The following is a 72,089-nucleotide window of genomic DNA, read 5'->3' as shown; positions in this document are numbered from 1 at the left end:
CTGAGCCTGTGAACTTGGTCAGTCCTTCAGTGATCATGTGTTTCTCCTCTGAGCTGATGAGGAGTTCATTTTCCTATATAATTGTTCAGTCAATTGAGTAGCTGTTGTTTGAAAGAAAGAACAACTCTGAATTTTTTTTTTTTTTTTGTGTTTGTTGTTTAATCAGTCGAACAGTTGTTGTTCAATCGATTGAATAGCTCTGATTTCTTTTCTGTGTGTTTATTGTTCAATCAATTGAACAACTGTTGTTCAATCAATTGAATAGCTCTGATTTCTTTCTTTTTTTTGTGTTTGTTGTTCAATCAATTGAATAGTTGTTGTTCAAATCAATTGAACAACTGATGTTCGGTAGAATGAACAGTGGTGATTTCTTTCTTTTAGGGCCAATAATTGTTGTTCCATTGCCATTCATTTAATCAAACATCCATTTTTCTCTCCCATGTTTTCTTATCAAAACCATCTTTCTAGATTTGGAATTTTTACCCAAAATAAAGGAAAAAAAGTAATATTAATACCATTATGACCTGTAAAACATTTGATGGTTATCGTTATTCTAAAACTGGCATGGTTCATCTCTATAATGACTAGCTAAATATCTTCTCTTTGGACATACCATAAAATGATTCATTATCTTAATACCATGCTGGTTTATCTTTCACACTTTCAATTGATAATTCCCTTTGTTATGATGATATAGGGATAAGAGCATAACTTTCATTTGCATTTTTTTACTTCTCACGCAATCCCTAACTCTTAAGGAGTAAATAAGCCTCACTCTCTTTACAATAAAAATAAGGAAATATGAAAATATGAAAATGCAATACAAATCTTCTTAAAGAGGATAGGGGGTCTCATCACAAGCCAACCTACCATGATCATAAGGATGTAACAAGTGACATTCCATTATGGCCACCAAACCAGGGTAATGACCTTCTAGATAATCAAAACTGTGAGAAGGACAGGAGGTCTCATCACGAGCCGACCTTATCACTTTGTTATATCCTACTGAATGGAACTATGATTATTTGGTTACCATGCTAGCATAGTGGTCTCTTTATAGCAATAAGAAAAGAAAACCATATAAATACTAAATGTAGGACTCTCGCTCAATTTTCGGTTAAAAGGAAACCTTGTCGAGGCTATGAACACCTGCTAGTAGGAGTGGCTCTTCTTATGGTATTGAAGTTCTATGTTACATTGCCAATTATTCTTTATCCAATTATTTCATATTGATTCATTTCTAAAGGTGAATTTACCATTTGAACAATGTTTATAATTAAATTAACCAACATGGATGGTAAACTATACTTTTATATGCATTATATCAATACTGTCTGATCAATCGATACCAACAATTGTTACCATTTACCGTCGGTCATGATTTCGTCACATTTTTTACCACCTAAGGCAGATATCTCTTTGCATAATGATCAATTCATTATTTTATTCCTTTTGATGTCATTTCAAATCTTTGCGACCTATACTACTCTGACTATTTTCTATCGTATTTACGCCGCTTTGATTGGTTGTCCTACTGCATTTATGAATCCCCAATGCCCTTTCCCTTTTTTCCATGCTTTATGGTCATGGATGCCCTTTTTGGACTGGAGGGGGGAAGGTCTTCTTTATGAATAGCATGTGTAATAATTATCAAGTTATTTTCTGATTTAAGGAGGGAAGGTAACCATTAGGATAGCATGCAGATTAATTATTAGGTTGCGCCAAAAACTACTGATATGACAAACAACATCATTGCCTATTAATAACAACTTTAAATCAACGTCATTTCTCTTTTAATAACTTTAAATTTTGTATATGGTTTATTGTGTTGTTCCAAACTATGAAATTGTGAGAAAGTGCATGCAAAAGTGCGAAGTGAACCAGCTATTGAGAAACAACAACCATGGGAGGAAAAGCTATCCGTAGTGAACCTACAGTACTCTGAGTAACAAAACGGGCTTGAAATTTTTGAGCGCACTGGCTGGCTTCAATACCTGACCAAATTACAGGTATTCTAGAATGGAATAACACTTGAATTCTTGTAAAATCTATAGAATAGACACACGAAGGTGAAGGGTAGAAATATAATAGTTTCTAAAGAAGTTATAGCTGAAGCCTCTAGACTTCCAGCAGAAGCCACAAGATGGACTTATAAGCATGTTCTCCTATGGGCTACAGTTGCATTATTCCACGACCTAGATGAAAAATTGGTACGCAAAGGCAAAGGGATTCACCCCACATCTTTAAAGCAACCATGGCAGGAATCAGCGACCATTGTTCAGAGGTACATCACTTGTGACGGATGTCAAGATGTGCTAAAACCTCGACAACTCAAATTGTTAGCCATTCTTAAGCAGAAAATTATGGTGAATTTTCCATTCTATTTAAATTCCTTATTGAATGAAATTTCTAGTAAGGTTAGAAAGGCTAAAGACCGACATTCTTTCATCAACCATCATGGTATGATTAAGTTAATCATTATTCATGGATTTTCCTAGTAGCAATTAACTTGGGATAACCTTATAAATCCTGCATTAACCCGACTAGAAGGAAACCCAGATGCACAGAGTGGTAAATGGTGCTATAACATATGCTCCCTAATATATGAGGTCAAAATGGGTACATGATGGCCGAAATGTATTAAGTGTATGGAAAGAATCATGCCGAGACTGAGAAGGACTTCACAAGAATTCAACCTGTCAAGCCATCTAAAGAGATCAGAAAGAAACTATTGTATGAGGCAGGCATACCCATGCTTAGAGAAAGTAAAGCATGTCCACATATTAAGTACAAGAAGATCCAATATGTATACTATTATAAAGTAACTGAAAGTACATAATGGATCATTTGATCGTTATCGAAAACGTACATGTCTGAATATCACATATAAGAAGATGATCAATGATATTGAAGGATGAAGCTGATCACTGATGTCAAAAATTGATCCCAATAGTACCAAATGAACATGATGGAATAAAATGATACTACATCGCAATTCAGATGCCAACATATAAGATGTCGCTATGAAGAACTGCAACATATAAGGTGGATGGTGTCAACTAGCAGCAACAGGAGCAACTGACAAGTGAACCAAAACATGCTGATGAAACCTGAGGTATTCACCGACCACCGTAATACATTTATACACAATGGGAATGAATGATCTGAGGTCAACCACGTGAGAAATCATTTGATTACTGGTCATTGATGTATACCATTAACAAACATGAGACTACTCACCAATAATGATAATGAGAGTCAAGGTACCCAGTACAATCTAACAAGTGCGAATGAATGAGCTGAAGTCGAACACTTGAAAGAATCTATCAATCAGGATACAATGATGGTTTCACACTATTGATAGTGAAGGAATCTACCACTGATGACTACAAACCCCAAGGTACTGCCAAATGGAATCTAGATCTATTTCCCAGAGAAAATGAGTTGTAGCCGACAGGAAAAGATCTGCTAGAAGGAAGGAATTAAGGCATCCTTCATAAATCTCGTGCGAGTGTAACCCGTAGGCCAATAATATGGAAGGAATCAGATGAAAAAGATGTAGTAACCCAACCGGAGCACATTTCCGGCATACACAAGGTGTAGCTAACGCACAATAGAAACCCTCTTAACCAACGAATAATGAAAGCTGACATAGAGGTGAGGAATCCACTAATAGGGTCAAATGGAAATCAAGGCACTGCACGAATCCCAATGTATGATAATGAAAGATGATGTTGAACACTAGATCTACCCTCAGAGAAATTTTTCGTAATTGATAAGGACAAGACCTGCTAGGAAGAAGTCAATGGAGACCTTCTCAAATTGGCACGAGAAAATTACCAATATAACTAATGTGATGAAAAACATGACACTAACAACTAGGGATGGCCGACTGAAAAGTAGGTTAAGAGACATCGCAGAGAGGTCAACTCAGGTTTACTTCCCTTGAACAAAAGCACGACTCAATGATGACTATATGGCAGCATATGATAACTTTGTATAAGTTTGTCATGTAAAAGGCATAAGAAAACTCTCCATATGATTGGAAGAGGTAACCAATCGCAGGAGTACTTGACTCACTAACAAGGTTAAGGTGCTCCTAAGTCAAACTAAATCCCACCTCAATGGAGGAGAGACTTTCTTTTGAGAGCTTTGTTCAAGGGAGACACGACTGACTCTAGCTGCCAACAAAATATGGAAATGTGATCTTGTTCTTGCTCTTTTTGGAATATATAATTTTTTTTTTGTCCTTTTCTTTAAGCTAGAAAAAAAATAAAATAATTCTATAGTACAATGGAAAGAATGATTGTCAGAGAAACATTTGATCTAGTTCCTGGGAGGGGAACATTCCTATGCTCAATGTAGGGAGGAAAAACTGGTTAAGGACACTCAAAGGGATGCTCTTTCCATGGGTAAAAGGATGTGTTAAGTTGCAGAAGTTAAGTGATTGCATGGTTGACTTTGTAGAAGACATGGTCAAATAAGTGGCTTAAACACGAGTCCAAGTGAAGTTGGCTCAAGGCAAAAAGGTGCAAATAGTCAAAATGGAATGCAATAGTACAACTCAACACAAAGGAGCCTCTATGGTATAAGGCCAGAAATTAGCATGGAAGAAAGGAGAATGTGTCTTCAATGCATGAATCATGGTGGGACTAAAGAGGACTCCCTATCCTACTCGGTATAGTAGCGTGGGCAACCAATGTCAGCGAGGATCTAACTAAGATGCCCATGTAAAGTATGGCTCTACCATCACATCATGATTTAAAAAAAATTGGCAAGTGAAAATGCTTTGCTGACCAAGTTACGATGGGTTCAACCCTACAACTAATGTATCATTGAATGGAGGCTAGTATGCAAGATGCAGTGGAAAATGGTTTTCCCTAACCTAAATTCCAGTGAGAGAATTATACCTGTGATGACGGGTCAACGGTCATGGGACTAAAAAAACATCTCAAAGAAGTCTCCAAAATTTCCTGTAAAAACAACCCACTCTCGACAATCCAAGCCGATAGGTCAAAAAATCCATGAGTCAAAAATCAATTTCTGAAAAAATATTTTGCAATTTCAAAGTTATATAATGACTTTTGGACTCAGTTTTTTCATTTTTGTTTGGAGCAAAGAGCCATGGAGAAAAACTAAGCAAGCTTTCCTCTAAACAATTGGACCATTCGAATCACCCCAAAGTCTCTAGGTAATCCTCAAATCCTACTTGTAATGCTTTATGATAGTTTTTAAAAGCCTTTTCAAAGTTTTAACCATGGGAAACTATGCCCAAAAATTCAACTTTACATACACACGAGTTGGATGTGAGTAACCCGCGTATACAATGGCCCTACATGTGACTATGTGTAAAGGGAACCCATGTGTACACGAGTTAAAGTTTTAACATATAAATTAACAGTTGAAACTTCAATTGTTTGTAGTATGACTATCATTTGGAGGGAAAGAGAGCATACCGCCATAGATGTCTCCGGAAGAAGTTCTACAACTAGCTTAAGGGATGGAATTTTACATTCGATAGGGAAGATAGATTCCAACCCATAAACTAGTTGCAAAGGAGTAAAACCAGTGGCAGTCTTAACTGAGGTTTGGTATGCCCAAAGTGTCGGATACAACATGATGAGCCAATTAGATCTACTTTTATCAATTGTCCTCTGCAGGATGGTCTTAAGGGACTTATTCATGGCTTCAACTTGCCCATTGGCCTGAGGATAATATGGAGATGAATGCTCCTGCCAGAAACCCAAATTGAGAGCCAATTCAGTCATCAGTTGATTTTGGAAGTGACTGCCATGGTCAGTGACAATCTCTCTTGGGATACAAAATCGTGAATTAACCTGGTTGAAGAGAAACAAGGTTGTTGTCTCACTATCATTTTTGAAAGTAGGCATGGCCTCAGCTCACTTCGTAAAGTAGTCTATGATCACAATGATGTTCTTGTGATTCACTGTCGAAGGCAGATTACAAGTAGTAAAATCAATGCCGCACTTTGTAAATGGACCGATAGTGATAACAGGAAAAAGTGGAGCTAGATGTGCACACATTTTCCCAGTGTAAACTTGACAAGGATGGCAATGTTTGGCTGCTTCAATATAGTCTTTGAAAATTGAAGGCGAAAAGTAGCCTGCTCACAAAATTTTCTGGGTTGTTCAAAGCCCTAAGATATGACTACCACAAGCTCCATTGTGGCAATCATTAAGTACTGACTTGGCTTCTTCCAAAGTTAAGAAATGCTTAAGTATTGAGCCAACCCCTCTGCGATATAATGTATCACCAATAACAACATAATTTTTGGCAAGGTGACGTAACTTTTGACGCTCATATTTGGAGAAAGCAGGTGGAAACTTCGAAGTCTGGATATATATAATGATATCTCCGTACCAGGGATCTTGTGAAGAAATGAGGAATAAATGTTCATTGAGAAAATTTTCCTCATAAACAATAGCTTCCTCACAAGGTAGCTCTGAAATCAATTCCACAAAAACTAATGACTTCTTAGATTTAGCTGAAAAGAATTGGAGATTGAACTCTTGCAAAATAACAATCCATCAATTATACTTGCCCCCAATCACTCGCGTACTGAGGACAAACTAAAAATGATTGACAACCACTAAGATGAACATTTTGTGAAGTAGAATGCAATGACGAAGCCGTTGAACAACATGGATAACTACCAATGCCAATTTCTCGATGGGAGAATAGCGTAGCTCATGTCCTACTAAGCCTTGACTCAAGTAGTAGATTACATGCTCACTGAGAGTATCATCCTATTGAGCCATAACTATACGGATGGTTGATTCTATCGCAACGAGATACAAAAAGAAATCTCTGCCATAACCTGGTGGACTCAATAATGGAGAAAAGGTTAATTATTTTTTCAAAGCATCAAAAGATCGTTGCGTGAAATCGTCCCATAAAAATGGAACTCCTTTCTTAAGAAAAGCATAAATCCTTTGGTAATCTCAGTGTAATTTGCTATAAATCTCCTCAAGAAATTTGCCTTTCCTTGGGGACTTTCAAGTTGATAAATGGAAGATGGGGGAGGCAATTGAATTATTACCTCAACCTTGAAAGGATCAACTCGAATCCCTTCAGTCGGTATAATGAATCCTAACAGTCAACCGGATGTGACTACAAAAACACACTTATTCGGATTCAACCAAATTTTATAAAAATGACATCTCTCAAAGACTAACCGAAGGTGCCTGGATGATCAATTCTCTTGTGAGAATGAGTAGCTAAGTCATCCAAGTATGCTTCGATAACATGCTTGATGTCATGGAAAGCATAAGACATGGCCCTGTGAAAAGTAGCTCCAGCATTTTTAAGGCCAAAATGCATCTTCTTGTATGCAAACGTGCCCCAAGGAAAAATAAAGGTTGTCTTGTGCCGATTCTCTAGATAGATAGTAATTTGATTGTAACCAGAGAATCCATCCATGAATGAAAAAATTTCATTACCCACACATTCATCAACAATTTTATCAATAAAAGTTGTGGGGTAATTGTCTTTTGGACAAGCTTTATTTAAATCCAAAAAGTCGATACATACTCAGATCGTTCCTTGCCTCTTATCTACAGGACTAAGTTGGAAACCCACTCAGTTAGAGGAACAGGGTATATGAAACCCGCCTTAAGCAGCTTTTCAACTTTAGCTTTAATAGCTACCACTTTTTGAGGATTCACTGGTCGAAGTTTTTGATGAATAGGTTTGGCATTTTCATATGCCTTTATCTCATGCTGGACTATAGATGGATCAATTCTAAGCATTTCCTCATAAGACCAAGTGAACACATCTCGAAATTATTTGAAGATATCAGTGTAGATTTGAATTTCTTCAGGGGAATAGTAAGCTGTGATGAAGACATTTTCTATTACATTGGGATTCCTAGAGATGTTCACAGGTACAGTTCATGAGATAAATAACATGTTACCTTCGACAGAAAATTGCGTTGGAGCCAAAGGGTTTGAAACTATATAAACATCACTAGTAGACACATTGGACAAACTAGATTCAACTTCACACAATGGAGGGAGAAAATATAAATGATGATGTAAATCATCCCAGTCGATCAACACCCATCATTTATTCCAAAATTGCTTCCTCAGATGGTATGATTATATCCAAGCAATCTAGAGCTGAAATAGAATCGAGGGTCCAAGCTGGAACCACATCGCTATCTATCTCCTCTAGTGAAAAAGGAGTGGGATGGTTGTCTGCAGAGTTAACGATAGATTAATAAATGAGTTCTGCCATAGACACGGGAAATGTCATTCCACCTACTTTCCCTTCATCTAATGTGGTAGTAGATGAAGGTAAGGGCCAAGGGTCTGAAAAATAACGAGTTCGAAAGAACTGTTTCCAAGAAGGTCCCCTAGAGGATGAAATTGCATTAATTCTAGCTGTAGGAGCAAGGAGGTCGAATATACCCATTAATAAAGAGTACATCCCAACTCCTAAATTCTCAATAGGTTGATAGGGATTGTCCATCAATGGAACAATAGAATCCGAAGTTGCGTGAGAGTCACTTGGAGAATAATCTAACTGATCAATTCTAATAATCCTCCCCTTATGTGGAAAACAAAGGATGCAGAATAATGATGAAACTATGGCATCCATATCATAAATCCAATTCTTTCCTAAGAGGAGGTTATAATCCAGGTTCGCATCGATGATTTCTACCTCAATATTCACTATCTTTCCCCCAACACAAATAGGAAAGGTCGGGGTAATCCCATGCGGCCCATGAGAATGTCCATCAAATGCCATCAAAAGAGTCGATGAAGGAACAACTGAAGGTGATCCAATGGCCTTCCAACATGACATAGACGTCATGCATGTGGAAGCTCCCTCATCTATAATAGTATGAAAATATTGGTCTTTCTGTATGTGGACTTTATCTGGAAAGCCATATGGTGAGGAAGTCTCTTTTTGACATTCAACATATCAAAGTGAGCACTAAAGAGTTCTTTGGGTCTACTGCACTGATTGCCGAAAGCAAAGCACTTCTCTAAGTAGGGCATGACTAGAGTACCTACAATGTTTACATATCACAAAGACTTTGAGCCAGATATTCTATAATCGAGTAGTTCTGGGATGCCCTAACATTAGGGTTAATATTCGAGCACTTTGCAAAGCCTTTCGATATCCGAGGTATAGACTCAATAGGAAGTGGTTTTGTGGCTTCAGGAACAAATTTAGCCTTAGATGTTTTCGATTCACCATAATCGTGCACTCTCGTAGCGACGTCAATGTGAGAGATCATCATATAAACATTTGATGAATTTTCCCTTCCTGGTTGCCCCCGATGGAGGAACCAACATTAGAATTCATGCTAGCAAGTAATTGTTTCCCTTGGGGAAAAGGGTTAGCCATAACAACATGGGAGCTAGAGGACACTCGATGTACTAATAAGCACAAAGTGTCTTGCATCTTAGGGTAGATGTGAGTCAGATGATCTCCATTACATAACTTGCATGGAAAGTTTACCTTTTTCTTGGACTATTTCCTACCTTCTTCAGCATCATTGCCGGGTTTGTTTGCATTGCCGTTTCCTTCTTGTTTCTTCTTCTTACCTCATCCCTTCCTCTTCCCATCAGATTTCTGATTTCCTTTTAGGTTAGTGGTATGGATGGCATTTATAGAGGTAGGTTGGGAAGGTGTAGGTACAGATGGTGATGCCTGGGTAGAAGAAGCAGTCTGTAGAGACAATTGTTGTAATTGATTCAATAGGTTCGTTGCATTAACATCAATCGATCTGACTATACCATCAGCATGGGGACCTGGTTTTGATTTGGCTAAATTGACCTTACATCTAGGAGCATCAGGTAGAATTTTCTGAAGAACCCTAGACTGAGAATATATCAGTTCCAATTGTTGGGCTCTAAAAATGGCCTACTCTTCCATATAAACACAGAGAGAGACACATCCTTTGAGATCTCAGGTTGTAATGATTTGAGAAACCATTCGAGAAGGAACTTTGGCAAGAATTCAGCTTTGATAAGCCTTTTCCTCCTCCTCCATTCCTGGATGTAATCTGAAATGTGAGTTGCGGTGTCTTGTTGAAAGTTAGCTAGAAGTTCAGTTCCGGCTTCATATCGAACAGAAAATTGAAAATGGTTCAAAAGGAGATTAGCCAAATCACAAAAAGAAGTATAGGTGCTCCTTGGAAACTCTTTATACCATTTGGTTGCATTTACGGTTAGGGTGTGCTGAAATAACCTCAATCTGATCGAATCATCTATCAGGAAGTTGGATGAGCACCATAAGTGAAATGTGGTTACGTGGTCTCCCGGATCTTCACCACTCTTCCCTTTGAATTTTGGGATATCCGAGGGAATTTTAGTTGGGACTAGAGGCCAAGCCAGATTGTACTGAATCAAATCATTTGTCAATTTAGTTAAGTTTGGCAAGTTTAGTGTGACCAAAAAAGAGAGTCATTTCGGACCTTGGGAATTCCATCCTGTGTGGGCAGGGTTCCCAAAGGTCTGGAAAGAATGACTTGGATTTTGGAAAACACCAAGTTGCCCGAAGTAACTCATAGATCCTACTGAACCAAAAGGTGCTCCTTGTGGCCCAAAAAAAATCAAATTTTGACCAAATCCTGCCGAAAATCCTCCGTAACCAGTGAAGTTACCCCCTAACGAAGTGTTAAAAGGAGTTTATAGCCCCTGATAAGGATTTCATACATTAGAAAAGGGTGGAAAATTCTGAAACATATTAACTAAATAATATGGCACATTCCCTTGTCAGCCAGAATAAAATTGATTCCCAGCTCCTATCCCACTAACCGCAGGGTTTGTCCAACTCTAGAATGGGTTATTACCTCGACCTATAAAGGAAAAAGGCATTGACGCTACTGTTGGATTGGAATGTGGTATATGACCACTTCCAAATGGGAATCCCTAAAAAGAATTTGATCCACTTGTCATGGATGTGGAGGTAGTCGATGGTATGTTCAGAGGAATTGAAGGAATCTCGTGAGATGGCATTCCATAAGGGATAAATCCAAAACCGGATGCAGTAGCCTGAGAACTTCCACTCATTGACAGAATGGAAGTAGACCCAAATATATCTTTGTTGGGTGTAATAGAAGGGATGGAAATAGTTCCTCCTGCTTGTACAGATATGGGAGTATGCACACTCTCAACACTCATCGTAGATTCCATGCTTCCAGTAGTGGTCATCAAAGGAATAGATGGGTTTAAACCTAGGCTTGAAGGCCTATGATTCGGGGTTTCGATGTACAATAAAATGTCTGTATGATCAAGATGAAGAGGAGAATTCAGAGCCACAACCGACTCTGAAAGCTCTTCAACTTCAATATTATCTTTTGACTGAAAAAGTACTAGAGAAAGAACCACTGTGTTCCTCTCTAACTCTCTACTGGTTCCAGGTCTATCTTGTGAATTAATGACCCCAAGCGGAGGATCAATCTTCGATGCGCCTACTTTCATTGGTTCAAAATCACTGGTATAATTTCTCCTATGCCTTCTATGAGAAGGTTCAGGACTCGTAGGTGATATCCCACGAAGTCTCCTAGACCGTCAAGATGGTCGATCAACCACTTTGAATTATTTAAAAGATCTACTTAAAGAATCAAAAAATTATAAAGCTAGGCTGACTAGGAGCAAAGAACACTCACTAAAAAGTCCCTAAAGATATCAAAAATCAAACAACTCTTGATTATTTCTGCTTCGTGTGATCAGGACCAGACACCAAAATACAAGAAAGTTAATAACAAGGGCCTTCCGAAAATAGACTGCGGTAATTATGCCCCACGCCTACTAGTGAAGGTTTCATAGGAAGTTACGCTGACCTCCAGACAACAGCCTTTGTCAGTGCAAACACCCAAGCTTTGTAAGGGTACCCTCCAGAAGTACTGCTGAATGTGATATAACATTAGCCTCAGGTGCCACGGGATTCCCCTCCGTAGCCACCCGTGTGATCCCTAGGATAGGAAACTATTTTCACCAACTCGTATTAGAAGCCGGACAAAACAGTTGTGAGGTAGGATCTAACAAGTAAGAGAGGGGGTATCTCTTGTCCTTATCTTCGCTCTCGCTCGTGCTTTACTCCTAGTTACGGAACTTTCACGGTCTCCCTAACGCTATTGGATTTCGCTCATTAATCAAACTTCTATGTTTTGTAATTTTGTGCGTCCTTGGAGAGTTAACTCTCCTCTCACCTAATCCAAGGCCCTAATAAACCTAAACTAGTTGGTGTATTCTGATGACAACATAAAAGTTCTAGTTTATTTTAATTATTCACTTGATTTTTATGGTTGTTCTTTAAGTCAACGGTAAAGATGGGAGTGAAACCAATGATGTTTGTATGATGCAATATAAATCAATGAAAAACTAACTACATGAATCCAGTCATTTTTTCTTCAATGAAAATAGATCTCTTACAGGTTCTACGAAACTTCTACAAAGCAAAGTAACTTTTCTCTTCTTTTCTTGAAACACACTTCACACACCCAAAAACTAAAAGACTATGAATGCTTTAAAAATTCAAACTACCCTAATGCAAGATATAATGGAGATGCAAGATCCTAAACAACACTCAAAAAGGAAAATCAATTGTTTATAACTAATAATGAGCCAGCTTAAGTACTGAAGAGGATACAAATTTTGAACACAAAATTCTCTCCAAGCAAGAAGGACAAATTTTAAAAGATCGCAATTCACTTTCAACAACAAGAAGAAACCATAAACCAAACTTGGGAAAAGAAAACAAAAAAAAAAGATTTTTGAGATATTTTATTTTTTATAGAAGCAACCAAAACAACTTTTTGAAATCAAAAGATCAAAAAAAGAGCACAAGGAGTCTTTGCAAGTTACAAACTCAAAAACGAACGAAAACTTGAGCAAAAATACTTCAACTTCTACAAAACGACCCAAATAGTAGCGAAGAGTTTGACAAACTGACCAAGAAGCCAGGAAAGAAGTACTTCCAAATTCGTCAAAAGGACTTTCAAATAGCAAGGAAAGCTATGAGGCCACAAAACAAACGAGAGAAAAGAAAGTAGATTTGAAATCTGAGCTTGACAATAAAACTAAAAACAATCTCCTGTTCTAGAGGACCAGAATAATCAAGAACTTTAGGACGAAGTCTTGTGTGCCAAAACACAAATTACAAACTCAGTAAAGAAGAAAACCTAGGCCAAATATTTTCAATGAGGAAGAGACTTTGAAACAGTAAGCTTGCAGAATAATTAAATTCTTCAGACAACAATTGACCACACAGAGATTGAAAAGACCAGGTGTTATAGACTTTTTTTGCCACTGCAACCCCAATCATATATGTCCATAAACAAAGGGCTCCTAAGTCCCTAAAAGTGTTGCTTCACATCCTAAAGGAACAAGGTCAGCTGATTACATCATCTCCCAGAAGTTCTCCACAGAAAATTGCTCAGAACTGGTCAAAGTTGGACCATACAGACTGCACAGTGCAAAGGGTGTGATGCATCTGACCTGCTCAATGTAAAGAGTGCGATGCATACTAGAAATCCCTTCTGTAGGGTGCGATGGGCGAGAGTAGACAAATGGTAGAGACAGTTTGCAAGGTGGATCGTCATGGAATCCTCCACAAACTTCTCCTATGACACTTGCCTCTCTGAATTTGCCCAGGGATGAGTAAGAGATCATCAATCTCCAAGTGGAATAAAGAATTATCAGAGAGAGGACACTAATCAAAATCCCAGGAGCTGACTCACCCCCTGCAATCATCCATATATGGATCCCTCATCACAGAGATCCAGGGGGCTGGAATTTTGTATCTTGTAAGGAAGTGTTGTTGGTTTCTTGGTGGAATATCATAGTGTTGGGTGATATAATATTTTCATGAGGTGAAGAAGGGCTTTCATTCTTGGAGGATGATGCTGGGTCAGAACAATTGGTTGTAATCCTCTTTGCTATTCTTGATATTAATAAAGCTCTTCAAGTTTTCCTCCACATTCTTGTATGTTTGACGATATATGCATTTGTGTGGTCAATATATATCTGGTCCTATATTGTTTATGATTGTAGATCTCTATTCTTCGATAGTATTATGCTACATTGATTCCACAGGTACTCTTTTAAGCTGGGTGGATGAAGGAAAAGTGGCAATGATCTATCGAAAGGGAGAGGAACCAAGAAAGGAACCAAGCGGAAGACTGAGGTTGGTGTCCTTTGTTCCCTTCTTATCTACTTCTCATAAAGGAAAGAGAAAGTAGTTTTTGTTTGTTTGTTTCTATGATAGCTACCAGTCTTAGTGGGACTAGCAGCTTCGAGTGGACACTAGATTTCTTGATAACAAAATGGTGACTTCGTTGGGGAGCGAATAGATTGTTTGCTTGTCTATATTTGTTTTCTTTATAAACTGACCGATGGAGCCTGAAGTTAAGCCAGCTAGCCTTCAAACTGCATTTGCTATGCAAGTGCAAAGTAGATCAATGCTGCTTCAGTCTATCTCTGGGTTTCTTTTATAAAGTGAACAATCGATTTGTAAACATCCTAAATGCCCTAGTGGTGGCTCTAGTAACCTCATTAGATTAGCCCCTGTGATTTCTATTTACTGACTATCATTAGCTCGACCTAAATCCCTGAACTAAGCTGCAAACTGTGACCCAGAACCAAATTGAAGTCTCGTCCCTGGACCATCGTACTCTCTCCTCTTGGGAATCTGGATGCATCACACCTCCCATGTGCAGTAGGTGCACTGCATTGCACTTTCCCTGTGTTGCAGGTGCACTGATCAAACAAGACCTCTTCTGCTCTCATATTTTGGTTTCTGTGTTCACTCTCTTCAGCTTTATTTATGAGTTTTGCTATCTGTGATCAGTATACCACTATGGAAACTCCCTTCCTTTGCATGATTCCACCTCCATAGTACAAATAATTGTGAATGTTTTTATGTATTTTGCGCCATTTATAGTTCTCTTTTACAAAAAGTAGCATAATCAAACTATCGTCTTTTGATTTGGAAGTGTCGCATGTGTCGTTTTTAGTCAAAGAAAAGAATTCTATTGTTCTTGATGATTGATTATATAGTTACACTTGTATTTTATTTGAATTAGTAGTTTTTCAAAGTGTCGAAAGCAGTTTTCAATTCAAAATAGCAAAGTGTCGTCATTATCCTCCTTTCGTTTTTGAAGAGAAATTTGTTTGTACTGTCGCTTTGAAAAGATAATGCAGATTTGTACTTAGCATTCTTCTTGTCATTCACACATTAAGAAATATGAAAACAAATACATGCATGTGAATTTGCATTTAGATTACTTGTTGGTTTGATTTAGGATAATGCATCTAGTGTGTGCTCTCTGCTCTATGTTGAAAGAATATCATCTCTCTTTCTTTAGTAGCTAGGATTTTCATTGCAAAAATAAGATTAAATGATTGTTTATCATCTTAGATTGCATTTTAGGAATTGTATATCTACATCACGCGGTGAACCTGGAAGGAAAATTTCTTAAGAAAGATCAACTGTAAAATAATTCAATGAACATAAAAAAGCTTTGGAACCTAACACACAACATCTAGAAGTCTAGGCTAGAGACATATTTCGGCGTTGTAAAGTCTGGTAACTATCGCTTTCATTGTTGGTTGGGTGATTCCTCCTCTTTGAGACAGAAAGTGCCAGTACGAACTTGTGCTCCCATGTACCATTGAGTATTATATAGGGAGACCACAATAGGCTATATCCTTTATCCATAGGAAGCCATGTCTGCTGCCCTATCGATCACAATGCACTGAACAGAACATTCGGGAAGATTGACTGCCATACCGTAAAAAGTATTCTGCAGTTTTGCGATTGGTTTGGTAATCCCTCTGTCTAGATTTCTATAGTAGTCTCTTTCGTTCCTTTTCAGACTCCTTAAAGGAAAAGGTCCATCTTAGCACTTGTCACTTCAGGCTCATTAAAAATCAAAGCTGACTAGAGTCATCTTTTTTTTTTTCTCGATTCTTAAAAATTGAAAAGACAAGTTGTGTCAAAGCATCTAAAATTTATTTTAATTGAAATAATATCACCATTCTCACCTTGGTCTTAGGTTGAGGATAATTGATTCCACCAACCAAGGATTTCCCCTTGGAGGAAATCATAGTCCTTTCTCCTCTTGGGGAGATGTTGGTGCACCTCATATGGCCACATTGTCACTTCCAGGATTGACAATTGGCTTGCCAGTATGGCTCTTCTCGACCTCCATCGTTCAAAGCACCATGATTCCTGAATAATCAAGTCAGCGACTAGATGATAATAAAGCTACCCTCCAACCTTCTACTTCATCTGATTCTCCCTCTCCTCCTTCCTCTTTGCTTGATGAAGCTGGTAAAGCCAAAAATCAAGTAGCTAAGAAGGAGAAGAAGGGGAAGGAGAAGAAAGAGAAGAAGAAGAAGGAGCCAAAGGAAAAAAGGGGTAACCAGGCATCGTCTAGTGAAAATCCATACACTGCACTGTCGAAGCCTAAATCTCCATGTTTCATTTGCAAAGGAGACCACTATCATCGAGATTGTCCTTGCATCCCTTAGATCTTAAGCGAATAGTCTCCTCATTTGCACAATCCAGTGTCATCAACCTTTGAAGATCATGTTGAAAGTACACCATCAACTAGTGAAAGTGAGGCATTTGGATAGAAAAGGAAATGTAAATTTTCGTATAAACTGTGTGAAGGCGATCACGTTGTCCACCGTTGTCCCTTCCTAGATGAAGCTAAAAGAGTCTTGGATGACCATCCTGCTTCACCGCTACGGCTTCCTCCTCGATACAAGAAACTCTTGATGAGTCCATCACTAGTTGAAAATCTGACCGACATGCGATTATGGTCGGTTGAAGCATCTGTCATTGAAGATAAACCCACTGAATCCATACCAGATGAAAGTCAAAAGGTTTAGGAAGTAGTCAACCTGGTCTTGTCTTCGGAAGGTCCATCTTTAGATGATACAATCATCGAAGAGAATGAGAATGGCAGCGTTCAAATTCTTTTCGTAAACACAGACTCCGATGAACATGGGGGAAATCTACCTGTTCCTTTACCACAGGAAGGAATTTCATCAGAGTCATATCTGGCCATCTGTTCGGTCCCACCTCCAAGCAACCTAGTCATTTCCTTCGATTGGAATCTACTAGGCAGACCCCGTTTACCGACTAGTGTACCATTCTGAATCATTGTACAAGCTTACAAAATGATCATGGTCGGTACCATCATAGATGAAGGGGCTTTTGTGAGTATCCTTTCCTCAACTTCTTGGAAAGCGCTTGGTTTTCCATCGCTCCTGCCTGAGATGAGAAATCTGACAGGCTTCGACAAAGTAACTAGTCGATCATTAGGGATCCTTCCCATTATACCCATAACGTTGATAAGGAAAACCATTTATATGAACATAATGGTAGTCCAAGGACCTCTAGATTATAATCTACTCCTTGGGCGTGACTATACTTATAGCATGGGAGCCATTGTCTCCTCACTCTTTAAAGTAATATGTTTTCCGCATGAAGGCCGAGTGGTCCAACTCGTGGACCAGCTTTCGTTCCCTGGCTCACACATAGCTAATAGTAAAATGCCATCCCTAATTAGTCTTTTCATGCAAGGAATGTCTCATAAATATTCAATCCATCCACTTGAAGAATGCAAGTAATTCGGGGGAACAAGACTGAAACCCAGGGGGCATGCACCTTGGTCTGTTTCGGCAGGAAAACCTTGGGTATAGGGTAGGTTTCTGCGGAGGATATATGACTAGTCTAACACACCCATCCATTTAGGAAAATGGGATTAGACTGGAATAAGATTCCCTCATCAAAGTTCTGTGATTGGAAGCGACTGTGTCACTCACCTTTGTCTATTTCGGTAGACATGTGTTTTGTCTACAACGCGGATGGAGAAATCTTGCAAATGCGAAAATTTTCATATGGTAACCTGGAAACTCTACTTCGCTATGCCTGGGGGCATGCAAACCTTTTTTTCTGAAAGTAAAGAGTGACCATTTATTTTCTTATTTTGTAGTTTCTCAACCCTTTAAACTCATAGGATTGGTCGATCCTAGCTTGCATAATGAAAGGATCTGGAGCAAAGTTTCGAATGGTGCAAGCTCCCTAAAAATTGAACCTATCAATGAGACATCCTTATTATACGACTGGCATGAGCAGTTTTTATGCGAATTTCAAGCTCGTTAAAAATTAAACCTTAGCAATGAGCAAACGTTCCCCTAGAGTTAAATGAACCAATCCCCAGTAAATAACCATTGTGAATGCATTATCATCAGCTTTTGAGCCCTGGTCATGTTCTTACCATCACCTCCACTTTGTTTTAGCCAATCATTCACCTCCGTTTGATTGTTTACCCCTTTTGAGGAACAGCTGCGAAGAGTGATCCTATTAGCCACCCTTGTGACACTGCTGTGATTGGAAAATTCCAAACCTTACCTGGAATCAGCTGCTACCTGAAATTATCACTCGTTCCTCAAAAGAAGAGTCTCCTTTAAGCTCTTTTCATCTGACTCGTAAAATATGAAAAGATTTCTGAGTAGTTGGCCTCTCCATCTCGTTAAAGCTATTGTGAGTGCTATCCCTCCTCTAGATTTTAATCTTTTTGGACCTGAGGGATTATTACACAAAACGATCGAGCGCTTGTTTTGTTCAGCTCGTTAAAATTATCGAAAATTCATCTCTTTCGTATTATTTTATAATTTTTCGGACTTAAGGGATTACATGACGAAAAAGGATTATTGGAGTTTTCCTTACGTCCCTTTCAGACTCTCTAAAATTGAAAAGGACCGAGTTATCTTTGTCATTAAACTTGTTAAAACCAATAGTGACAAACTTTTCCATATAGACAAGAATGAGTTTCACTGTCGCTAGGCTCATTAAAACATAGCGACAGGTTTGCCCGAAGGGAAAATTATAGAACAAGAATATGTTATCCTCCTCAAGCTTGATAAAAATAAAGAGGTACTAGTCAGCAATGATTGGGGAAAAATTGGGAAGAAAACCTGAAGAAACTTTATTGGTGGCAAGTCGCTCTTGAACATGACACTTTCACTCCACGTCCGAGTCGAGTTAGGTTATTATGTTCACCAGTCATATCACCATTGGTCCATCGCACCATCCATATTTTGGGTTAACACTACCAATCCATGTTAGTGTCGCCGATATGTTCAAGAGAAGTCACTCAGAGAATTCACCTGTGTCTCATCCACTGCAATACATTCACGCTCCGTTATTTCATGACCGCCACCCTGAACCCTGTATCATCAGATCATTTTCACCTCCAAAATCATTTACTCTGTTCTGTGTCATAGATGTGGGATTCATTAAAGCCCTCCTATGATGGGTCACTTCTTGTCGACATTAGCTCATTATCCAAGGAGTTGACTTAGGAACAACCCTTTCAGTACTTTGAAGCTTGCATGCCTCAATGGCAAGTTTCTCACTTTCGGCGATAGGTTTACATCAATGGCCTTCGACCGAAATATTTTGCGTGGTGTTCGATGCCAAATCCATTTTCAACACCACGTGAATTGTACTATATTACCTTGACGGTCATCATCATTATTGGTGATTCCTCTCGAGCCTATTAACAACTTACATCTTTGGCTGGTAATCAGGTGATGTCTTTCCATGTTCGACTCCAGAACATCTTTCACATGGATGGACCTGTACTTCGAGTGAATATTGGACGCGTTGGAAGACCCCAGATCTAGTTTCATCCATCCAGGTTGCAATATATTCAGGAAAATAAAGATATCAAATGTACATCATTGCTACACAGATGATCATCCGAATCAAAGGATGATAGCTCTATCAGAAGCATAAGTCTACCACATAGACGATTGTCTATCTTATGTACATGAAAATGAATTTATAAAGCTGAGCATGGAAATGCCTACCTCAGCTAGATGATGAAAAATATTATGAAGACAATGTATTGTATTGTATCTTGTTACAGGCCACCTTCCAGTTCAAAAAACTTTAGATCCTCATGATAAAGCATTTCACCCGACATCAAAAGATTAACGACCTCATGCTTTAGTGGGCAACTGTTATAGACATTTTTGGGCACTACAACCCCAATCATACATGTCCATAAACCAAGGGCTCCTAAGTCACTAAAAGTGTTGCTTCACATCCTAAAGGAACAAGCTCAGCTGATTACATCATCTCCTAGAATTTCTCCACAGAAAAATACTCAGAACTGGTCAAAGCTGGACCATACAGACTGTCTAGTGTAGAGGTTGTGATGCATCTCACCTGCTCAGTGTAAAGAGTGTGATGCATGCTGGAAATACTTTCTGTAGGGTGCGATGGGTGATAGTAGACAAATGGCAGAGACAGTTTGCAAGGTGGATCATCATGGAATCTTCCAGAAACTTCTCTTGTGACACTTACCTCTTTGAATTCGCCCAGGGATGAGTAAGAGATGATCAATCTCCAAGTGGAGTCAAAAACTATCAGAGAGAGGACACTAATCAAAATCCCAGAGGACGACTCACCCCCTTGCAATCATCTATATATGGATCCCTCATCACAGAGATCCAGGGGGTTGGAATTTTGTATCTTGTAAGGAAGTGCTGTTGATTTCTTGGTGGAATATCATAGTGTTGGGTGATCTAAGCTTTTCATGAGGTGAAGAAGGGATTTCATGCTGGGAGGATGATGCTAGGTCAGAACAATTGGTTGTAATCCTCTTTTCTATTCTTGATATTTAATAAATCTATTCAAGTTTTCCTCCACATTCTTGTATGTTTGATGATATATACATTTGTGTGGTCAATATATATCTGTTCCTATATTGTTTATGATTGTAGATCTTTGTTCTTCGATAGTATTATGTTGCTTTGATTCCACAGGTGCTCTTTGAAGCTGGGTAGACGAAGCAAAAGTGGCAAGGATCTGTCAGAAGGGAGAGGAACCAAGCAAGGAACCAAGCAGAAGACTGAGGTTGGTGTCCTTTGTTCCCCTCTTATCTAATTCTCATAAAGGAAAGTGAAATTAGTTTTAGTTTGTTTGTTTCTAAGATAGCTACCAGTCTTAGTGGGACTAGTAGCTCCGAGTGGACACTAGATTTCCTGATAACACCAGGAAACAAATCTAGCTGGGCTGAAAGATTTGAAAAAACAATGCAAAAATTTGCATATGCGACTGTGTGCAAACATAGAGGCATGCACACGCACTCCTGACATAGGAAACCCACATATATGTGAATTCACTTTACAGAAACAAGCGTGTATATGCGACTTTAAACAAAGTAAAGAGCGTATAGAAAGCTTTGAAAGAAGCAATAAAAGAGAAAGTCTGATCCAAAAGATCCAACTTGAGGCATGAGACTCTAGTAGACCAAATAAGACTATAACCATAAGAAAACCAAAGCTTGAGCCCTGATTGGGAATGAAAAACCCAAACCAAGAATAAGAAGATTGTTATCCCCAGTGGAGTCACCAATTTTGTTTCAGGTGAAAGCACCCTGGGGCTTTGGGTTAGAACCCCAACAGAGTAGAAGAAAACTACAACGAGAAATGCTCAAACAACTCAGGAAAGATGTTTATATTATCAAACTATGTAAGAGTGACTGTACCCAGATTTCCTTTGTTCGAGTAGGTCCTGTAGGGTTCAAACCCTCTGCAACTCCTGATGTTCTTCAAACCTGAAAATCATTCAATTCGAACATACGTAGTAGTATAGAAGTAAAGCATATTCATGAAATTAACTTTATATCATATAAACAAATGACTTTTCATACATCAAAATGAGATTCATATATGAATTAAAACATAATTTGATGCATAGACATAGTTAATTTTGGAAACAAGAAAACATTTCTTTTATTGCAGTAAGCTATAAATAACATGGAGAGAATTCACCTAAGTCTTTCTTTGGCTCCAAGCAGAACCGTCCTTTGGATTCGTCCTATCCCAGCTTTCAACAATCTTCTTCCATCACCAACACCATGATATCTCAAGAAAAAGGAAGGATATCTATAATCAAGGAAACAAGGGTTTCCTGAAGCTTGGGGAAGTGCATGAGGCACAGGAATTCATCAGACTCAATCAGGGATAATCTCAGTATAATAACTCTATCACTTCTCCTCTCCTTAAGGCCTTCCCATAGAGGTCTATTTATACGTCTCCCAATTAGTTTTTTAGTTGGGAAATAGTTGGCCCACGGGAAATGGGAGGTAATCAATAGGTAAAAACCATGAAATACCCCCAAAATTAAGGAAATTTATTTTTTTTAAGTATTCTAATACATATACGCGGGTTGGGTATTGACTGACCCATGTGTACATTCTTTTAGCTCAGGGAAAAGTAGCGTACAAAGAATAAAACACTGTTTTTTATATATTTGGACCAAGTCTAGAAGGAGGGGTTGTCCTAGGCTAGAAATAAAGCATCATATATACCAAGAGTGGTAAATGGTGCTATAACAGGCCCAAAAAATGTAGGTGCTTTGCAAGGATAAAATCACACCAGTGCACCCCAATTCCAATAGAGGAAGCAAGGCCATCTCATAAACCCTCTCCAAGCCCCAAAAGATTATTTTTTGCAGGAATATGAGGAAGAAATGGCTCGAGTATTAGATAATATGGGTACATACTATCAAGAAAGGGATCCATCTGGAAACTCTGAAGGGAAAAATCATTCCCTTAACCAGTACGCCTCTGCGGGCAGTTCTGGCCATACTGAAACTTTGTCATCTGCTGATAATTCGGAGGATCAAAGGGAATCATTTCCCTCTATGAATGAGTCCCTTGAGGAAGAGGCGCATGTAGAAGAAACCCTTGGGGATGAAAATCAACTAGGGGATAATGGTCTAATGGAGCCCCCAGAGAAAGAGGCCCATGCAGAAGAAACCCGTGGGGATGAAAATCCACAAGGGGATATTGTTCCAATGGAGTCCCCAGAGAAAGAGGCCCATGCAGAAGAAACCCTTGAGGATGAACATCAACTAGGAGACATTGTTCCATTACAGTCACCTGAGAGAGAATCCCATGGAGAAGAAGACCTTGAAGATGAAAATCACTTAGGAGATATTGTTCCATTGTAGTCCCCTAAGAAAGAAGCCTATGTAGAAGAAGACCTTGAAGAAGAGAATCAATCTGGAGATATTGTTCCATTGGAACATAACCCTGATATTGGTACATCTCCTCATGAACCAGAAATAAACATAATTGTGCCATCTCAAATCAAAAACCCCATGAAAAAGAAATTGTACAAGGAAAAATTGAGGAAGCTAATTAAGAAGTACAGGAAATAGAAGAAAACAATCAAACAATCAAGAGAGTGGTTAAAAGAAGTAGTTAAGGCTCTAAAACTGAAAGTGGAATTGGAAACTATAGGGACCCAAATAGAACAATGTTCTTTGGAGAATATTGTGGTGAAGTAAAATTATGAGTGCGGACACAAACAATTCCTCTAGCCTGATAGTGGGTCTAGCCACTAACAAGACATTCTATGGAATATTTCCTTATGTTAGAACAAATTAAGAGGGCCTACCTCTTAGTATGCTTATCTCATTCGGTGATGACCTTGCTTGCTCACTCCAACTGTGTCTCATTTCCTTATTTGAACACCTGAAACAAGTAAACAATAGCAAACAACAACCATGATAATAGGCAAATTGTAATTCAACCTACTTAACAAGTCAAGAAACATTAAGCAATAAACATGTGAGATGACACATTATGTAGGAAAGAACTCAATAGTTACATATATATTGAATCAAGAAGAGATTACAACCATTGTCTTGACGTTGTTGTTCTCCTTCAATAAAACTAGGTTCCACACACTTTTGTTAGCATTCCATCATGGCCTCAACAATGATAGTTTTAAGGCTCTTCCCTTTAGGCTTCACACTAAACCAAATTCACACTTCCACGTGACACATAACTAGAGAGCTACAACTCTGAATAGCTTATTGTTTACTCCAAACTTAATTAGTACTAGCACACCAACATTAACACTAGCTTGTGCTTGGGAAAGAGGGAGGTTTATATAGCATGAATGGATGGGATATGGTTCCTCTTCTCATGGGAGAAGGTCTTATCTCTTAAGGCAGTTCCATCCTTATAGGGGAAAGGATCCCAAATTGACATCTTCAACTCCATCTAAATCAACCATTTACCAGAATTCTATTATGAAGCTTCTAGAGCTGGAAGCTTCGGCTCCTTATTTAAAAAAAATTCCAAAAGATGATTGGTGCAACTGAAACAAAGCTCAGTCACTCTAGTCAGTGCTAGGAATAGTGTTAATCCTTGCATATCAGCACGCAGAGGACAAAGATCATTACCGTCGGTCTTGTAAACTGGGAAAAATAGAATATTTTTAGGAAATGGTGCAAAAGGGAATTGTTAAGCTCATGAAGAGGGACACAATGGTTTTTTCTTCATGAAGGGAAAGCATGTAGGGTTCACTTTAGAGGTCCCCCAGGATCACGGAATGGGGAGTACAGGGACAGTGACAAAATGATGTGTAACAGATGTCCCCTAAAGCGTGAAGGCCAAACTAGAGTGAGGGATGAAATGCTTTATGAATCAGTGTGGGGAACTGATCTCTGTCGTCAGAAAACCCGCAAAAAAGTACAGATACATATACATAACTGAAAACTCCATCGAATGATACATGAATCGTGGTATGGATGCGTCCATCCAAAGAATGATCATGTAAGTGAATCTAGGCATGGGCTTGGCCATCCGATAAAGAGGATCATATCGAAACCAAGGTATGGTCGCAGCCATCCATCTGAGAGAGACATGTATATCAACATAAGCATGTCATACCACTTTGCAACCTAGAATTTTATGATTTGAGCCCAGGGTCTTGTGCTCAAACACGATGTGATCAAAGTACAAATGCTAAAATGTGAATAGATGTGTTGACATATAACATTCTAGAAAATCACTTGATTACCAACCAATCATGTAAACTGTTAACAAGTGTGAGAGAAAACACCAATAATGACAATGGTCCTCAAGGAACTATCAACATAATTTATAGAATGTGAATAGAGGAATTGAAGTCGAACACTCGTGAAATCACCCAATCGAAAGCCAATGATGTGAACTTGTCATCGAGTGCGAAGAACTTTCCATTAGGGCATGCAAGATCTAAGGTGCTGGAAGGGAGTCTCTTGGTCAACTTCTCGGATAATGAACTGAAGTTGACAAGAAGCGACCATGTCAAAGGAGGTCCATAATGTATCCTACATCATCAATACGAGAAAAAGGGATGCGAAATTATTTTGGGTGATACAAAGAATCAAGAGTAAGTGTAATTGCAGAAGGACAACTCTTGAACATATAGACGACATGACTGGAAGTTTGGAAGCTTTTGGATCCATAGGATCAGTGGTTATGATGACGTGGCAGAGATCAAATGGAAGGAAAAAGTGAATGGCTCAACCCAAGAAGGTCAACGAAAAAAATACGATATCCCATCCTAATAGGAAGCAGAAAGTGTCATGTTCAAGAGTGAGCTTCCAACACAACTGATTAGATTTCCAAATTTCCCCCCACCATTTCTGGCATGTTAGAGTAAGTCTGGTCAGTCCTCCATCAGAGATCAAAACTCTTTATGCATTTCATTTTTAGGAGTCCCACTCCATTCACCCAGCTGTATTCCACTAGGAGCATGCCATAATCTGACGGAAAAGGTCATGCTAGTCATTTCCCCTCATGTCTGGCTCCTGATGGCTTAGGTCTTTTGTCAATGATCACTAAAGTTCATGACAATCAAGGTTTAGTCCTTTAATGGACAAAAGTCATTTTCGATAATTAGGTCTAGGGATTAATCAATTTGGTCTTCAACCATGTCCAATGAAGCCATGCAGGCTAGAGTGAGGCCCTTACAAAGTTATGATTCAGAGAGTTTCATCGTCATGTGGACAAATTTTGACTGTTCTTCAAAACTCTGTTTTGAAGAAAAGTCAAACAGTGTTATTTGTGATAAAATTTTCAAAAAAGTCGTCAGTTGATTTCTCCAGATGCAGTCTTGGTTTCCATGGCCAAATTCCCTTTCATGCAATCCCTGCAAAGAGTGCCGAAAATTTCATCATTTGACCTAAAATTTCAAAGGGAAAAGAGAAATTCAAGTGTTGCTTTAAGTCAGTAAAAGAAAAAGCCAAAATGAAACATTAGCAAACTGGGTTTTTGGAGAAGAAAAAATTAAACCCATGACTTCAAAGCCTTTAAATAGAGGTTTCCACAAGAAAACAAGGTCATTGTGCAAATCAAGGTCATAGAGAAACGTTGCAAAGTGATTAGGAGAGCAAATTGCGTGTTTAAGAGTGAGTGGGAGTCCTTTTCTAGATCACGACGCACACACAGAGGGGTGCATCGCACACACAGAGGGGTGCGGTGCACACACAGAGCGTGGCGCACATAGAGCCACCCCACAGTGCAAAATTTCTATGGGCGCGGCGCACACAATGGGCGTGACACACTGGGTTTGGTGCGCGGCGCACACCCACAAAGGCTCGAAACTGTGCCAAATTGCCTCAAGTTGCCTGTGAAACCCCTCAAATCAATGGGTAGGCTCTATATCATGGCTTGCTCATCAAATTTTTTGAATGTTATGGTGGTTCATGGCTATGTTTAATTGCAACAAAACTCATAAAACCAACCACAAGAAAACACCAAAATCCATTGTTGCTAGGGTTGCATAATTGTGGTGTTGATGCCAAGGTTCCATTATCACCCTCATTTTCCCTTTCGTACCATTTTTCCCTATCCCCCCTATCCCATTTTTCCCTATCCCCCCTATCCCATTTTTTCATATTCTCCCTACCCTAAGATATTACCAAACCCCTATTCCTTATCCCTCCACACTTTGGTCAATATAAACCCCAAGACCCTACCTTATCAAAACCCCAAAAACCCTACCCTATAAAATCCCCAAACCCTCCTACATATCCCTAAACAAAATTTTCCCCCATAACCCCTATTCCCATCATATTATTCCCCTTCCTAACACTCCCTTTTTGCATTGTTCCCCTTGGTGGCAGATCTTACAACAACACCTAGTTTCACTACCATCATCAAAGGGTAGTCCAAGCATAGTACATAAACAGCAGTCATGGCATCTAGGGTTCATCAAAGTACAAGGTGGAAACTCAAAGTGATTCAGCCTCGGAAGAACAGGCTCCCTAGTGACATCATAAAAGTGGAAAACATGTTAGGGATGAGCCAACCACCCTCACTGAATTGGAGGCCTGCCCTCTTTCTATGTCATGTTTCCAGCATCTATCATGTTTTGAGTTTTGACAAAGGGTGGCTAATGCTCGAGTTCATCATGAGTTGGCCCATATTTTTGTGCTTCACCTACATGGAGATATTTCTATCTTGGCCGGGTCACCTTCTCACTGACACCCAAAACTGTCTCATTAGCAATCGACATACTAAATGTTGGAGAACCATGGCACAAGAAACAAAATGTTGATCGGTAGCATTATGAGACTTACATTAAGGCCAGTTGCTTGAGGCAGATCACAAGAGTCTTTCCATTCCAATATTTGAAAGATAAATATGCTCCACTCATGAGGTTGATCATGAAGTACTTCAGCTGTGAGGGGAGGTTCTCTCGTCTATATGCTTATCACATCAGGTTGCTCATGCACTTTGCTAGGGTATGGATGATGGACATCCCATATTTCATTTGCAGGAACATAGAGAAGATGAACACCTTCATGCATCACAGGACCCCTCAGCAACAACTTAATAATGTTTATCACTTTTCTCTTATTGAGATTTTGGTGGTTCATCAACTGGGATTGCAGGGCATTACATGGGATAATTTCATCTCCCGTGACCTCTTCAGCACTTCACAGGTATTATCAGAGCTTAATCATGAGGGTGAACCTTCTCATCATTATGACCACCATGAAACTGCTAGTGTGCCGGTTTTCATCACATATCAGAGGGGTGCTAGACATTTGTTTGCAGCAGCAAAGCGAGTGTTATCTCCACCTGGGGTGGAAGGGGCCTCTCTTTCAAAATCAACAATACAAGTACAGGACATAGGTAAGGAGCCAATGCAGGATGAGGGGCCTTCAGGTCAGCCATCAGGTGAACGAGACACTGAATTCTTTCTCCTTCATGATGATGATATAGATACATAACCGACAAGTGCACAGCTTAAAGAGATCATCCAGGAGCAACAAGCAAAGATTCAAGCCTTGTCCCTTCATTGATAAAGAGCCAAATGGAACATGAAATATCTGGAGCAAAGGAACAAATAGTTGGAGTATCAACAAGCGATCATTGATCTACAAAACATTCGTGGGCATCGCTAAGCTGCACAAAGGAGAAGAGTTGAGCTCACGTCATTGGAGCAAGAGATTAATGAGGATCGGGAGGCTAATCTCGAGAGAGTTAGCATGAAATTAGAGAGGCTGCTAGACAAGGCCGACAAGGACCATGCATTACTGAGACACATGGCTTTCCACTACATGGCGCGAAACAAAGTGGGCAAGGCCCGAATCAGGAATTTGAAGGCAAAATTGAGGAAGGCAATCAAGAAGCAAAAGAGGCAAAGGGAGCTTGATCGACTTCAGATATTGTCTGAAGCCTCTTTGGCCCACCATAGCACTTCATAGAGAACCTCTAGCCCAAATTTCAAAAAATTTGGGGCAATTTTTGTCACGTGACAAATTTTTGGGCACAAAACAGGGTTTTTCTCCCTGTGGCGCGACGCTTATGATTGGGAGCTCCAAACAAAAAATGGCTTGCATTTTTGGATTCAGCATGCAAAATCACGACTACTGGTGCTTGGACAAGAAATTTGGGCATGATTTGAGTCTCCAGGAGGTCAAAAACACTCAAAAAATGACCTCTCTGCCCCTATTTTGACACACAGGAATCAGTCTTGGGATAATGAAGATTTGGAGGGGAAAATGAGCACCAAATTCAGAAATTCCACTTGTGTTGGAAAGTAGACAGGTCAGGATTTCCAACAAACACACTTGGGCACATTTTGGACTCCTGCAGGTGCCTCAAAACAACCTCCAAAGTGACACGGCACATATAGAATTGGGCACGATGCATATAGAGAAAAGGACCAAATTCACCTCCGTTTCACGAAATTTCGATTTGAGAGTTTCTCCAAGTGGGCCTGCCCATCTACGATTCACTTGTTTTTGGCAACTAAGGCAAAGTTTAAAGAGTTTGGCTTCTATCCAAGTGGAAAAGGAAGGAAAACGGTCACCCAAGCCATTTGTCATCTTTGTAACGCTGCACCTGTAGCTAATGGTTGGCTCTCCATCTCCATTTTGTAATGATTTGAGAAACTCCCCAACTCTTGGTCATTCTATTTCCTCATGGCATAGTCTATTTATGTATGCAAACCATTTGCAAAGGGTTGGTTGGCTTGTAATTTCTGGAAGACTATGGGAGAGAAACTCAGTTCTTCATTGTATATTTTGATAGAGGATTAATGAGAGGCAGCGACTCTGTTTGATGAGATCCATGTGGTTGTGAGTGTAGTAAATGTGTCTCTTATGTTTCATATGTATTTCGTAATGTTTCACGGTTCATTTCATATTCATTTCCAATGAAATTTTCTAAGTTAGGTAAGGTAGAATTCATTTTTATTGCTCTGCCTGTGGGAAAATTTCATGTTCAGTGTTCTTCTTCTATTGAAAAGGATTCATGTACTTATGCCCTTTTCACCCTCCTAAGAAATTCCTCCATTTCGCGTTATTTCAAACTAAATTGATAGACTTTCCACCTGTCTTGCCTCATGAAGTAATCTGTGCCTTTGTATTAAATTCTCTGCTCATTGCTGTCTGTTGGTCCCATACCATCCCAAAAACTCAGTCATTCACAAAAAAATTCCTTCTTGTATCCATATTTAATTACTAGCCTAAGATCAATATTTCACTGTTAGTCATCTTAGACATTCCATTTACTTATTCGTTGAGCGTGACTCGGAGAGAGACCTCTCCTGTTCTAGTAGGGCTAGCTACCAGACTGAGCGTGGTTTGTGGTTACCCTAAAATTTGCCTTCCTTAAGCCTAAGGCAGATTTAGGTGCTAACATAGTGGCAAATCTGCTGGTGATGAAATTATTTGTTTGCTAGTCTTCTCTGTTGCGTAAACGACAGGCTTAACCTACAAGCACCCCATACTTCACATAATTCTAATCTTCTAAATGATAAGTTTAGGATTTGATAGGCTCAGTATGTTGTTCATGTCCTTCTGATTTTTTCAAAAATAGCACGCTGGCTTCGAGATGATATACCAGAGCCAATCCAAATCCGGATCCTCCTCATATCTACGAAAACCCCAACTTAATTCCAGAACTCCTTTGTCAAGAGAGCTCTATAACTCCCATGTTCAAAACCCATTCATGTCCTGACATTTTTGAGTATCTTGAAGAGCTTGAGTTTGATGAGCGGTTTGAAATATCATTGTTCAAGACGAAATCCGAAAGGGTTGTTGACTATACTGCCCCCAATCCACAATTTCTTGTAGACTTGGAGACGGAAAGGGCTAATCCGTCAGTTGATAATTACATTATAGCTTAGCTTCAAACTCCAATTGCTAGGCCCTTACAAACTGTGCACACTCCTCCAACACCTCCAAGGCCAAATCCACCAAGAGTGATGACTGCCCGTTTTGCACCCCTTGTTCTGCCTCAAGTTCTAGATGATATGCCCACAGATTATCAAAGAAAAATCCCATTTTTTGATGGCACTCCTAACAGCATTACTACTCAGTGAAATGTGGACAAAATGGCATATTTCTATGAACTTCATGAGATCGATACAGAGAATGTTGCAATGAGTCTCTTTGTACAGAAATTTGCAGGTGAAGTGAGGAAATGGTTCAGAGGTTTGACGGTGGCACGTATCGCTACCTTGGCCAACCTACAAAGACAATTTTTAAACCGATGGGAAGCAAAAAATAATCCTCTTCAAATTCTAGCAGAATATGAGCAAATCAAATGAAACGCTGGTGAGTTGGTCCAAGACTATTGCGTTAGATTCAATTTAGTTTATAACGAAATTCCAGATCATCTAAGGCCACCTGTGGGACTAGCCATGGTAAAGTTCCCGGATGGTTTTGATGCTGACATGGCTTATCAATTAAGAGAGAGAGAACCAGCCACAATGGAAGACATGCAGAAGATAGCAGTCAGCATTGAAGTGAATCCGCTAACCAAGAGAGCTAGAGCAAAGGCAGAGAAGAAGGTCACCGTAAAAGAAGAGTCTTCCTCAGTAGATCAATTACTTCGGAAGGTAGAGCAGATGCTTGAAAGGGTGAAACTTGAAAAACCGGAGCCACAAGTTAGAAATCCTAACTTTCATGGTCAACAACAACTACAATATAGAATAAGACAGAGAGATCAGCAATCCCAAGAGAAGGTAGCACAACAGCTAGTACATACACCTTTGCAGCAAAATTTTGTACATGGACCAGAGTCAGATGAGGATGGAAATATAATAGGTGAAGAAAACCACCTCTTTACTCCTGATGATTTGCCTATTTATCTCACTGAGGATGAGGAGTATGCAGAAAGTTTAGCTGTACACAAAGATGTAGATTTCATTCTAGCAAATGACACCGTCTTGGAGGAAGAATCAGATGAGTACCAAAGAGGCTATATGAATTCTCTGTCCACCTAGCAGTAGTGATATTCACTTAGAAATAGAGATGTGTCGGTCAAACCAATTCAGAAAAGGAAGGATGTTGAGGAATCAAAGAATGATTCATCAGTTACACAAAGGAAAGGAAAGGAGTTGGTTGGTCTAGAGAGCAGCAAATCACCATCAGCAGAATAATCACATTAGCAAGTTGCATCGAAAGAAAAGGAAAAGAAAGAAATCCCAGTCAAAGAGGTAGAAAAGATTCCCACTTTTAATTTAGAGAATGAGATTTCTAAATTAAAGGTATCCATCCCCTTCACTGAAATAATGAGGAACAACAGTTATAGAGGGAAAGTATCTAAAATATTGAATTCAGACCCAATGTCCGACATGGTGAATGTTGAAGATGATCAACCTGAAATGATTTTTGGGCCAGCATCGAATGGTGAGTCTCCTAATAGTGATGTGCCACCCTTTTATATCAGTTTAAGATTGCATGATTTTGTGTTACATAATGCCATGTTCGATTCCGGAGCTTCTCACAATCTCGTGCCCAAGGTTATCATGGATAAGCTTGGTCTGGACATCACCCAACAATACCATGATCTCTATTCATTTGATTCCAACAGAGTAAGATGTATAGGACTCATCAAAGACTTGGTTGTGAGTTTGGATTAGCTCCCAATGAAGAATGTTTTGATGGATGTTGTTGTAGCAGATATTCCTCCCAGGTTTGGCATGCTTCTTTCCAGGTCTTGGGTAGCGAATGAAAGGGACACTACAGCTAGATTTCTCCTATGCAACAATTCCGTTGTTTGGCCAAATGAGGGAATTATATTGGGAACAAAAAATGAAATACATGATCACAAGCAAGGAGAAACCAATAAATCATCCGATTAATTATGTACATACAGATTTAGAGTCTTTTATTTTGTATTCTTATAGTTTCAATGATATCGATAGTCAGTTAGTAGAAGCAGATGATATTCCAGAAAGAATAGAAAATTTCATAGTAGTTTTAAAGAAAGAAGGACAAGAATAGTAGAGCACCGTTGAGCGATCAGCTGAAAGTAATGGACAGCAAGTAGACCAAGCACAACAAATAGATTTTCAACACTTGCAAGAGGAGGAAGAAGGTTTTTGGACCATGGATTTCGATGGAGCAGTGGGAAATGATGGTGCTAGAATTGGAATTTGTGTACGCAGTCCTTTCTCTGCCCCGAACAAAGTGCCTAGTAGCATGCGGGTATGCTCTTACAAGTTGGCTTTTGATTGTTCAAACAATGAAGCTGAGTATGAAGCTCTAATTGCTGGCCTAAAGATTCTAAGAAAGTTGAATGCTAAGAGGATTTCAGTATATGGCGACTCCAAATTAGTGGTTAAGCAGGTCAGAGGTGAATATCAAGCAAAGCATCCTCGGATGCAGGCTTACCATAATGCAGTCCTAGACATCCTAAAATTATTTTCAAAATACACCTTGACATGTGTGCCTCGTATACAACATAGTATTGTTGATGCTCTTGCTAAGGCAACAACTAGTTTGAAGATCGCAATGAGCTCTAGTAATAAATTCGAAGTCCATGTCAAGCATTGTCCGACTGTCCCAGACAATCAGAGATATTGGCAAGTTTTCCAAGATGATGAGGAGATCGATGATTTTCTGCAAAAGAAAGGTAAGTTCAAAGAAACCTCAATTGATGTAGAGAATGACGATGGTAAAGGTAATGGTACAGATGATGTGCAGATCAATGAAATGAACTTGGAGCTAAAGAATAACGTTATTCCTAAAGGCTTGATACCTTTAGAAGAACTCTTCGATCAAGATGATGTAGCCCACAAACCAACATTGCAGCCAACAGAGAAGGGTGTGGAAGAGGTCAATGTCGGAACAGCTGCTAATCCTAAATTGGTAAAATTGTCTAAAGCATTGCCACCAAAGATCAAGGACAAATATATCAATTTTCTGTCTTCATTTGCAGATGTGTTTGCTTGGGACTATTCTGACATACAGGCATATGATACCAATATAATTCAGCACACTATACCCATCAAGCCCAATCAAAAACCATTCAGGCAGAAGTTGAGAAGGCTAAATCTAAAGTTGCTGCCATCTATTAAAAAGGAGATAAACAGGTTGTAAAAATCAGGGATCATTGTTCCCATGAGATTTTCAGATTGGATCTCTAATTTGGTGCCCGTAAGAAAGAAGACAGGTGATATTCGCTTATGCATTGATTTTAGAAATCTCAATAAAGTTTCATTGAAAGATAATTATCCACTGCCCAAAATGGACCATATACTTCAGCGAGTAGTGGGAGCATCTCGTATGTCACTACTTGATGGTTATTTGGATATAACCAAGTTTCTGTCAATGAAGAGGACCAAGACAAGACAACATTCACCACCCCATGGGGAACCTTTCATTACGCTAAAATTCCTTTCAGTTTAAAGAATACGGGTGCCACATTTCAGCGTGCAATGGACTTGGCTTTTGCAAATGAGAAGGATGTCCTTTTGGTTGTGTACCTAGACGATTTGATGGTGTTTTCCAAATCTGATGAAGAGCACATGTACCATCTAAAAATTGTCTTTCAAAAGTGCAGAAAATATGGCTTGTCGTTGAATTCGAAAAAGAGCTTGTTCGCCATGGAGGAAGGCAAACTACTCGAGCACATTATCTCAAAAGATGGCATTCGTATTGACCCAGCACTTGTGCAAGCAATTCAACAAATCGATATGCCCCAGAATAAGAAAGAGATACAATCTTTCAATGGTAAAATGAATTTTCTATGCCACTTTGTACCTAATCTTGATGAGCACCTAAGAGAGATGACAAACATGCTTAAGAAGGAAAGGCAAGTGAAGTGGATGGAGGAGGCTATAAAATCTTTCAATTTAGTCAAATTGGCTCTTTCTTCAGCTCCCGTTTTAGTCAACCCAGACTAAACTCAGGATTTCATATTGTTTTCATTTTCTTCGGAGCACACTATGGCAGTTGTGTTATTGCAGAAAAGAGATGATCATGAAAGACCCATTGCATTCTTTATCAGAGCTATAAGATATTCAGCCTTAAAATACAACATCATTGAGAAGCAAGCCCTTGCACTTGTGAAGGAATTGAAAGATTTCTGGGTATATATTCTACATTCTCATATTTTGGCCTATGTTCCTAATGCTACTGCCAAAGATGTTTTAGTGCAGACCAATCCAGAAGGAAGATGAGGAAAATGGATTGCAGCCTTGCTGGAATATGATGTGGAAATAAAGCCCACAAAGCTAGTTAAAGGACAGGGATTGGCAAAGTTAATGGTCGAATCAAATGTGCACGCCTTGGACATAAATCTGATCACTGCTATGCCCGATGAGAATGAGGAAGCATCATCAATTCAGGTATCTAAAATGTTTTCTCTCTCTCTGTGGTATTCATATATCATATATGTGCTTAAAAATTTGTCACCACCACTCGGTAGGCCTAGAGACAAAGCGAGAACACTCAAGTTGAAAGCTGGCAAGTTTTGCATTCATAATTCCGCACTATATTGGAAAGATCTCGGTGGCATTCTATTAAATTGCTTGGTGGAAAAGGAAGCAAAGAAGGTCATGGAGGACTGCCACCAAGGAGACTATGGTGGTCACATTTTTTGGAAGTCAACAGCAAATAAAATTCTAAGAGCAGGGTACTATTGGCCGACATTGTTCGCTAATGTATATATGATGGTCAAGCACTATCATAAGTGTTATATTTTTGAAGGAAAGCAGAAGTTACAGCCTTTGCCAGTTAATCCTATTGAGGTAAGTGCTCTTTTCCAGCAATGGGGATTGGATTTCATTGGTGAAATTCATCCCGCTTCTTCTGGTCAGCATAGATGGATCCTCACAGCGACAGATTATTTCACGAAATGGATCGAGGAAATTCCCACGAGACAAGCTACTGATGCGGTAATCATTTCATTCCTTGAAAATAACATCTTGTCTTGATTTGGTTGCCCAAATAAGTTAATCACTGATAACGCAGCAGCTTTCAAATAAAAAAGGATTGTAGAGTTTTGTCATAAATATCACATCATTTTGGGTCACTCAACTACCTATCATCCACAAGGAAATGGATTGGCAGAGTCCTCGAACAAATCATTGGTCAACATCATCAAGAAGCTATTGGAAATAAATAAGAAGAGCTAGCATAAAAGGTTGGTCAATGCATTTTGGGCAGATCGGGTCAGTCAGAAGAAATCCATTGGTACGTCAACGTTTGAGCTTGTTTATGGAGTTGATACAGTATTTCCTACCTCTCTCGCTACCCCAGTAGTCAAACTTCTTCAGGAGGCCAGCAGTGAAGAAGACCCCATGTAGAGAAGGTTGAATCAAATGGTCCACTTGCAACATACCAGAGAAGAAATTTTCAAGAACACATCCAAATTGTAGGAGAAGATCAAGAAAATTTATGAAAAAAAAGAAAAGGTGGATAAATTTCAATTGGATGATGTGGTGCTGAAGTGGGATGCAAGGAATGAGGAAAAAGGTAAGCACGGTAAGTTCAATAATCTTTGGAAAGGTCCTTTCAAGATTGCAGCATATCGGGGTCAAAATTCCTTTCTTCTGAAGGAAATGAACGGGGAAGATTGTTCAGGAGGGCCGATCAATGGTTAGCTGCTCAAGCGGTACCATTTCTAAGTTATTAACACTACTTCCACTGTCATTGTAAATCTCATTTTTATTTCAGTTTGGTTTGAGTTTGTCAAGTTAGTCTTCAAGTCATTTCAATGTCAAGTTTGAGTCAATTTTTTGGTCATTTTAGTTTCATAAATGAGTCAGAGTCCTATGTTGTTTGTCGAAAAAATGACTCCATATCCCAATGGATGAAGGCACTATCTAGCTCTTCCAGAGATCTGCTATTCTTGGCACCTCCAAGGAGCTACCATCCCCCATTGGAGCCAATGTTAGAGTCGGTCTGGTCAGTCCTCTGTCAGAGATCAAAACTCTTTATGCATTTCATTTTTAGGAGTCCCGCTCCATTCATCCAACTGCATTCCACTAGGAGAATGCCATAATCTGATGGAAAAGGTCATGATAGTCATTTCCCCTCATGTCTGGCTCCTGCTGGCTTAGGTATTTTGTCAATGACCACTAAATTCCATGACAGTCAAGGTCTGGTCCTTTAATGGACAAAAGTAATTTTCGATAATTAGGTCTAGGGATTAATCAATTTGGTCTTCAACCATGTCCAATGAAGCCATGCAGGCTAGAGTGAGGCCCTTACAAAGTTATGATTCAAAGAGTTTCATCGTCATGTGGACAAATTTCAACTATTCTTCAAAACTCTGTTTTGAAGAAAAGTCAAACAGTGTCATTTGTGATAAAATTTTCAAAAAAGTCGTCAGTTGATTTCTCTAGGTGCAGTCTTGGTTTCTGTGGCCAAATTCCCTGTCATGCAATCCCTGCAAAGAGTGCCGAAAACTTCATCATTTGACCTAAAATTTCAATGGGAAAAGAGAAATTCAAGTGTTGCTTTAAGTCAGTAAAAAAAAAGAAGCCAAAATGAAACATTAGCAAAGTGGGTTTTTGGAGAAGAAAAAATTAAACCCATGACTTCAAAGCCTTTAAATAGAGGTTTCCACAAGAAAATAAGGTCATTGTGCAAATCAAGGTCATAGAGAAACGTTGCAAAGTGATTAGGAGAGCAAAGTGCGTGTTTAAGAGTGAGTGGGAGTCGTTTTCCAGAGCGCGACGCACACACAGAGGTGCACGGTGCACACACAGAGCGTGGCGTACTAGGTTTGGCACGCGGGGCACACCCACAAAGGCCCGAAACCATACCAAATTGCCTCAAGTTTCCTGTGAAACCCCTCAAATCAATAGGTAGGCTCTATATCATGGCTTTCTCATCAAATTTTGTGAATGTGATGGTGGTTCATGGCTATGTTTAATTGCAACAAAACTCATAAAACCAACCACAAGAAAACACCAAAAGCCATTGTTGCTAGGGTTGCATAATTGTGGTGTTGATGCCAAGGTTCCGTTATCACCCCTCATTTTCCCTTTCTTACCATTTTTCCTTATCCGCCCTATCCCATTTTTTCCTATTCTCCCTACCCTAGAATATTACCAAACCCCTATTCCTTATCCCTCCACTCTTTGGTCAATATAAACCCCAAAACCCTACCTTATCAAAACCCCAAAAACCCTACCCAATAAAATCCCCAAACCCTCCTACATATACCTAAACAAAATTTTCCCCCATAACCCCTATTCCCATCATATTATTCCCCTTCCTAACACTCCCTTTTTGCATTTTTCCCCTTGGTGGCAAATCTTACAACAACACCTAGTTTCACTACCATCATCAAAGGGCAATCCAAGCACAATACATAAATAGAAATCACGGCTTTTGACGGTTCATCAGAGTATGAGGTGGAAACTCAAAGTGAATCAGCCCCGGAAGAATAGGCTCCCCAGAGACATCATAAAAGTGGAAAACATGTTAGGGATGAGCTAACCACCCTCATTGAATTGTAGGCCTGCCCTCTTGCTATGTCATGTTTCCAGCATCTATCATGTTTTGAGTTTTGTCAAAGGGTGGCTAATGTTCGAGTTCATCATGAGTTGGCCTGTCTTTTTGTGCTTCACCTACATGGAGATCACTCTATCTTTGTCGGGGTCACCTTCTCACTAACACTCAAAACTATCTCATTAGCAACCAGCATACCGAATATTGGAGAACCATGGCACAAGAAATAGAAGGTTGATCGGTAGCACTATGAGCCTTACATTAAGGCTAGTTGCTTGAGACAGCTCACAAGTGTCTTTCCATTCCAATATTTGAAAGATGAATATGATCCACTCATGAGGTTGATCATGAAGTACTTCAAATATGAGGGGAGATTCTCTCATCTATATGCCTATCACATCAGGTTGCTCATGCACTTTACCCGAGTACAGTTGATGAACATCCCATATTTCATTTGCAGGAACATAGAGAGGATGAACACCTTCATGCAGCACAAGACCCCTCAGCAGCAACTTAACAGTGTTTATCACTTTGCTCTTATTGAGATTTTGGTGGTTGATCAGCCGGGATTGCAGGGCATTACTTGGGATGATTTCATCTCCCGTGACCTCTTCAGCACTTCACAGGTATTATCAGAGGTTAAGCATGAGGGTGAACCTTCTCATCATTATGAGCGCCATGAAACTGCTAGTGTGCCGGTTTTCATCACATATCAGAGGGGTGCTAGACATTTGTTTGCAGCAGCAAAGCGAGTGTTATCTCCACCCGGGGTGGAAGGGGCTTAACTTCTGACATCAGCACTACAAGTACAGGATAGAGGTAAGGAGCCAATGTAGGATGAGGGGCCTTCAGGTGAGCCATCAGGTGAACGATAGATCGAATTTGTTCTCCTTCATGATGATCATACAGATACAAAAACGACAAGTGCACAACTTAAAGAGATCATGCAGGAGCAGCAAGTAGGGATTCAAGCCTTGTCCCTTGATTTGGAAAGAGCCAAATGGAACATGAAATATCTAGAGCAAAGGAACAAATAGCTGGAGGATCAGCAAGCGATCATGGAGCTGCAAAACATTTGTGAGAATCACCAAGCTGCACAAAGGAGAAGAGTTCAGGTCACATTATTGGAGCAAGAGATTAATGAGGATCGGGACGCCAATTTCGAGAGAGTTAACATGCACTTAGATAGGCTACTGGACAACGCCAACAAGGACCATGCATTGCTAAGACACATGACTTTCCACTACATGGCGCGAGACAAAGTGTGCAAGGCCCAAATCAGGAATTTGAAGGCGAAATTGAGGAAGACAATCAAGAAGCAAGAGAGGCAAAGGGAGCTTGACCGACTTCAGATATTGGCCAGAGCCTCTTTGGCCCAGCATAGCACTTCATAGAGAACCTCCAACCCAAATTTCAAAAAAATTGGGGCAATTTTCATCACGTGACAAATTTTTGGGCACAAAACAGGGTTTTTCTCCCTGTGGCGCGACGCTTATGATTGGGAGCTCCAAACGACAAATGGCTTGCATTTTTGGATTCAGCATGCAAAATCATGAATACTGGTGCTTGGACAAGAAATTTGGGCATGATTTGAGTCTCCAGGAGGTCAAAAACACTCAAAAAATGACCTCTCTGCCCCTATTTTGACACACAGGAATCCGTCTTGGGAGAATGAAGATTTGGAGGGGAAAATGAGCACCAAATTCAGAAATTCGACTTGCGTTGGAAAGTAGACAGGTCAGGCTTTCCAACAAGCACACTTGGGGACATTTTGGACTCCTGCAGGTGCCTCAAAACAACCTCCAAAGTGGCGCGGCACATATAGAATTGGGCGCGACGCATATAAATAGAAGGACCAAATTCACCTCCGTTTCGCGAAATTTCGATTCGCGACTTTCTCCAAGTGGGCCCGCTCATCTACGCTTCACTTTTTTTTTGGCAACTAAGGCAAAGTTTAAAGAGTTTGGCTTCTATCCAAGTGCCAAAGGAAGGCAAACGGTCACCCAAGCCATTTTACATCTTCGTAACGCTGCACCTGTAGCTAATGGTTGGCTTTCCATCTCCATTTTGTAATGATTTGAGAAACACCCCAAGTCTTGGTCATTCTATTTCCTCATGGCATAGTCTATTTATTGTATGCAAACCATTTGCAAAGGGTTGGTTGGCTTGTAATTTCTGGGAGACTGTGGGAGAGAAACTCAGTTCTTCATTGTATATTTTGACAGAGGATTAATGAAAGGTAGCGGCCCCGTTTCATGAGATTCATGTGGTTTTCAGTGTAGCAAATGTGTCTCTTATGTTTCATATGTATTTCGTATTGTTTCACAGTTCATTTCATATTCATTTCCAGTGAAATTTTCTAAGTTAGATAAGGTAGAATTCATTTTTATTGCTCTGCCTGTGGGAAAATTTCATGTTCAGTGTTCTTCTTCTATTGAAAAGGATTCATGTACTTATGCCCTTTTCACCCTCCTAAGAAATTCCTCCATTCCATGTTATTTCAAACTAAATTGCTATACTTTCCGCCTATCTGGCCTCACGAAGTAATCTGTGCCTTTGTATTAAATTCTCTGCACATTGCTGTCCGTTGGTCCCATACCATCCCAGAAACTCAGTCATTCATAAAAAATTGCTTCTTGTATCCATATTTACTTACTAGCCTAAGATCAATATTTCACTGTTAGTCATCTCAGACCATTCCGTTTACTTATTCGTTGAGCACGACTCGGAGAGAGCCCTCTCCTATTCTGGTAGGGCTAGCTACCAGACTGAGTGTGGTTTGTGGTTACCCTGAAATTTGCCTTCCTTCAGCCTAAGGTAGATTTAGGTGCTAACATGGCAAGTACCCCAATTAGTTTTTAATCACAAGCTTTAATGGGATAGCATATGATTTCACTATAAGTTCATCCTTCAGATGAATTTGACCTAGTAAGTTTAATGAGCCCTAGGAAGGAGAAGCTCATGTTCGTCATGGTGCCGAATCCGATGTCACTTGTATGTTTTAACAATTCCAACAAAGGTGCAACTCGGTATCTTTTTCATGTTTAGAGATTTTGAAAAAGACACGGAAAAGAGAACTCCATATGGTCCCTTTTCGTACATTTGTGTCTCTCGAGCCCGAAAATGTAGAAAACAATACTTGAGAGAATTTCTTGACCATTTTAGTCATGGAGTACCTTTTTCGTAAATAGTGCATCCCAGCCAAAAAAAGGGGTAAACGTATACTATGCGCACGATGTTTTGCATCCATTAATGAGTTTGAAATGACAAGGGCTCGACTATCTTTTTGTGTTAAAAATGTCGGAAAAGAGCTTGAAAGAGGACCCCCCATTTTATTCTCTTTTATGAGTCAAAAGGGAAAAATACTCGGTAATCTTTTCATTTGAGTTTTACGAGTCGAGAAAAGAGTTAAAATGTGACTTGGAATCACCGTCAAACATCCATCACCTGTTGCTGTGCAGAAAAGGGTAAGGTGCAATATCCAGTTTTTGAGGCAAAATAGGTCAAAATACCTAAAAAAACATAATATTTCATGAAAAATTGAATAAAAGGAGGGAAAAGTAAATATTTTTTAGCATTTACCATTTTACCTTGTTGTGAAAAACGTTTCACCCACTTTTGCCCTAGTTGTTCCAAAGAAGACTGCGGGAGATCTGGGAGGTCATTTGCTAAGCCACTAGTTGCAGGTAAGAGCCAAGGCCCTAAGCTCCATTTCTATACTGTTTATTCCTATTTTCATCCACTTTTTGGATTTTTGACAGAGGTTTTGGCAAAAAAAATCACTCGCAGTCGGCTTGAGTTCCGGGCATGGAATTGCGCCGGCTGAGGGTGATTAAAATGCCCAATTGTACTATCAACGCAACTATTTTTAAAACAGGCACACCGACGCCATGAACAAGGAAAAAACACTTTTCCTCCCAAAACTACCATTTGAATCCAAATTTATTTGCTAGAAATGATTATTGACTTGAATACATGGTTTCTTCAGGAAAGAATCGTCGAAAGTGTTAGACTGGAAAGAACATGAGCACAAAGGTGTGGACACTCAGGAACTAAATGATATAAATTTCCTAAATTCTTTGAGGAACTGTGGGCTCCTCAAGTTATTTCTCACACTAGGGATGCGGGCCTAGTCTAAACTGCTTTGATACCTGATTAGTTTGTAGGACATAAATCGAGAAATATTCATCATTAGTGACTAGGAACTGGAGTTAGAAACTTCAGACATATAGTTCATCACCGGACTATCCCGATGAGGGGAACCATACAGCCAAAATGGGTCACGACCGATTAGGGCAAGAATATCCATGCTACTTGCCAAACATTGCCCTGAAGCCCTCGAATCCAAGAGTGGTAAGATTGAGATTTCCACTATGCGAGATCTAACACTGAGAGTGCTACTATTGACTATTAATAGAGTGGCGGGGTCCCAAGCAGTGCACGAGACTAATAAGTCAAAATTTATATATGCCATCGATTGTACAACACCGACGATCTTGAGTTGGGTGGAAGCCATGAAGATCAACATAAAATGCTAACTAACAAAAGCTAAGGTGAGGAATCTGAAGAAATTTTGCTTCGGATCCGTACTAGTGACCTTTTTCTTAGAACAAGTGTCATTGTTCCAGTACCAACTGATTGAGGTATATCTGTCAATGCCACGAGACCCATGGATGGCCTGTTGGAATCGTTTGATGCCTAGGATCACTGGGGGCCAGCATATGTCTTCCAAGCCCGCCTTCGTTTAATGGCTATGATGATAGTTGGTCGTCATGGAAGACTGGCCATATAGTGCCATTAACTTTCACATAGATCCGAGCATGCCACTGCCAGATGGGGAGGGTTTCGATGATAAAGGTAATAAATCAATTTTTAATTTCGTGATTTTTTAATTGTTTTTGATATGTGTGTGTTTATAACATTTTTTTTTATCAATGCAGATGTTGGACCAGAGTGTCCTGTCGAGATGTCCTTGATAGCCAGGCATGTTGCCCACCAATTTCATGTCGCTCCTTATCAGGAGGGGAGTGACAAGGAGGAGGAGATTGCGAGCAAACTTGATGGGTTGACTCGTGGTGTCCCAGTGTATGCTCAGGTGGGACACATTCCTCGCCAGTATCAGAGACACACGGTGGGAGTATCAGACCGTATCTGCCGATTCCTGACTCATGTTGCACGAGCAGTTTCATGCTATCACAATCAGCATGTTGATTAGTTCCTGGGTCCAACATTTTACATTTCTGAGGCCTGCATGCCACAGATATATGAGGCCTATGAGCCGCCCATGTTATTTGAAAACACATATTATTTTTTTGGGTTTTGATGTATCAAACATTATCACCATATATATATATATATATATATATATATATATATATATATATATATATCTATATATATATATATATATATATATATATATATTGTATATTTGTTGCTTACTATGGTACAAATGATTTGTTTTGGCTTTTCACATGTTTCGTAAATGTTTATCCAACACATAATTAGCCAATGCATATGTCAATGTATTCATGCATCTAGGAATATGATGATATGTAATGTAATCAAAATCCATTTCTAGTAGACGAATACGTAGATACATTCTCAATATCTGAGGGTTTCTGACGAAATATTGTCTGTTGAGTTTAAGGAAAACATGCTGTGAATCCAGGTTGAAAACCAACTCTTGAATGTCAAGAGCAATGGATTATGACAATAGTTCGATGACTGCACTATATTCATCAATAAAAAATACCTTGAAGATAAATCAAGTCATTGTGAGGGTCATAAATAACCCATTCTGTGGAGGATATATTACGGGTACTACGGCAAGCACCATCAGCGAAACCGATGTGAGGATTCACAAACATCTGCAAAGCAAGGAAAACATAGTAAATAGGAACACTACTTGAAAACTAGCACACCAAACCACACTGCACAAAAATGAATGACACACTAATGTACACAAGTTACCATGCAAGATGACCTAAGCATAGTACTTTTTTAGCAAATCCATGTGCAGAATCAGGTAATCAATCAACACAGATGAACACTTGAGTTTTACTGTTGTGATGATGAGTAAGCATCGACTTGGCCAAATAATAGAGTAGAAATCATGTAAGGCTTTTCCCCCATGCCCCTGGGTGAGTGAGGATTATGAGTCAAATGACAACCCCATTGCAATAATGGGCAATCGAGAAAAACTTAGGGAGGGAGAAAAAACCTAAATCTATGAAGAGATAAAGGTGCCCTCAAGTGAAAGATCTCAACCACATCAATAGGTAGCTGAGAAGATAACTGCTTGAAACACATAGACATGAATGAGGAACAATGATGAGTACCGTCAAGCTAGGCAAGAACGAGGAACAATGATGAGTATCGTTCCATGGTGGTTCCTCAAGAGACATTACTTCCATGATACTCTCATCAACAAGAAAGGTCTCAGCTAAGGGATCAGTAGATTCCAAAGAATCAAGCCATTGAGAATACGTATCGAGAGAAGTCCTCAAAACAGGAGAATCAAAGGATATGGAACTTGCAGCCGAAACAATTGCCACATAATTGATTTCAGTAAGGAAAAGTTGGATAACCTCGCCCCAGGTATCAACAAGATCTAGTGAAGGTATGACCCAAGGATCAGATTTGATTGATATCATGTTGACAAAGGCTACATGAGGAGGTGGGAGTAGAAAAATTCCCATCAAGGAAGAATCTTTAAAAATACCCGCCCCCACACTCTCATAAGGAGCACTAGTGTGCTTCACATATGGAACATTTCCATTCGAGGAGGAAGAGGCAAAGAAGGACAATTGGTCGGCAGTGACGATATTCCCTTGATGGAGAAAATGAATCATGCAGAATAGGGAGGAGGCTACAACATGCATGGCATGGGTTTAGCTCCGTCCGAGTAGGAGATTATAATTGAGATTGGCGTCAACAATATCTACCTCAACTTGTACTATCATGCCCTCCAAAGTAATGGCAAGGTTAGGTAATACACCGAAGGGTTGCGAATCGTGCCCGTCAAAATATTCCAAAGTGTTCGGGGATTGGTTCAAAGTAGGAGAACCAATTGCCTTGCAACAGGCAACTGACATGATGCAGGTAGAAGCACCTTCATCGATGACAGTCCTATGAATGGTTTTCCCATTGATGATTACCTAAATGAGAAAGACAATATGATGAGGTAGGCATGGAACATGGTTCTCTAGAACAAAACATATCAAATTGGAATCAGTAGGATCAATACCCCCAATAGCTGATAGCAAGGATTTTCGCTGAGACGGATAGTGTTGGAGTACCTTGAGAGCCGACATATTTGATGGCGCTTGAGCCAAATCCTCAACAATATTATAGTGTTGAGCAGCTTGAGCATTGGGATTGTACATGGATTTCTATAGCACATGTCGAGAGGGTGGCCGAATAGAGGAATCAGGGTTAGGGCACTCATTATGAAGAGGGATAGAACTTGGGGTAGAAGAAGAAGGGGTGGCCTCTTTCTCTTTCCCAGCTGTTGGAGCAGGAGTTTGGTAATATTTTGATCTAGTGGCCACATTAATAGGCGTACTCATCATGAACACTTGAAATCCTGAGGAAGTAGATGATTGAGGTTGGTCTACCATTTGAGTCTACTGAGACAAAAACAACTCTTTCAGGATAGCTGGGGTCCCTTTGAGAAAACAGCTAACTTTGGACTGTCGGGACAATCCTTGGTATAGTGATCCTCCTCACAAATGAGGCATGTATACTTAGGCTTCCTTTGTGAAGAATCACCAATAGATGACTTAGGAGGACCTTGTTTTGGGGCATCGACTTTACCCTTTCCTTTACCTTTCTTCTTACCTTTCGATGGTTTGTCTGCTTTGGTAGATTGGACATCATGGACCTCTAAGTTTTTACCAGGGCTAGGTGGATTCTGGGAGGAACTATTGGAATAAGTGTTTGAGACTAAATTCTATTTGAAAGAAGATTTGCCAGGGGTTTGGGACACTGAACCACTTACTCCATCAACAGGAGGTGTATCCTGTGACTTCGATGTCGTGGGATCAAATGATGGCCACAGAGCATCGAGTAATAACTCATACAAAGTGCCAGATTGAGAATAAACAAGACTAAGTACTTGGCACAAGCGATGGCTTGTACTTCAGTAATGCATCCACGCATAGCTATATTGTGAGGAACTGGAGCGACGAATGATGTGGTAAGCCATTCGATGAGCAACTAATCAGTAATCTTGAATTTGATCAGGCGACATCTATGTCTCCATTCATGGATGTGATCAGAGATGTGTGTCATAGTATCTTGCTTAAGCGATGTGAGAAAATAGGTACGAGTTTCATAATGAACCAGAAACTACAAATGCATGAGGAAATCCATGGCTAACGAGTTGAAGTCATGGTAAGTACTTTGAGGAAGATCGATGTACCACTTGGTTGCAGCAACTATGAGCATTTGTTGGAAAAGATGCAGATGAATAGAATCATCAACGTAAGAATTTGAAGAGCACTAGAGGTGATATGTCATCACATGGGCTTGAGGATCTTATTTTTCTTTTCCATCAGACTTGGGACAATCACTCTTGATCTTGGATGGAACCGAAGGCTGGTATGGTGAATGAAGAATTAGATCATTCGTAAAGTGATACACATCTAGAAACTTGAGTGTGGCCAGGACCGACAATTGAGTATTAAAAGGAATTGGAGGTCGACAAGCAAGTCCAACCGAAGGAGCCCATCCTTGCTAGTAAGGATTTTGGCCCCACAGTGGGGGATTTTGGCCATAGGGCATTTGATTCTGCCCCCACTGTAGGTTACCTTGGCCATAGGAAGGATTTTGACCTTGAACACCTTGAAACTGTCTGGTCATAGGTTGTTGATAAGAAACATACGGGCTAAGGGGTTGTTGATCCTGTTGACCTTGGACATATGGATATTGCATCTGTTGTCCCTGAACATATGGGTTTTGAACCTATTACCCCCGAATAAGAGGGTTTTGGACCTATTGTTCTTGGACATAATGATTATACACTTGTTGCCCTTGGACATAGGGATTTTGGACCTATTTCCCTTGGGCAAAAGAGTTTGGTCCAATTGCCCTAGGACATTAGGATTTTGGGCTTGCCGTTGCCGGACTTGACCTTGGCCTTGTCCTTGCAAGATTTGACCCTATTGATATGTATATAAGGGTTGCTGTTGCCTGGGTTGGCCTTGTCGCTGCAAGGATTGACCTTGCAGTTGCAAAGGTTGTCCCTGCGACTGAAGAGGTTTTCTCTGCAAAGAAATAGACTGGAGGTTTGCAAAGCATAATACATCTGTGGCTACATGGTTCGCTGCAAATGTTGCAAGGTTTGCCCTTGCAATTGTTGTAGTTGTCCTTGCTATGGTATCATCTTCCCTTGTTGTTACATGGACGGCCCTTGCTACAACAAAGGTTTCCCTTCTTGCTACAGATGATGTCCTTGCTTTTGCTATGGTACTTGAACACCTCCTAGAAATTTTCGAACTGTATCTGGCCATAGCCACCCTAAAAAGGGGATGGGCAAGGCTGAACGTACTGCCCAGACTAAAGGACATAAGGTGGATTGACCATTCCTAAAGAACCATATGGAACATAAGGATTTTGTTATTGAACTTGAGCCTCATAAGGCTGTTGATACTGGAAATTGCTTGACCCAGATGGACCAACGGGATCATTTTGAACCTATTGGTACTGGACGTTGCTTGATCCAATAGGACCAATAGGGTTTTGAATAATGCTAGAAGAATTTTGGTTCATGCCAACCATGTGAGCCCATGAGCTACTCACATTCATGGTTCCTGACACCATAGAAACACTCAAATTTTGCCCCCTGGGCGGTGGCACAACTTGTCCACTTACTGGAGGGATCGAAGAACTGATAGTAACATTCTTCGAGACCATCAGTTGAACCGAACAAGTGACTGGGATAGACAATACAAGAGGGTTGGGGATGGTGGGTTGCACCGGGATTGAGGTAACAGCCTTTTGGGAGGTCAAGTTTGAAATGAATGGACCTGTAGTAGGCATGGAGACAGATGCCCAAATAGGGTTATGACAAAGTGATGAGGCAGTAGGTGTACTTGAGACCAATTGTGCCAAAGTCACATAATTAGGCGATAAATCCTAATACACATGGATAGGAATTCTCCCTATATAGGGGAAACCTTCAGGAGTAAATTGATGTTCTTCCTCCTCGACAGTGTGTGGAGTAGAAACTTCCGACTCATCCAGAGAGGTAACTAGAGCATCGCCTTTGGGTTCCATAACAAATGATGACAAACGACTGAAGCTGTACGAGGGGATAATTGAAAAGGAATACCTGGTTGATTGTACGGACTGTACGGATGTTGAAGTGATGTCACAACAAGGTCGAACAAAGGATTCATAAGATATATAACTAGTCCAAGATGACCATCAGTAGTCAGTGAACTCTAAGGAGTTTGGACAGGACTGTCTGGAGATTCCATGCCAATATCAGCAGGTGACCCAGTTGTTGACTTATATGGGCCTGACCTAGGTTCAGAAGAGTTATTTAGCCAAACAAATCCTGCAGCTACCAGCCCTTTTGGCAACAACCCGTAGAGCGCAAACTGAGGTCACACCCAAGGTAGTAGGGGAGGGTGCTGGAACTAGGTTTCCACACCCTTGGGATGTCTAGATGTGGTCTAGAGGTTTCACACACCGTTATGTAGCTTCGTGCTGCTCTGTATTCATGTAGATCCAGAATAATTCTTACTTTCTATTAACACACTGATTATAGATCTAATCCATTGGATGAAGTAGTTGTAAATCATATCTACTTAGCAGGGTCTTTAAGAAAACATTTAGCAGAATTAACCAGTTCGTGTACTTAGATTAAACCCAGGTCCACATGTATTCAAAATGTAAGCATATGCATAATGATTAAACAATCATATCAACAATAATCCATATTCGCAATAATCAATATTTAACACAGAATCACATAAACGACTTATCTTTATTCACTTTCTTCACCAATACATCCAGATCTACCCTGTGCACTTAGCTGTAGGGGTCTGCATACACAGTTTCAGAGCCTCCATCCACTACCCAAACCCTCAACTCAGACTTACAGACGCTTTCAAACTATTCTCCTAAAAAACCCATTACATATCAGATCCAAAATCATACAACAAAACTTACCTTCCTCTACCCATAGAGTCTCGCTCTATTTATACATTTCCCTGGCCCGCAATTCATGGGTGCGCTGAATCTACTTACATTTCTTTACATTATTTTTGGGCAAACCACCCTTTGACTCAACCTATTACAGTTTGTACTCCACGCATCCTGTGGAGTCTTTACCCTAAAATTACCCAAAACTTCAGACTTTGTGCCCCATGACCTGTACGCGGGGCTTTTGCTACCCAACAGTCCCCCAAAACAATCATCGTGACTCATCCCAAGTCACTCGTTTGGTGCAGCAATCTTCTCATGGAGGTCGGTTAGCGACTTCTACATGGTGGGTGTTTCCTCAACAAATTCTGCGATGATCCATTATACCTGTTCCAACCGAGCCACTGATACATCCGTGCCATTTGTAGTTGCTTGCTTGATATCACATACTGCCTGCATATGTTCTAACTTGCCTTCAATCATTGTAGAAATTCCAAACACTTCATCGAGCCAGAGTTGGATGTGTTCTTCAAGAATTTCCTCTTGTTGCCGCACAACATCCAATTGGGCTTTGAGAGCCCGGGCCTCCCTCATTTTGGCCAACCGTTGTGTGATAGTAACCATTTGTGTAGCCCCACGAGTTTTTTCATAAGCCTACTGCAGGTCACGTTCCTCAGCTTCCACACATTGTATGGTTGGGTCCTCCTGGAGAGATGTGAGTATACCAATAGATTGATCTAGTAGTCTCAAATATTCATGGACAACACACCTCATTGTTTCCAATCCTACTTGAATTTCTGCGTGGCGTCATTCGCGATCTACCAGAGGTTGTTGTGCCTGTAGTCTAAGATCTACAATTTTTAAAGTAAGGTCCCCCTGTGCTTTTGCGACCACCTCTTGGGCCGCACGCACTCCTGCAGCCATGTGTTGAATCTTGGTAACTGTTGGAAGGTCCTCGGGGATAGCTAACTCCAATAGCATGTTGCATGCTTCTGCCACTACTTGTTCAACTATCTGATAACATTCGACCAAGTCAGTGTGTTGGACATTGACCTGTTCTAACTTTTCCTTTTGTGCCATTAAAGTGTGAAGGGCGTGACCTTCCATGGCCCGAAGTTCATTAGTGATTCCTTCCTGCAGTTGGTAGAGTATCCCACTAGGTAGGGTGCCTAGATTTAATCCCCAACTATGCTCGTCGCATGTGCCTTCGACTAAGATAGCACCGGCTGGTAATGGTAAAGTGTTCAGTGTGAGCACGCGCACAATCTGCGTGGCTATTGTTGTATCATCTACTAGGTTGACCCTGCCAGGAGGTCATCCCTGTAATGCCTCCAATTGCATCTGGATCTCCCCCAACATAGTTGTTTTCTCTGTAATTAGATCTGTTAGTGCACTGGTGGTGGTATTTCTCACTCGCTGGCTATTGTCAGAGAATTCTTTCTCTAAAACATTTGCTATTTTAGACTTCTTCTGGGCGGTTGGTGATTCCTATCTACGTGACCACTTGACCTAGTCTGTGTGGTCTTGCATCTCTATTTCTGGTTCCAAATCCAATTCCTGATCTGTCGTGGTCTCTTTTATCGGTGGGTTCTTGGGAGCCTCTTACTACGAATCCATCTATTGTTCCCGATGTACCTCTTCTGCCAGTTTCATGAGCTGCTACTGATGGTTATTCTTCTGTTGTTGTGCTATGATTTTGTCAAGAACGACCTTGTCTGGAGTGCACCATTCAAGGGGCCATGCTACTAAGACTACATAAATTGCCTCATCTATGGCCATGAATGGAAGTGTGACCCATGATCACTTCAAATCCTTCCGCGCCTGGAGATACAAGTGATGCATGTCGGCTTTAAACTTGACCGTTCTCTGGAAATTATTGTAGATCATGGGAGACATTCATGGTTGTTGAGCAATCCTTGTCCTTATCTTCCCTTCCATGGAGGTTCAAAATGCCCAGTTTGTAGAAATCCTTCTCGCATCCCTTGTACTGCATAGCGCAGTATACTGCACTACCTCAGTTAGGTCATTTGTAATGCTGGGTAATTGGCTATCCTGTGGTAGTTCTCCTGTAACCAAGAGGATTGACAATAGCAACCATGCACAATGCAATGTCTTACCTTTGTCCTATGCTTCTTGATAGTTGGTCAAGAATTCATTGCATAAAAGCTGTGCCCAATTAAACTGAACCCCTTAGGCACACTACCCTACTAGCGTAATGACGGAAGCGGGTACCTCATCTACGTGAAACTTCCTCATGAGTTACTAGCAAGGAGCTGAGTAGCCACATGTACGACGTAGTCGTTGATGATGGCTATGACATATTTGCGCTTTCCATTTTCTAGCTGGTATTTTGTCTTCACTATTTCAGCGAGGCCGACCTCGCTGCTTGTTCCTGTAATGTTGATGGGGTCATTCCCTTTTAGTGGTAGGTGCGTGATTTAGTGGACCAATTCAGCCGTGATCAGGATCAATTCTTCCAACCAAATGAACCCATCATGGATGAGGTAGAGTAGTTGTCAGATCACAAATGTGGTAATAGACACGCGGTGGTAGTGATGTACCCATCTGAGGTTGAGGAGTCCCACCTTCTCCACACCTAGTAGCCATGCCTATGGCAGTAACATGTCTTCAGCCATCTCAGGGAACTTATCGCTATCACCAAGGTCCCAGTCTTCAAACTTGAGGCTCGGAATGCACCCCAGCGGCAATCCTTAGAACCTTATGTAATTTGGAAGAGGCAAGGCCTGGAGCTTAGTCTTCGCAACGTCCAAGTCCTTGGATAGCTTGCTTGTACCTTTCCATGGAGAAAGATATGGAGGTAAGGATGGGAGTTGTAATGCATCCACTTCTTCCTCGGCCTATGCATCAATTTGGTTAAGCAACTCCTGAAGATCGTCATCATCTTCGTCAGGTTCAGTGGAAATGAATTTGCCCTTATTGACTGTTGATTGTTTGTTGAAGTGTGGTGAGGCCCAGACTATTCCTATCTTCTGCTTATTCTTCTTCTGTCGCGAGGTTCATGTGGATTTCATAACCTCAGGAGCCAGATTCATGCCCTCTAGCTCTTCCCGATTCAGCTGCATTTCTTCCGCAAACAGTGCTCGAGGTTTGGTCATAGTATTCATGGGTTGTCTGGTAGCTGAATGCTTGCTGCTCTTTTCGGATTCACAGCGCCAATATGCCCGTGTCATCCCTAGGTTATGAAGTAAATTGGTAATTTAAAAAACCTCCCTTTCCTCCTTTTTCAATTTAGTACCACTGTTCCATCAGCAAATCTTTGCAGATCTGACTTAGAACTTTCATCTTAATGGTTCGTTGCCTACTCCTTCCTACCATACTGTAACGTTCTTTTCATGAATAGTGGTGCTAACGGTCATCTATCGACTGTTCTCCATGGTAGCATAGTCCATTGGGCACAACTACGATCAAGTGGGTTGAGTAACCTAGGAGAAAAGCGTTTCGCCATGTCGGCTTCCCACAGACTTGTTTATAGTCCCACGCCTTCTTTCAATTGCTTGGGGTGCTAAGACTATAGTTTCGACCGCTAGTCAGGTGTTCACACCTTTGGTGCGATGTCGTAATTTCCCTGCCAGCTCAAGTTGCGAGCATCACTCGAGCACCTGGGTAGCTGTTTTTCCATTACGCGCCATTCACGGGGGGGTTGTTCTTCCAAGGGTGTAGGCACAGCCATGATAGTAGGGTCACAACTTAGTCCTGTTTGGTGGTATTCCTAATCGGTACAAATCGCCTTATGTGTAGAGAGGCTGAGCTTCTATGAGGGTTGTGGCATGTCATCTTGCTGAATCCATCCCCTTGTATCACACTTTGGATTCTCGATCATGCCCATAGTTTGTTGTCATCACAGGGCCTGCAGCTACCCTGCTTCCTCTGAGCTTTCTTCCATCGCCTATTACATTCCCATATAACTCATGGTATCCAGAACTTCCAATAGGGTTGTGTCATTGGACGACCACTATGTGTGCTTCCCTTTGACTCCCTGCAGACCCTTTCACCGTTTGCTGGTGAACTAAGTTGCTTCGAGCTGCTTACCTTAGTTTTCTTGGTAACCTGTGGATGTGCCTACCTGGGATCTCCGTGCTTCTTCCTTTGCATTGTCGAGGGTGCACCTTTTCCTGAAGCCATGGTTGCACAGGGTGCTACCGCGAATACTCCTGGTGGATTAGGTTTCAACTTCATTGATTCAATGGGTTCCTTGGCTTCCGTGATAATCTCCTCAACTGATGGCTTGGCTACTCCTATTGTAACCATCCTATTACAATATAATGTGGTGACTTCATGCAGTTGGTTCTGCCATCGTTCAACCTCTTCATCTGAGTCCAACACGCAAGAGCTGTAACAGTCCCATGAGAGTTGATCGTCTACTGTTGGATTCACCCTGTCCTAATCTTGCACTGTGATCTAGTAGATACAGTCCAATTTGCCATCATTGTCTTTGTCGCACATTGGTTTAGTATAGCACACCCCTTCAGATGGATCCAACGGAACCATTACGTGGAGATATTTCTTTTAAAAGATCATTTTTTATTTCTTGAGGTTGATGATTCCATTCATATCCATTGCCCAATCTATTCCTAACAACACCATATATGGGTTACTGTCATCCATAATTTCGATGACTTCAAAATTAGTTTGTGTGCTAGCGCCATCAATGTCCACTGTAACCCTTTACAGTCTTCCCATAAGTAGAATATTTTTTTGGTTAGCCATCTGCAATTGGATCGGGGACCATTGGAGCATAGACCTACCCATTCCCAAGTCTGTTTTGGTAGGATATTTGCGTCAAAACACAAATCTAAAACAACTTGGTCCATCTCATAATCTCCAATCTGGATAGTCAGTCACATTTCCTGACCGATGCACAAAACATGTTTTCCCAACTTTTGGACCATGCATGGTTCGTCTGCCCCTACACATCTAGTTATTAGCTCTTGTATCCCTTTCACTTCTTTAGCATCCCTTAGTAGCTTCATACATGTTTCTAAGAAGGTAGTTATTAGAGAACTATCTTATTCCTGTCCCAGTGGCTCCTTACTACCCGAAGTAGATGCTTCTACAAAATTCTTCTTGGCTTTCATAAAGGTTTCCCTTGCTCGTGCCAAATCAAATTCCGGTTATTTTGTGGGAACCTTATCGACCCAAATCTCCTCTTCTGGCTTCTTCCCCTTATCTTCCCCTATAGCTGCGCCACTTCTGAGCATCATATTTACATTAGGGTCTTCGACGCATGGTTCAACCCTCATCATTTGGACGTTCTGAAAGGGATTAGCTAGGAACACCCCTTTTTACCGCATTTGATCAATCAGTGTGGGGTAGTCGGCTGCGTTGTGATCAAACTGGTAGCAAGACGGGCAATAGGCTATAGTCAGGTTCAGGTAGTCCCGCATGTAATGCCCTGGTCCTCCACAATTATAACAAATTAATTGACCTCGTCCCCATCCAGGTCCCATTCCTCCACGACCCCGTCTACGTCCTTGGAATCCCCCTTGTGCAAGGGGTGTGGCCTGATCCTGCCTGCGGATCTCCATTTGCATCTTAGACACAGGTGGTCGATCCATCAACATCTCGTAATTGCAGAAATTCCTTTCATCGTGACCCACCATCCTACAAAAATTACAAAATAGCTGTTGGGGGGGTTGTCTAAAGTTCTGTAATAGATGACAATTGTCCGTGGTGTGCTTTCCTCCCACCTAACAGATTGCGGACCAAAGGGTGGCCACCATACTTGGCCCCACTTGTACCTCTGGTAGCAATATTATTGGTCCCCTCGCGGTTCCATAGTTTGCAAAGATCGGACAATGGTCCTTATTGTGGCCTTGGCCTTTACATTTGATACACCATACCCCTTCCCATACTTCTGGCTGAGGTGCCTGCCCTTGTTTCAAGCTTCGCATTTCTAGACATATGTTTTGAACTTGTGCTTGGATTTGTTGTATTCCCAAGCATGGATCCTATATGGGGGCTTCGTGCAACCTCATTGCTGTCTCCAATGCTTCAGCCTGGGTTGAGATCTTTTGTTGTGACAAATCCATTCTCAGATGTGGTGTTAATGACGTGACAAACCAAGCACAGTGTTGCACATCCGATAGTGTCATATTTGCCTCGCAGATGGTACTCTTTAACCTCTGATCTAGATCCCATGGAGTTTCTCCAGGAAACATTGTTATTTCTTTGAACCCAATAACCAACTGTACTTCTGACTTTGGTCAACCAAAATCCTTATTTAGCACCTCCTGGATTGCTATTATTCTTTCATTCAGATGATCACTTGAGTATTACATGTACCAGGTCAAGGCGCGGTCCTGCAACATGATCACTAATGTAGCCTTCTTGATGTTATCATTCGTGATGCCCTGAGCATCCCATACAGATCTTATCACAAACCAGAACTGCCTTGGATCCTCATTTCCTACACCTTTGAATATCGGCAACTGTACTGCACTCGCCATCCTAACTTTTGGTGGTGGGGAAGGTGGGTGGGTGTCGGTGTGGATGGGTTTGTTGTAGGCGACGCTAGTGGTGGTGTGGATGGAGGTGGTATCAGTGGGAAGCACTCCTTAATCAACCAGATTGCACTTCTTGGTGAGAACCGCGTGAGATCATCCTCACTCTCTCATGGAATAGAAATCAAAGGGATATTCTCTACTCCTCCTACTCCTCAATAACCCCTTCTACTCTATGTTACTCCAGACATCAATATACATGCATAAACTATTTTTCACACAATAGCATCTTAATTAAAGTATTTAATGATTCGATATACTTACCCTGCAGTCCTTGGAGAAATCGCCTTTCTGCTTCACTGTAACACACAGTTGTATCTATTGCGAATTCAATGATAAACCCTCCTATGATTTGATCCAACCAGTGATCTACTAAGCGTACGAGTTTATCTTTGGTGGCTTCTAGCCTGTGCACCAGTTTTTGAGTCCACACAATAGGCTGATCTAATCTGCACCTCCCCACACTATCAAATAACTTCGTGATCCACTCGTACAATTATATAGGAAATTTTGCAAATAAGATGACGTGTATATCTGTGAATATATAGTGGTCCAACCAATATTCCCCCGATATCCACAAGTTTTTGTTTTCCTGAACTGTGAACTCATGAAGTTTCAGATCCCACCACTCTTCAAGCTCTTTCTTTGTAGGATTATAATGTTCCCACATTAGACACTCCATAGGCAGATTCCAGTCCCGACAAAGGAACCATTTGTTGGCTTATATGGGACTAACCCAAGTTCAGAAGAGTTATTTAGCCAAACAAATCCTGCAGCTACCGGCCCTTTTGGTAATAGCCCGTGGAGCACGGACTGAGGTCTCACCCGAGGTAGCAGGAGAGGGTGCTAGAACCAGGTTTCTGCACCCTTGGGATGTCTAGATGTGGTATAGAGGTTTCGTACACCGTTCTGTAGCTTCGCACTGCTCTGTATTCACGCAGATCCAAAATAATTATTACTTTCTATTAGCGTGCTGATTATAGATCTAATTTATTGGATGAAGTAGTTGTAAATCAGATCTACATAGCAGGGTCTTTAAGTAAACATTTAGGAGAATTAACCAGTTCACATACTTAGATTAAACCTAGGTCCACATGTATTCAAACATAAGCATATGCATAATGATTAAACAATCATATCAATAACAAGCCAGATTTGCAAAAATCCAAATTTAACACAAAATCACAGAAACAACTTATCTTTATTCACTTTCTTCACCAATACATACAGATCTGCCTTGCACACTCAACTGCAGGGGTCTGCGCACACAACTATGGACTCTTCCAGGCCTCTATGCACACAGCTGCAGAGCCTCTATCCTTTACCCAAACCATCGACTCAGACTTACAGACGCTTTCAGACTATTCTCCTAAAAAACCCATTACATTTCAGATCCAAAATCATACAACAAAACTTAACTTCCTCTAACCATAGATTCTCACTCTATTTATCCATTTCCCTAACCTGTGATTCATGGGCAAGTCGACTCTACTTACATTTCTTTACATTATTTTTGGGTGGACTACCCTTTTACTCAACCTATTAGAATTCACGCTCTACGCATCCCACGGAGTCTTTACCCTAACATTACCCAAAACTTTAGACTTTGTGCCCCATGACCTGTACATGGGGCTTCTGCTACCCAACACTAGTATCTAAAGTAGGCGAAGGACAAGATGAAAAAGGTTGAATACTTAGAACAATTCCGAGTATGACACCTTGGTCCTCGATTGACTTTGGTAATTCAGGAAAAGGGTCCTCCGACAATCTTTCAGATAGAGGAGAGGAAGAGGAACTAGGTGAACCAAATGGTTCAACCATGATGATCTTGTCTTAGTTAATAGGAAAAGAGAGATAAACTTCAAGGCTCTAAAATGTTATTTAGGGAAAACTCACAATTTGGTCTAAAAAACACTAACAGGATGTTATAATATCATGGGCATCAATTTTTAAAGACATATAAATAAACTGGTGATCTTTCATGTTTTAAGAGTCAAGAAAGAAACAAAGATGACTCTATCACTTTCAATTGGAAATGAGCTCGAAAGGGCAAGCACTCAAATTATCTTTTAATTTTAATGAGTCAAAAAGAAAATGACTACTCTAGATGATCTAGGTAAAAAGGATTACCAGGCAACTGTGAACTGCAGAATACCTCTCGGCAAACCGAGAAGTACAGGCAGGAAATATCCCTGAATGCCATGTTTGATGTATCACGTTTGCAAGGTGGCTAACTTGGCTTCCTATGGATAAAGGATTGCAGCCTAGAGGGGTCTCATGTTATATACTCGACAGTATGAGGAGTACAAATCTGTTCTAACATTGTCTAGTGCTGAAGCCAACAAGAACTGCTAGGTTTAAAGATGTCAGAACACGTCTCTAGCCTAGACCTTCTAGAGGTGATCGTTAGGTTTCAAATGTGCCTTAGGTTAATTAAGGTCATTTTAAATTTTATCTTGAGTTATGTCTCAATTTTTAAGCCTTAGTGATGTGACTCAAACAACCCTAAATGCAGCTAAATGAGACAAGACCCTTTCAATTCGTTGAATTGTCTACACTAGAGAGGGTAGAGAACACAATCAAATGCAAACAACCAAGCAACTGAAAGCAAAACTATTTTTCACTACTTCACTTTTCGGGAAAATAAAATAATGAAAAATACTTTCCAATTCCTAATTTCCTAACAAGTACACTCTACGGGTCCTTTCAAAAGCAAAGAGAATTCTTTTTCTTTTCAAATTCCAATGCAATCCTAGGCTTTAATGATGATAACTACCATAATATATTGATGTAGCAAACTAGAATTTTGTACTTTTCATGAAATGACAAAATGAATTTCTCATAAAACACTTCAATGAAAAAGTTTTCGAGACAATAATTCTCAAGCAAATGAAAAACACGAAGAGAGAATCTGTTTCAAACTAATGAAACAATGATTTTACCAAAAACAAGACAAGCAATGCGATCTATGCTAGAAAAGAGATGTTTAGACAAGCAAACGAAAAATTTTCAAACTTGTGTGATGGAGGTCAAAGTCGTAGAAGGACCATAAATGAAATGCAGGGAGTAAATGCACCAACAACATGACTTACTCAGTTCACAATTAGTTGAATGGATGACAATCTAGTTGCCCTAGTGCCACTAACCATCCAATGACCCAAGAAATCAAGCGAAAATATGACAAATCAACAAGAAAACAAACCAAATGAAAATCAACTTTCTTGTCAAGGAGAAGACAGTCTAAAAATATTACAGGGTAGAAATCATAAGAATAAAACACACTCGCCAAGATCTGGTGCAAACCCTAGTCTTCACTTACAGGCATTAACACAACTGCCTAAATGACAACAAGCACCAGAAGGGGGTCGGTGTGATTGTTTCTCAGCATATCTGGCTGATCAGCGCAACTGTCAACGAATTAAGAACGTTGAGCGAGGATGCTAAGAAAAAAATAAAAATTTTCAAAAGTTGGAACTAGACTTGCTAATATGAATTTCAAACCCAAAGCAGTAAGAAAAGGAAAATAAACAGAACTAAAGGGAAATGGAAAAACTAGAAAAGTCCAAGCAAACAAATAGAAGGATTGGCTCCCCCAGCGAAGTCGCCAATTTGTGGTGAAGAAAAAGTATGACTGCGGACACAAGAAATACCTCTATCCTGATAGCGGGTGTAGCCACTAGTAAGACATTCTATGGAACATTTCCTTATGTTAGAACCAGTTAAGATGGCCTACCACTTAGTACGCTTATCCTGTTCGGTGATGACCTTGCTTTCTCGCTCCAACTATTTCTTGTTTCCTTCTTTGAACACCTGAAACAAGTAAACAACAACAAACAACAACTATGGTAATAGATAAATTGTAATTCAATCTACTTAATAAGTCAAGGAACATTAAGCTACAAACATGTGAGATGACACATTATGTAGGAAATCAATCGATAGCTGCATATATATTAAATCAAGAAGAGATTACAACCATTGTCTTGACGTTGTTGTTCTCCTCCGACAAAACTAGGCTCCCACACACTATGAAAAATGTAAAATGTCTGTTTTGCACTATGAAAACATAGCTCTTTTAATAACACTTTTCCCTGCATGCTACGAAAGCGTGGATTCATAGGTAGTCTTGTCAAAACATGAATCTATTAAGATTCCATTAAATTTTCATTATTAGGTGTTAGCTAGGAGTCCGTCCTTAAGCATGCCACCATCCAAAAATCATCATTTCAAAATTAGGGGTCATCATGATAGGTAATTTCAAATTTGAAAGGGCTAGCTAGTTTCTTACCACGATTGCATGCAAACCCTCAAACAGATCATTTTTTGAATGGTAAAGCTTATGGTAATTTCTTACCAAGATTTCTCTTATCCATAATTCAAGTGAGGCTGATCACCATAAGCAAGCAAGGCTGATAAACAGAATTTCAAGCGAGGCTGGTTTGTTATAGGAAATCAGAGGCAAGATGACAGAAGAAAGGAAAAGTCACAGGTCTGGTCATTGTTTAAGAATAAAGCCTAAAAGCATTGAGGTCTTAGTCAAAGATGAATCAGTTGTATGAGGCTTCAAGAAAGCATGATGTTGGAAGTTTTGTAAAAAATTGTAGGGAGGACATACTCAGGTGACAAAGGAGTTTGCACTACATTTCACTAGCACAAACACAAAAGTTGGAATCCTAAACTTATAAATTTCTCTAGAGATCATATCTTTGGTGATAGAGATTCCTTGGGGTAATATATATGGTTCAAAAATTTGGATTCGACATGGAACCATGTAAAGTGTTTCTAAAGCTAGAGTTTGCAGAAATAGACTTAACCAAGGCAATTCCAAGGAACTACATCAAAGACAGCCATGCCAACTTGCTCTTCAACATTCAACATTATTTTAATTATGAGTGTAGATATCAAAAAGTTTATCCATATCATCTTAAACTCATATTCCATTTTACTAGTATGATTTCTTTAATTTTGCTTACTTTGTGTAGCTAAGATGGCAGATAAAGTGTAGTTGAAATCTCAAGGATATGAAACATCCCTTTTTCATCATGGTCTAATTAAATTGATAGTTTTACATGAACTCAAGAGGATTAGTAGAGAATGGTTTTCATTTTGTTTTTATGTGATTTTGAAGCAGAAAATAAAGATACAAGCATTAGCCCTAAGGTTAAAGAAACTCCATCAACAGAAACCAGCAAGCCTATAATGTCTAGGGAAAAAAGATTTGTTAAGCTAAAACCTAGAAAGCAAGTGAAAGATCAAGTGAGAAAAACATCAGTGGTTATTCCTGAGATTACTAAATCCACAAAGGAAAATATAGATGAAGTTAAAGAAATGGCATAAGAATAGTCATCTAACAAATTATTTGAAAGGAGATTGACTAGAAGTCAAATTGCGAAGGAGAAGGGTAAATCAGTGATCTTAGGAGAAAGTTCAAGTTTGAAGGGTAATTTAAATGATATTTTAAAAGCCGTTGATATTGTAGAATCTTCTTTGGTGTAGGCAGATGCCATAGAGTTTGATAAAGGAAAGTTGAAGAAGATGAAATCATCTAAGAAACTAGAATTTGAGGACGATGTCACAACATTTGTGTTCAAGCCCAGAAAGCCCTTAACCAGGCAATCCGAAAAGATGCAGGAATCCAATATTGAGTTAGGGAAAATAGAAGAAGCTTCCGCTATTCAGGAAGAGTTGATATACATTTCATCACCAATACCTAAAGGTGACAAAAGAAGAGTTTTTTCCACTCAAACAGAAAAATCTAGTTACGAAGAGATGCAACAAAGGTTAAGAGCAACTAATAATGAAATTGCTAGACTAAGGATGAGAGAAAGAAGGCACGCTACTGAAAAGATAGATTTCAAAAGGATAAAGGCTCTCTCGGAAGTTGAAAAAGTTTCCAAACCAGAAATAGTCAGCAATGAAACTCAATACTTCACTTGGACAGTTCCTGCAATCAAAGAAGCCAGATTTGTAAGGAGGATGAATGCTTAGTTCAGAGCTACTAATAGGAGATTGAAGAGACAGATTGAAGACCTGGTAATACAGTTAACAAAATCTGAGGAAAAGGCTACAACGATAATGAAACAAGGTGATGAAAAAGGGCAGTGAAGGATATATCTTAAAACAGTTTTGGTATAAAAGAGAAGGTCATCTATGAAGAAGAACATCTTATAAGAGTAAGTTGTTTTGATTTTTGGTGATCATATCATTCTTTATGAAATTTTGGAAATTCCCAAACTACAGATTTTTGAAAGCTGTATTGGAAGAAGAGCATACACAGCAGTTTCGTAGCGCGCTACGAAACTACTGAAGGTGAACTTTATCACTTTATAGATGCATTTCGAAGGTAAGGTCTAATAAATTCCAAGTTTTGATGATTGCTGGTAGACATATGAGGATCATTGATGAAGTTTCAGATGACAGTGATGCAGAAAAAAAGGTTCCAAGAAGTATTCCATAAGTGATATAAAAGTTGTGCTTCGAAAACAAACTATTTTCATAGCACAATCATGTTTCATCCTCTTTTCCATATGTTCAAGGTTCCCTTTTTTGCACAGGTGGAAAATGAAGTTTTAATGGATTACTAATACATGCCACACATGCACCAGAAAAACTACTCGAAGAGAAGCATAAAGGATTAAGGGCTTAAAAGGAGGGACACTATCTCCTTGTTTTTAGGACAGTTAGGTCATGACTCAACGGGGTTTGCAACAATACTAGAGACATCATAAAGCTTGATGACATGGATTAGCAGCTGGTTAAAGAATGAATTTAAGTCACATATACGATCATTGAAAGCATGGTTTAGGAGTTTCATTCCTATTTGTAATAGGACTCTTAAAGACAATTAGATGTCAAGTTGTAATTAAGTAGTTTGTTTTATGAATAGATAGGTGTCAATATTAGGAATTCGAATTCTCCTAAAGATGGATCATAGAATCCAAGGTTGTAAAATTCTATATAAATTATGAGAATCGAATTCCTCAGGGTTGGTAATTTTATTAGCAAAAGAAAATTTTGTTATTGTAAGGAACTGTGGTTTTAAAAACTTAATACAGAGATCAATTTTACTAGTCAAGGTTCACAAGGGTTTTATGTGCTTGATGTTCTTATGGCCTTTTTCAATTACTTATTTGCAATGTTATGAGCTTGTGATACTTAGACTTCATTGGAAAATGCTTTAACTTCCTTCACATGCTTGTAAACTGTGTTGATTCACTGTGTTACTGTTTTACTTATAAACCTAAAATCCAAGTGCCTTGACTTCCATGTTTTGATGATCATGATGTTTTTTTGAAGACTATCTTGAATCCATAGCCCAATAGATGTTTTCTAATCTTTGATTCGACCAATTATGCATTTTTTTCTATGTTTATTCCTAGAGTTAGCCATCTAATCATTAACCAAAAATATTAAACCTATTGAGAGAGCCCTCTCAGGTTGAAGAGGCTAAGCCTCAACCAAAAGATTGGTTTAAAAGAGTTACTCAGAGTTTACTTGATCAGCATCCTATCAGGGTTAGATTTTGTGATAACATTTTGGTGCATCTATTGGGAGCTTGAAGATTACTCATTCCCGAAATCAGGAAGCTGAACTTCTAAAGGTAGCAGGAGCTTAGAAAATTTTTTCGACGCTGCAATCTACCTTGGTGACTCCATAAATTTTAAAAGATTTAAAGATAGCTTCAATAAGGAGATACACATGGAGCAATCCTGATCCCAATCCACCTACCACTGTGGACAATCCAAACATTGTTTCAAGAGCCAGTCAAATATTTTCAAAAATATCAAGTACTCCATCTCATTCGAAATCTGTGCTCTCTGAATTCTCAAGAAGTCCTAAAGATAAAAAAGTTGATGATAAAATTCATGAAGTGTTGTTTAGATCAGAAAATGGAAAGGAACTCATTGATATTATCTTAGACCTGCAAAAGAGAGGAATTGACACTTTAGCCCTAGTAACCCAAGAAGACAAAGAAGATTTATGGGAAGCTGTTACCTCTAAGCTATTGTTAGAAAAGGAGTCTATAGATAAATTAAAAGAACTTGACCCTTTCAAAGTCGTATTGAAATCTAAAGTTGTTTTACCCCTTTCAAATTGGAGTTCATTTGTTAGTGGTTTACAGAAGCCAAGTAGTCCTCCTCATATCAGTTCTTCATCTTCTATTTCTGCCATTCCTAGTGGCTTACAGAAACTAATTATTCCTCCTCATATCATTTCTTCATCTTCTGTTCCTATTATTCCCAAAAGTATTATTCCTTCTGTAATCATGGCTACACCTGCTAGGTATGCTCCACTTATGCTCCTTACTGTTTTGCATGACCTTGCTAGTAAATATGCTGCTAGGATCCCTACCTGGGGTAGTGATGAAGAAATTATAGTAGAAGAACATGTAGACAGATTTAATGATTTTTTTGATAGAGAAGAAGATGATGATGAGGATGTGAAGTTAAGACTATTTTCACAGAGCTTTATTGGTGAACTTAGAAAATGGTTTAAAGCTCTTACACCAGGAAGCATTCGAAATTGGGTTGAGCTTGAAGATAATTTTCTAAAAAAATGGGGAAACATATTAATCCAGTTCAAGCACTTACTGAATATAACAACCTTAGAAGGGAATTTGATGAAACTGTTCAAAATCTTTCAAAAAGATTTAATAAAGTGTTTAACTCAATTCCAGCTCGTTTGAAACCATCGGAAGCCCTAGCACAAATGAGATATGCTGAAGCATTTGATTATGACTTTTCTCTCTTATTGAGATAAAGAGAATCACCAACACTTACTGAAATGTAGAGTGATGCAGTAAAAGTAGAGGTGAACATGGTAGCTACTAAAAAGTCAAAAATGGGAAAAACTAAATTGAAAGAAGAAGAGAAACCTTCCTCTTCAACTTCTGAAGATAAATTAGAATCAATGATGAAAACCATGGAGAAGTTGATGGATAAGTTAGCTCTTAGAAACACTTATGCTCCTCCTGTGCAACATGAACCTCAATTTAGGAGACCTCAAAACCAACAAAGACCTAGAGAAAATAGAAACCAGTAGCCCAATCCTCTAGTGAGACCTCCTTTTCAGCAAAATTTGGTTGATGAAGAAGATTATTCTAAAATTCTTGAAGAATATATCTACTATCTTAATGAAGAGGTGTCAGGAATTTTCTTGACTAAAGAAGAGCATGATGAGTCATATTTGGCCAATCAAGGAGAAGAACCTTCAGATTATTTTAAATGGTATCAGCATGCCATCTTTGAAATTCAAAAACAATATAATCTTAGAAATAGAAATGTGCTGATTATTGCAAACAAATCGTAGCCTAAAAAAGATGCCCCAAAGGTTGATGAAGCTAAAAATGATACCCCAAAGGTTGCTGAAGGTAAGAAAGACACTTTTCTTGGTAAAAAAGACACTCAAATTCCTCCTCCCATCAAAGAAGCTAAAAATTATGTTTCTGTTTTCAACCTTGAGAATGAAATTTCAAAGATTAAAATATCAGTCCCCTTTAGTGAGATTCTCAAGGTAAATAAATATAGAAGCAAGAATGTTGAGATGTTGAATTCACAACTTGGAGTTAGTGATATTTTAAATGTCCAAGAAGATAATCCTACTATATATTTGGGGCCAAGGTTAGAATATGATCAAAATGAAGAGATTCCTCCTTTTTATGTAAGCATTAGTATTCATGATATTGTTGGCATTATGACACAGGTTTGGCACTATGGCACAGGTGTTTTCCGTGATGGAAACTCAATCAGATGGTAGATCACAGTTCAAGCTCTCAAAATGGAAGAAAAATACATATACGCATGTTCCTCTTTACCAGGTCGCGCATACACGCGTTATTGATGATCAAAAGTTGTGTATGCATATACACACACTTTCATGCACGGAAAAGCACATACATGTGGGAAATCTTATTTTTAAGTCCATGGTATTTGGACCTATGGTTTTGGACCTTGGTATTGCATCTGAAGTATTGAATCCCTAGTATTAGTTCTTTATGGTTTTGGACCATGGTTTGAGTAAGGCCTAATACTATAAAAAGGAGGAGATCATTTGGCAAAGGTATTGAGTCAAGCATTGAATATCTTATGAAGAGAAAGATCTGAAATACTGGTGATTGGTTTATGGTGCATAGCTGAATCTGAATCAAAGAGGAACCTCAGCACAAGAAGATGGATAAGTTCTATTGATGGGTCAAAACTCAAGACTTGAATAGTAGTAGCTTTGTGTGATTTTGATCTATTATATTTGGCGCATGACTCGATCTATAAATCTGAAAATTTGGGCGTAATTTATGTTTGAATATTTGAAAGAATGAATTATATTTTATAGATCTGTACGCAGGTTCAGTGAGGCAAAGACATGTATACACAGTGGTTATGTAATTCAAAATACCCTATAGGCAAGTTTTCCTTAATTCAGAAGTGTATGCACGCAGGTTGTACGCATTGAAGTAGTGTACGTCTCTTGAAATATGTTTTAGCTACTTCTGTTTATTGCTGCAGTGTTTTGGGTTTAGAATTGGTGTCTGGTTATTGTTATTGTTTTCTGTGTACAACATTCAGAGAAGTGACTATTTGATTCAGTTTGTTTGGAGCAAAGGAGATTAGTTGATGTAGATATACTTGACGTTTTATTGATGTTGTTCATGGATCTAGTCTGAAAATTTATGAAACGTGGTCCTTGGAAGAAAAGAGAAGGTTGTAGCCTTCTGTACGTCAGCACCTATGTACTAGTACATCAACTAGTACAAGAGCTAAGGGGGTTGTAGCTTCCTTCCAGGAGAAGCTGGAGAATGAGAGAAGGTTGTAGCATTCTACAGGTAGCAACCTGCATACTGGTATAACACTGCACTAGTACAGAAACATTGTAAAAAGAAGTTTCTAATTAAAAGAAGATAGAGACGAATTGTAGCAGGTGGTTTTCACCCACATTGTGTTTCCACCTTACATCTTGGTGTTCATGTGTGTTGCTTAAGTGTGATGATTTGTTTTGATTTACTGCTCCTGTTTACTATTCATATGGTTAATAATGTTCTGATTCACTAATTGAGGAGCAACTAACTGAATTATAAGTTTACTAGATATACGCTTGTTGCATCACACAGTTTTGTATACATGCAGTTTTCCTTAACTGAAGTAGCGTATATGAATCTGAATTTGGAAATGAAAAATTTATATTGATTTGATAATAATGATTCACCCCCCCCCCAAAGTATTATTTCCAACAATTGGTATCAGAGCAGGTCCTTCAAAAGAAGCTTGATCGCTTGAAGGAAGATCTGTCGTCATGAGCAGCTACGAGAAACAGGCATCGATCAGGCCACCAATTTTTGATGGGAGCAACTTCGTCTATTGGAAGGTAAGAATCACAACCTATTTCAATCTATTGGTACAAAAGTCTGGGATATCGTGGAAACAGGATACACATTTCCATCAGCAACTCCTGCAGATACGGCTAGTAAGAAGCAGTATGAAACAAATGCAAAGGCTGTCAATACTCTATTATGGAGTCTATCTAAATCAGAATTCATCAAGGTTATGTAGCTCAAAACCAGAAAAGAAATATGGGACAAGGTCATTCTGAGCTATGAAGGAGATGATTAGGTAAAACGAGAAAAACTACAAACTCTCAGAATTCAATATGAAAATCTTAGAATGCACAATGATGAAAGTGTGGCTAACTATTTCCTACGTACAGATGAGATTGTTAATTGTATGAAAAACTTGGGTGAAGAAATAAAAGAAGTTGTTTTGGTTGAAAAGGTTCTAAGATCTTTGTCTTCTAAGTTTGAATCAAAAGTTTCTGCCATAGAAGAAAAATAAAATCTGCAAAGCATTACCATGTCACAGCTGCACAGAATCCTGACTGATTATGAAATGAGAAAAGGGGGACCATCAGACAAGAGAGAATCCGCATTTAAAGCCTCAAGAAAAGGAGATTACAATGAATCAGGACATGTCAAAAGAAGAGGAAGAATCAAATTTTGTTAAGAATCTTCAATGGGGTTCTGGAAGATTCAGAGGTAAGCTACCTTTCAAATGTTTTGCTTGTGGAAGAGTCGGCCACTATGCTTCCAAGTGTCCTCACAAAGATAAGCTTGACAAAGTTAAGGAGCCAGTCATATGGAACATAAAACAGAATGTAAGTAAGAAGAGCTATTACACACATGAAGACAATGATGGATTTTCAAATAGTGATGAAGATGAACAATGTAATGATTATATAATTTTGATGGCCTTTGAAGATGATGATTTATTGGAAGCTATAGATGAAGAAGGTATTTATGAAGAAATTTATAAACTTAAAATTTTCTTAGAGGAAAAGAATATGATTATAGATACTTTGACATTCCAACTTGCTGAAAGAGAAAAACACAATGAAAAGTTAGCATGTGAAATTGTGGGACTTAGAAAAGATATTGAGAAATCAAAAGCTCTTAATCTTAAATTTACTAAAGGATCTAAAACTTTAGATGAGGTAATCTGCAGCGTTGTCCTCTAATCAAGACAAGTCTTGGATATACTGAAGAAGCATCTCAAGCACAAAAGCAAGCACAGAAGCCATCCACCTCCAAAAGTTATATTGATGCAGCAAGGAGAAGTGAACTGGTTGACAATCGACAACAAAAGAATAATCCAGATCACCAGGTAAATCAGGGACAATTTACTTCAAGAATGAACAAAGATTACTAAGTAAATCGGGGGCAATCTCTTTCAAGGATGAACAAAAGCTACAACCAACCATAGGTAAATCATTCTCAATTTGCCTCAAGGATGGATATCAATGGAAACTACAATCATTTGGTCGGTGATAATCATAGGAATTTCTTCAATGGCCAATGTTTTTCTTGTCGTAACTTTGGTCAAAAAGCTGCTCAATGTGTTGCCTACAAGACCATCATGACTAGAGAAGCTAAAAAACAAAGGAGTATGACTCGGATCATGAAAAGGACCTACAATAAATTTTCTGCTCTTGAGAATGAAATAAAATGTTCTATTTGTAACAACTTCGGTCATGAAGATTCTGAATGCAGGAGTAGGCTTCGGTAAACAACTCAGAAGGAGAAAGCTTCATTGAGTCCCAAAACATGAAGAAAGAAAGAACCACAACCAGAAAGATGTGGGATATCCTTATATGTAGAAGGACAGGAAAATCAGTGGTACATCGACAGTGGATGCTTGAAACATATGACAGGTGATAAAGAAAAACTTCAGTCATATAGTGCCTTAGAAAAGGAAAGGAAGGTCTCATTTGGAAATGACACCCCTACACTCATAAAACGTAAAGGTTCTATTCTTTTGAAAGAAAAGGTCAAAGCTGGAAATGTTATGTATGTTGATGGCCTAAAGCATAATCTATTGAGTGTTAGTTAGATGTGTGATCAAGGAAATGAAGTAATATTTCGATCAAATGGATGTATTGTTCGTGAGCTTGATACAGGAGAAACAATGATCAAAGGCATAAGAACTCCCAATAATTTATACATACTCAAGGGTGGAAAACAATAATGCTATCTGAGCAAGAATGATGAACACTGGCTATGGCACAGAAGATTGGGGCATCTAAGATTCTCTCAGATAAGGAAAGTAAGAAAATATCAGGCAGTTAGTGATCTCCTTGACATCAGAATTCCAAACAATACAATATGCAAATCATGTCAGTTTGGTAAGAAAACTAGAACTAATTTCCTTGAGAAGGAAGGATCAGCTAGCATGCCACTTGAACTTGTCCATACTGATGTATGTGGTCCATCTAGGAAAAGGTCACCTCAAGGAGAAGAATACTTCACATTGTTCATTAACGATTTTTCCAGGATGTGTTGGATAGGACTTCTAAAGCATAAAGATGAAGCCTTCAAAAAGTTCAAAGCATTTGAAGCCTCGGTTGAAAACAAATCAGATTGTAGAATCAAATGCCTCATGTCTGATTAAGGAGGGGAATTTACCTCGGATGAATTTTTCAATTTATGTGAAGAACATGGAATAAGAAGGGAATTCTCTACTGCAAGGACTCCTTAGCAGAATGGAGTAGTGGAAAGGATGAACAAAACGGTTGAACAAATGGCTTGTGCTATGCTTGATGAGTCTGGAACTCCCGCAATCTTCTAGGGTGAAGCTTCATTTGCTGTAGTTACTATTCTCAATAAGAAAAATGTCTGGGTAAACAACACTCAAACTCCTCATGAACTCTAGTATGGTAAGACTCCCATAGTAAAATACTTCAAAATTTTTGGAACAAAATGCTACATCAAAAGGACTGATGAAAACCTTGGCAAATTTGAACCTAGAGCAGATGAAGGCATTCTCCTTGGTTACTCTCCCCACAACAAAGCATATAAATGTTACAATAAAAGACTTGGAAAAATTGTTAAAAGTATTGATGTAGTGGTTGATGAAGAAGGAAACACTCCTAGGCAGTTAAAATCAGAAGATTTCGAAGATGATGAGGACTATCCTTCAACATCAAATCAGACCTATCATGAAGAAGAAACTCATGAGGCACCAGAAGAACAGATAAGGATAGAAGAAAAGACTCCATCCAGGTACATTCAGAAGACTCATCTAGAAACTCAAATTTTGGGGTAGAAAGAGGCATGTGTACAAAAAAGAAGAATTGTTTCAAAAGCTTCGAGCTATCTAGCATTGCTCTCCTCCACTAAACCATAAAATGTAAGTGAGGCATGCAAAGATGAATGCTGGGTCAAGGCCATGAATGAAGAACTGGAGCAGATTGAAAAGAATAACACTTGGGAGTTGGTTCCTAGACCAAAAGATAAGAATGTCATAGGGACAAAATGGATATTCAAAAACAAGCTGAATGAAAATGGAGATGTTATTAGAAACAAGGCTATACTTGTTTGTAAAGGGTATGCGCAACAAGAAGGTATAGAATTTGAAGAAACTTTTGCACCAGTTGCTAGACTTGAGGCCATAACAATGTTCCTTGCTTTTTCTAGCTTTCAGAAGTTCAAAGTATTTCAAATGGATGTGAAATCTACCTTTCTGAATGGAGACTTGGATGAAGTGTATATTGAGCAACCAGATGGGTTTATCCTTGGAAATGATCCAAAGCTTGTATGCAAACTCAAAAAGGCTCTCTATGGCCTTAAACAGGCTCCAAGGGCTTGGTATTATCGTTTGGATAAGTATCTCCATCAACAAGGTTTTACAAAAGGATCAACAAATAGCAATCTATATATAAAAACTGACAATGATAAGTTGCTAATACTTGTTGTATATGTTGATGATATCATCTTTGGTAGAAATGAAGAAGACATGAGTCAAAACTTTGCCTTGGTAATGCAAAAAGAATTTGAAATGTCCCTACTTGGTGAGCCCACATATTTTCTTGGTTTACAAGTCCAACAAAACAACGACGGTATTTTTCTATCACAAACCAAGTATCTCAAGCAGATCTTGAAGAAATATGGCATGGAAGATTCAAAACTGGTATGTAACCATATGGTAACAGGATGTAGCCTCAGCGCAAATGATGAATTAGCAGTAGTACATCAATCAACCTATAGATCCATGATTGGTAGTCTACTCTATTTGATAGGTACCCAACCAGACATCATGCATGCAATGGGAATAGTTGGAAGATTCCAGGAAAATCCAAAGGAAGCACACCTTCAGGCAGTTAAGAGGATTTTCAAATATCTTCAAGGAACACAACACTATGGCTTATAGTATCCTAGAGATGTAGATCTCACACTTCATGCATATACAGATGTAGATTGTGCAGGAAGCGTGGATGACATAAAAAGCACTAGTGGTGGTGCATTCTTTATGGGTTCTAGATTAGTATCTTGGTTCAACAAGAAACAAAGTTCTATTGCTTTATCTACAGCTGAAGCGGAATATGTGGTTGCTGCATCTTACTGCACACAACTCCTTTAGATGATGCAAACTTTGCAAGATTTTCAAATCACTTGTACTCCACTTATCTCCATCCTATGTGATAATACAAGTGCAATCAGTATTTCAAAGAATCCAGTCATGCATTCAAAGACCAAGAATATACCTATCATATATCATTTTCTCTCGGAGCAAGTGCTTGAACAAAAGGTCAAATTGGAGTATGTTCCCTCTAAGGAATAGGTTGCTGATATACTCACCAAACCACTGCCTAGGGAAACTTTTGAATACCTCAAACAGAAGCTGGGAGTAGTCGATGCATCATCTTGCTATTGATACTTGTCTGTTTTAGAGAAAAGTGCTTGTACGTGAGTTTCATGAGGAGGATCCACATACATATGCCGGTTTATGTGGGTTCATTCATGTATATGTTGGTTGAAGACAAACAATGGGTTAGGCTTTGGATGAAAAGAGTTTGATATGGGTCTGACAGAGACCA

The sequence above is a fragment of the Pinus tabuliformis genome, chromosome 6 (genome assembly GCF_031772625.1).
Source record: "Pinus tabuliformis cultivar Carrire ecotype Pingquan chromosome 6, CPIR1, whole genome shotgun sequence".
NCBI classification, from domain to species: domain Eukaryota; kingdom Viridiplantae; phylum Streptophyta; class Pinopsida; order Pinales; family Pinaceae; genus Pinus; species Pinus tabuliformis.
Note: the sequence above shows the minus strand (reverse complement) of the source record.